Source organism: Sorghum bicolor, chromosome 7 (genome assembly GCF_000003195.3).
Source record: "Sorghum bicolor cultivar BTx623 chromosome 7, Sorghum_bicolor_NCBIv3, whole genome shotgun sequence".
In the NCBI taxonomy this organism is placed as follows: domain Eukaryota; kingdom Viridiplantae; phylum Streptophyta; class Magnoliopsida; order Poales; family Poaceae; genus Sorghum; species Sorghum bicolor.
This window is the reverse complement of record NC_012876.2, coordinates 50,117,203-50,189,291: the sequence shown is the minus strand read 5'-3', so window position 1 is coordinate 50,189,291 and position 72,089 is coordinate 50,117,203. Positions and strand designations below refer to the sequence as shown.

The window sequence follows — 72,089 nt, the reverse complement described above, 5'->3', positions numbered from 1 at the left end:
TAGCAAATAATATATGCATTTCGATCAGCTCGATGAGATCTTTGCAATGGTGTACTCCATTCTGTGATTGGTGGAAATACCTAGGCGGGCGCCCAAGGGGAGAGGGCGGGCGCCCTGCCCCCGGGCCCGTTTGCCTTCTCGTTCGTTCCCGTGGCTTCTGGAGTCTTCTAGATGATAGAAAATTGTGCGGCACATTAATATCTCTATGTAATCCCGACGTGTGGGCCTTTCTTCCATATTTCCTGATAACCCCCTGTAGAAATAAACAAACACCAAAACTCGTAGAATTCTGACAGATAAAACCCTAAGTCTAGGTGTTGGTTGCATTAGGATCCTTTTCTTTATTTATTTAATAAGTAATTTGATACTTAAGGACCGTCAACAAACTCCCCCAAACTTACCTTTTGCTCGTCCCTGAGCAAGTATGGACTCAAGAGTTTCTGCAGTGGTTTCATGCCTTAAAAGTACACACGCATTCAAGCAAGATCTCATCTCTGAGTTAGAATAAACTGTTAAGACTTAAAACTTACTCATTTTACCTTTCACCATGGGGCCTGTAACCGTCACTTGTGTCTTGAGCAGTTAAAAGATAGAACGGTCAAGTCAAGCGCCATGTCTCTTATTCTTGATCAGCTATAGCTCTGGAGTTTTTGTAGATTTTCAAATAAAACTTAGAGATTCCTTATATGATTCTCTCAAATCTCTCTTTTGTGGTATTTCTGGATCCTTACCAAGGCAGTAATGGTATATGCCTTCTCTCTCACCCTACTCTAATAAGGTTCTGATATCTGGAGCTCATAGGTAGGAGATAGCTAATACATACTTACAAGACATTTATTGCATAATCAAACCATGGATCTAGAAGAAGAAGTCAATAAGTCAAATCAATATGTGCATGTGTGGCGAGTGAATGGTATATGGTGATGATGGTGATAACAATGGTGAAAGTCTAATTCTACTTTTGCTCTTTTAAGGGGATACATACCTTTCTTGCACTTTGAAGCTTTTTGGGGAGAATGAGATGCTCTATATTTTCTTTTTCTTTCCTCTCAGGTGGGTATCTTGTACCCCTAATTCTACTGTCGGACACTTGTCCATTTTTACCTCTCGTCTCACTTTTTCTTTTCTTCGAGGTTCCGGGCACTTGCCCCTTTTTATTTACTCGTATTATTTTTTTTCTTTTTCTTTTTTTTAGAGCACTCATCTCCTGAAAGAATGTAGCAAGTGGTAGTAACCAAAATAACTGGAGCATTTATTTCACAGGGAATAATAGGGATAGGAAAATGTTTTTGGCTATTCTCTCCCGGATTAGGAGTAGAATAATTTTGGGTGAATCTGGAGATGGAAATGAGTGGATATATGTGGATGGTACTTCCGGAGTAGAAGTAGCATGTATGAGTGAACGTGCAAGTGAATCTTGATTTTAACCACATGACAAGCTCCTAAGGGTCTACACAGCTTGACCACACTCAATGCTCATAAGCAGTAAAAAGTAAATGTGTGGCTCAAAGTCTAATAAGCATGTATCTATGGTTGTGGTAGGATTTTAAACTCTCATCATAGAGGAACTCATCATGTGATATTTTAAAGATTTTTCAAAGATAAAATTCTCCAGAATTCTAGCATCTCTAGGAACAGATAAACAGCAGCTTAACCTTCCCATATCATATCCGTTAACAACTTAGACTTTAGATCAAGTACTCTTCCCATAAGTTCAGGTTTAGAGCAGGTTTAAATTATAACAGTTATGCCTAAACTTGAGAGAGATTTCAATTTTGACAACTAGGTACATGGCAAAGCAACTATTTATCATTTCCATGTGAGAGCTTATCATGAGGGTTGATTTTGACAACTAGGTACATGGCAAAGCAACTATTGATAGCAAACTTTATTTATTTCCATGTGAACGATATGTATATAAAAGCACAAAATCTTTATTTGGGTTTTCATGATTATGCATCTTTTATTATTTGAGTAAAGTATAAACGCAAGTAGAAACACTTAGCTGGATAAATGGGGGTGCTCTCCCCCAAGCTAGATTTTGACGTAATTTCTTCTGATGTAGCTAGCAGGTGGCAGAGGTGTATTTGAAAGTCAGCAGCATTCTGACAGCGATTAGAATGTCCTCCGTCTGCTAGTCTTCTTGATTCTTAAATTCTGTAGAGCTCAAATAGACAACAAAGCTTTGTGGAACTGGTTAAGTGTTAGCATAAATATCTAGCCTTTATCATATTGAGCCTCCTCAATAAATATTACTTATTTAGCAGGATTATGCATTTATTATTTTTATATTTTTTATTGTAAGATGAAAACTTATTTATTTTATTTTTATGCCACCACAGTGAATGTACTTATGGGTTTTATGCCATGAGCATACTCACATGGGGCTTACTATTGTTTTAACATTTTTATTTTTATTTTTTTTTCAAGATAGCATGAACCTGATTAACTAAGCAAACTATTGAATGGAAAAGGATAACTACCAAGTTTACCTCTTGGCAAGGCGTTCGGTGTTTTTAAGTCCTCCGAACGGGACTCCTTGTGTTTTCAGTCGTCCTGGGATTCGCTAGGTGGCGTAGTCGGTGATTCCGGCGGCGCCTCTTCTTCGTGTATAACTATCTTCTCTCTCCACACCTAACTCGGTGCTACGATCTCCTCAGGACAGTTATGTTCAAGTGGTATGTCTTCAGTCCTTATCACTTCTCCTTCGTAGTCTACCCATCCGTCCTTGATGATTTGCCTCCTATGGTTGCGGTTGCGTTGTCTTCTTCTTGTCCTGACCTGCTTAGAGTCTTCAACTATATAGTTAGGGTCAGTAAAACAGCGGCATACCTTCTCAGAGGAGAAGTGTATGTGGACTTCTCCGGTTCCAATATAGATGATGGCTTTGATAGTGCTGAGGAACTGTCTTCCAAGGATGGTGGGTGGATCATACTCGTCTTCTCCCATGTCAATGACCTGAAAATCATCTATAGCTGAATGTATATTGGTTGTAGGGGCATGGTTTCAAGCAGGAGCTGATAAGTGACTATGGCCATTATGTTGACGTCAGATCCGGTGTCGTAGAGTGTCTTCTGAAAAGAGTATCTGTTGATTGTGCACTCAATGCTTAGAACACCAGGGTCGTCCTTCTTGATCAAGAAAGGTGACTTGAGTCGACGATCTTGACCTCCTTGAACTGCAGTGACCATCTTAGCTGACTCGGTCCACATTTGCTTGTTCCTATTCCTCCTGTTGGTCCTCTTCCTTGGTTCATGTCGGGGTTGCTCTGAAGTTTGTGTAGTCTTGTTCTTGAAGGAAAGTCTCCTTCTTCCCCTTGATGTAGAGACTGATCTTGGTAGCATTAGCGTAGATGACAGCTCTAGTGTTTAGGAATGGCCTCCCTAAGATGATGGGTGCCCTCTCCTCAGTACCAGTCTCTATCACCATGAAGTCTGCTAGAGCATACAAGGTACCAACTCGGACGCAGAGGTTCTTCAATATTTCCTTTGGGAAACTGAGTGTCTGATCTGCAACCCTGGGCATAATGTTGACGCTGGAGCCAAAGTCGCAGAGTGCTTCTGGGAAGTCCACCATGCCGATGGAGATCGGGATGACGGGGCATCCTAGATCACCTCTCTGAGTAATTAGACCTCTGTTGATTCCAACCTTGATGTTGTTGAGGACGGTTGTAGTAATAGTTGTTATTGTTGTTGATGTAGTTCACGTCCTCAAGCATCTCAGGGCAGTGATTGCCTGAGCGTCCAGTATCTCCAGTGTGTTTGTGCTCGTAGATCCTAGTTCTTCACTTGGTGGAATCTGAGAGTTGTAAAACTCCTTCATATTATGCTCGAAGTGTTCCTGCTCATAGAGACAAGGTAGAGATCAAGTGCATGGGCCCTGTTGGTGGAAAACACCAACAGAACCAAAAGTGTATTTGTTCTTCTCTAACCTTAAGCATAGTGAGCAAGACAAAGTTGATGGATCATGAGTGTAGCATTTGTCAGATCAGATGGCTCAACCTAATGGAAAGATAATCTATCTATATTTATGTTTTTTTCATATCTTCCAAAGATTGCATGTGCAATACTTTAGCTTATATGATTAGGAGTGTGGGGTCACGAAGGTAGTACTAAGAACAAAGATTAAAGGACTAAACATGTTGAATTAATTGAGTTGGTTAATTTGGAGTTATAAATCATACATGTTTGTCTCTTTATTTATGTGAATGCCAAAACCAAGGAGGAGCTTATAAAAGTGTTAGTCAAGTACCTTAAGATGGTACCTTACTTGAAGAGTGATGGTACAGTATCACCTTGTGGAAGCTTTCCTTTCTTAGCGGTTGTGCATCGTGTTTGTGGCACCCTCCATGAATCATCTCTTATGAGCTACGTCTTTCTTGTGCAAATTGTTAAACTTCATGTGTCACTTTCTTCATCTCCAATGAGTTTGCATCTCAGGACTTTCCAGGTTGATATTGAAAGTTTTCCTACAGGGGTTAGTCCAACAAAATATACCAATATCTACTCAAGCAGTTTTTAGTTCAGTAACCAAACTAGACTCCATGTCTAATCAGATTAAGGAAGGCTATTTAACCTAAGCACCACGCTTAATTTAAATGTCATTGGAAGTGTGTCCAGTACTTCCAAACTAACACTTACTAGGATAAACAAAGGTAGCATGATGGCTTTTATAGAGATCTACTCAAGTGGAGATGAAGTAGTGTGATTAGTATTTAACAAATTGAGCATGTCTCAAAGGTAAGGACAACCAACATAGCAACATGGCAAAGGATGTTTTATGTAAAGTACTCCCCCAAGCTTGAATTTTGCAAAATTCAAGATTGGATGAATTTAATTTAATGTTGCATGATGATTGGTTGGGCATACCTTGCGCTTGTCATTCATCCGATCTTCTTGCTCCAATCCTAGAAAGGTTAGTGGCAAGAATACCCGAAGGAATATTTCTACAATTATCTTTATATGCTCAATACACAAGGCAATGTTGCAAATAATTAGAAGTGCTTGTTTTAGGACACTAAGCTTGTCCTTGGGGAACCATCAATTAACTCAACGAGATCTGCAATATTTATTATAGACATATGCATCGACAACCGCCCTTTTAAAGTTTTTATAAATAGAAAAGAAGAGGGGGTTGGAGATCTCAAATGTGGTAAGGATGGAGAGACAAAATGATTGGAGAGATGTTTTATATGAGCAAGGACTGGGTGAGGTATTTATGAAATAACTTCCATGCTCACTGTTGTTTCTCTCATTCTCAAACTCCAAGGATGATTCTTCATGAATGTTTAAAATTCCTCTAGGATTGTCTCTCAAGTTTGTTTTATCTATCCATTCAATGGTGATAGCACATGGATTTTTAATGCCCTCTAGCCATTGATGTTGCTCTTCTCGATCCTCCTTCTTATGCATGGGATGTCTAGAGAGATTCATATGATTATCGGGAGGTTTAAGAGAAAGAGCATAGTAGAATTTATTAAGCTTAAGGAAGGTGTGGATAGCCGAATTATGGGTTTGAAATGTTTGGAAATTGGCTATTGAAACTTCCTTTCCTTGTCTGGGAGATGATTCCTTCTCTATTTCTAAGATTTTTCTATGAAGACTAGTACAAGAAGGATGTCCACGAATGAAGACATACCTTCCTTTACTAATAGATAAAGAAAGAAGGACTCTAGAAAAGGTTATATGATTAAGACCAATGTGAAAATATTTAGGAAAAACATGGTCTTGTAGGGCTAGGTCTAAACCAGAATTTATAAAAAGATTAAAAGATTCCCTAGGTGTAGCTAAAAGTGCATTATCTTCTTGATTAAAAGATAGGACCTCGGCTATAGAAAAGGGTTGGTTTTGACCTATTGCAATCAACTCCGGACACAGATCATAATTAGGGGCAGGACGTGTTGACTCCCATGGTCTATGGCTGGTCTCCGAAGGTGCAAAGAATTCAATAATAGGTATGAAATTTAAGTTATCCATAAAGATAAAAAGATAAAAGAATAAAAGTATAAAAGTATAATACAAGATAATAGCAAGACTCAAAGTTATCTCAGCAAACTGTCTTTCTCCCCGGCAACGGCGCCAGAAATGCTTGTTGATATTTGGTAACGAAATTAGAAAATGATCCGCAAGCGCACGGATATCGGTGAGCATTTCACCCGGAAGGTTATCCAGAGTTATCGTATTTATATTTTTTACCACTGGGAGAAAGGGTGCATCTGACTAACCAAATCTATTGCTACTATCCCTTTAGGCTACAAAGAATGTTTCTCGATGTCAGTGATATATAGAGAAGACTGCAACCGTAGTCTCGTTCTAACCTTAATAAGGATGATCTACTGTTCTATTGGGGAGGCTCACGGAATCTAGACAACACAAAGGATGTTCGACCCGCACCTATAAACCTACCCGTCCTGCTAACGAGATATGGGATACAAAGGTAACTCGGAAATGTCACGTTCCTCGCTACTACCACGGTCCAGCTAGTCAGGGGATATCTATGAGTACCCTAGCCTAAACACCACGTTTACGCTAACAAGTGATTACTCTAATACTCAACCGGAAGAGGATTAAAGTAAACTCATAAACCAATGAACAATAAAACAAGAACTTACTAGTATTAGAAGTCGAATTACTGAAGAATCTTAGAAGCAAGCCTCGGGTTAGGAGACTTGATCCCGCAGGTACAACTCGGAGTAGACACCGACAGGCCGGCCTTCTTCCGATCTACACCTCCACTCTATCTCTCTCAATCTAGTAGAAACTAGAAGATCTATTTCTACTTACATTGGTTGCTAAGCCTAAAAAGAAATATTATTTAGAGAAGAGGTTTTCCTTCGAGGGCACCCCTCAATCTCTATGATAATTTCTTGTCTTCTCCAGGGGCCAGGGGGGTCTCCTTATATAGTCCTCCTCCTCTATGCGTTTTTGGTTCAGCAGGCGATGTGGTACTAAACTTTCCACCATATCTCATTAAAATGCACATAGGCCTTAATGGACCAAAATCTGATTTGGGCCCAATTAATCCCGCAGCTCTTTTATATGGAGTCCTTCTTTTATTAATATCTTTTGATTCCGAACTCCAAATATAGCAAATAATATATGCATTTCGATCAGCTCGACGAGATCTTTGCAATGGTGTACTCCATTCTGTGATTGGTGGAAATACCTGGGCGGGCGCCCAAGGGGAGAGGGCGGGCGCCCTGCCCCCGGGCCCGTTTGCCTTCTCGTTCGTTCCCGTGGCTTCTGGAGTCTTCTAGATGATAGAAAATTGTGCGGCACATTAATATCTCTATGTAATCCCGACATGTGGGCCTTTCTTCCATATTTCCTGATAACCCCCTGCAGAAATAGACAAACACCAAAACTCGTGGAATTCTGTCAGATAAAACCCTAAGTCTGGGTGTTGGTTGCATTAGGATCCTTTTCTTTATTTATTTGATAATTAAATTTGATACTTAAGGACCATCAACACCAACCATGTTTACAAGCTCAAGAAGGCATTATACGGTTTGAAGCAAGCACCTAGAGCATGGTATGAGAGGTTGAGAGATTTTCTTCTCTCTAAAGGGTTCAAGATGGGAAAGGTTGACACTACCCTCTTCACCAAGAAGCTAGGCAATGACTTGTTTGTATTGCAAATCTATGTTGATGATATTATATTTGGATCAACCAATCAAGACTTTTGTGAAGAATTTTGAAAGATGATGGCAAATGAGTTTGAGATGTCCATGATAGGAGAGCTTAGTTACTTCCTTGGACTCCAAATCAAGCAAATGAAGAATGGCACTTTTGTAAGTCAAGGAAAGTACATCAAAGACCTGATCAAGAAGTTTGGGTTGCAAGAAGCTAAGCCAATGAGCACACCTATGGGTACAAATGATCAATTAGGTAGTGATGCAAGTGGCAACATGGTAGATCAAAAGCTATATCGGTCTATGATTGGAAGTTTACTCTATGTCACCGCATCTAGGCCGGATGTAATGTTTAGTGTGTGCAAATGTGCAAGATACCAAGCTTCACCTAGAGAAAGTCACTTGAAAGCAACCAAAAGAATTTTGAGGGATCTCAAGGGCACTCATGATGTTGGATTATGGTATCCCAAGGGGTCTAACTTTGAGTTGATTGGATATTCGGACTTCGACTATGGTGGATGCAAGATTGATAGAATGAGCACAAGTGGCACTTGTCAATTGCTAGGAAGGTCTCTAGTTTCATGGTCATCAAAGAAACAAAATAGTGTTGCATTATCAACCGCCGAGGCTGAGTACATTAGTGCCGGTAGTTGTTGTGCACAATTACTTTGGATGAAAGCTACCTTAAATGACTTTGGAATCAAATTCAAGAATGTGCCTTTGCTATGTGACAATGAGAGTGCAATCAAGATGACACAAAATCCGGTTCAACATTCAAGAACCAAGCACATTGACATAAGGCACCATTTCATAAGGGACCATCAACAAAAGGGTGATATTAGCATTGAAAGCATTGGCACCGAAGATCAACTAGCCGACATCTTCACAAAGCCACTTGATGAGAAGAGATTTTGCAAGTTGAGGAATGAATTGAATATACTTGACTTCTCCAACTTGAGATGAGTACACCCCCACATTTCTATATGACATGCCTCTCCTCCAACAAAGCAAGGTAATGATGGTTGACATAGTATTCATACTTTGCTAAGGACATGTTTAGAACATATAGACATGTTTGCATGACAATAGGCTCATTCATGAAAATCAAAAGGATTTGATGTATGTATGGTACCACTATTGTTTCTATGATTGATTGATCTAGTGGTAGCATATGACATGTTTGTGAGCTTGCAAGCCTAGTGTTGAATCTAGAATATGAGCTTATGATGTGTAATTCAACATAGTCAAGATAACCCTTATACTTCATGAGGTGTGATAAAGCTTGTCCTTGGATCAAACCGAATTACATGTTCTAGGCAAGTGATCTAGATTGAACCATAATTTGACCCTCACATTGATTGACTTAATTCTCATTAAAAAATTTGAACCTTTGTGGTCATTGATAACAAAGGGGGAGAGAAACAAAGATAAGTTGTAAAGGGGGAGAAAAGTGCTTAAGGGGGAGAGAAAACTTTTGAAAATAGAAAGGGATAAATTAAAACTTGAGCACACAAATAGGGGGAGCAAGCTCATGAACCATTTGTTGCATTTGTATGTGCACTAACATAATGAGGTGTTGCATTACAAGTTTAAATTCACTACTCTTGTTTGATTGATGATTGCTAGAAGTAAAACTTGAATGATGCTTTGAATTCTAGTATAGAGTTTTTATTTTCATGTGGTATCTAAACATATAATGTGATCTCACGAGGTATCTTGAGTTTTTGATGTATGTCTAGCTACATTGGTGCTAAGGATGGTATATTGGCAACTCCGATTGGTATCACGCTTCAAAGGTCCATTCTATATACCTTAGCATCATTTTGGTGGTAATAAATCTCCCAAAATTCCAATTCATGCATATGTGCAAACTTGAACCAAACTCATGGAAGCACATATGTAGGGGGAGCTAGTACTACCAAAATCGAAATTGAAATGTTTGTCCAACCTTGTCTCATGATTAAAATGCTTTGAACAAGCAATTCAAGTTCATTATGATTTCATTTCATATCTTTGTGATGGTTGACAATTGGCTACCGGACATGCAAAGTGGCGCGCATTTGCTGGAAGACACTTTTTCATGTAACACTCACCACCAAAACAGTTGCCATTTGTAAACCATAAGGCCAATGGCTATGAAATTTTAACAGCAACAAGATATGATAGTTATCTACAAATCATCTAATACTCACTTCCATAGAAAATCTCGTTAAGGACATGAAATCATGTCCACCAGCAACATTAACAGCCATGATTTGCTGGTGGACATGATTTCGTGTCCTTAACGAGATTTTCTATGGAAGTGAGTATTAGATGATTTGTAGATAACTATCGTATCTTGTTGCTGTTAAAATTTTATAGCCGTTGGCCTTATGGTTTACAAATGGCAATTGTTTTGGTGGTGAGTGTTACATGAAAAAGTGTCTTCTAGCAATGGTCACCACTTTGCATGTCCGGTAGCCAATTTAACCTTACCAAAAAGGGGGAGATTGAAAGCCCAAGTTTGGTTTTGGTAATTAATGACACCAAGTTGCTAATGCTTTGTTTTCAAGTGATTTGAGTTAGGCATAGCAACACATTTGAAGAAGGAGCAACGTGACATGAGTGGTGGACACATGGTCATAAAGAGAGAAGGCATGAAGTGGAGATCATGGTGATGGACAAGGAGTAAAGTGATCAAGGCAAAGGTATAAACATAGGATTTTGATTTTGCCGGTCTAAGATGAGTAGAGAAGTGATTGACCGGATTTAGGATAGATAGCCGTACTATAAAAAGGGGAAATCTTTAATTGCAATGGTTATCTAGTGCCACTAAGTGTGAGCCTCATTTGCATATACCTAGAGCTTAGTGACGTGGTGAGTTGCATGAGAAAGCCTATAAAAATGTTTGTGAAATGCTAACACACATGCACATGGTGGTGTACACTTGGTGGTGTTGGCACATTTGCAAAGGAGAAGGTGTTGGAGTTGATTTTGATCAACTTGGTGAAGAGAGAGAGGTGTTTCGGTGTTCTTCGGACATTAGGATGGCTCTTGGTTTGAGACTTGGATCAAGTATCCATATGGATTGTATAGCCATCTGAGTAAGCTTTACAAAATGTCCAAGATCATCGAATTCGGAGTTCGGAGCTAAAAGTTAGCAACCTAACAAGGTTTGAGATGGTGTTGAGAATGCAGGACCGAAAGTTCCGGTGGAACTTCCGGTGGGACATCCGGTGCCTGACCAGAAGTTCCGGTCAGCCTGACAGGAAGTTCCGGTTGGGCTGTGAGAGATGCGCTCACGTTTGAGAAAACACTTCCGATGTCTGACCGGAAGTTCCGGTCCATGAATGGAAGTCCGCATAAGAGCCTTTGCGCATGGCCTTGCATGTCAGGATTCACTTCCGGTCTCTGACCAAAAGTTCCGGTGGAACTTCCGGTGGGTCCTAGTCTCTCACAACGGTCAGATCTGCTTGGCCACAACGGTCAGATCTGCTTGGATCGAGGCTCCAATGGTCAGATCTGGTCGGACCGGAAGTTCCGGTCCCAGGCACCGGAACTTCCGGTGCCACACTGTAAATACTCGTTTCCTTTGTTTCTAACCGGGTACTTCACATAGAACACATTTTCTGACTTCCGGTGGCTCTTCCAAAGAGTAGAGAAAGCTCTCCCCTCCTCCTCTCTCACTCCCTAAGCTTTGTGCTCCATTCAAGTGAGAGATTGAGCTCTAGTGATAGATCTGAGAGCTTCAAGAGCATCTCTTCCCTCTCCTCTCCATCCCCATAGCTTGGTGCTCTTTGGTGAGAGGATTTGCGAAACCCTAGTGTTGTGCATTTGTGATTTCATTCTTGTGGCACTAGGTGGTGATTGCAAGTGTGGATTTCTTGTTACTCTTGGGTGTTTCCCGACGCCCTAGACGGCTTGGTGCAAGGGAGGTGTTGAGCTCGTGATTGGAGATTGTTTCAAGCCTCACCAAGTGATTTGTGAGGGGTTCTTGAGCCTTCCCCGCGGGAGACCGCAATTGGCTACTCTAGTGGATTGCTCGTGGCTTGGAGGATCCCCATCTTGTGAGTGGATGTGCGGCACCCGCTGAGGGTTTGGCTTTGGATTGCCAATTAGCTCGTGATCCACCAAGTGGGTGTATCGCCACAACGAGGACTAGCTTGTCGGGAAGCAAGTGAAAGTCGGTAAAAAATCTTGTGTCATCTCTTGCCGAGGACTCTCTTGTGATTGTGAGTGATTGGTTGGATATATCTCTACTCTACAACATTGGTATAACAATCACTCTCCACTCCTTTACTTACTTGTTTTTCTAGCTAGTTGTTTAGCTTGTTTAGTTTAGTCTTCTTGTTTAGGAGCATAGCAAGTTTGTAGTTGTGCTTTCTTGTTGTAACTTGTGTTTAGCTTTCTTGCTAGACTTGTGTAGGTGGCTTGCATAGCTTAGTTGTGCTAGTGCTAGAATAGCTTCGCCTTTTGTTTTACTAATCAACTTGTCTAGTTGAAGTTTGTAGAAATTTTAAATAAGCTATTCACCCCCCCACTAGCCATTTGGACCTTTCAGCCTCCTTGAGTCTTCTAGAGTATTCTTGAGTTACTAACGGGTTCTTCTCTCTATGTAAATTTGATATGTGGACCTCCTTTTGTTCTTATTCTGATAACCCCCTATAGAAATAGACAATCACCAAAACTCATAGAATTCTGTTAGTGATAACCCCTATAGCTAGATGATATTCTGATTTTAGTCCTTTCTCATGCTTTATTGACAGTTGAAAAGAGGATTTATCTACCGTCAACAATAGCCTTCTAGGGTACTTGAACTCTCTCCAGTGCATTTACTATAGGTATATGAGATCTTGTCACTCTTTTATGATCAGTGAAATCATCTGGCATCTCATTTGCAAGACCATGCAAATGTATAATTCTCTGAACTTCTAGATTAGATTCACTGGTGCGTCGGTCTAAGAATTGCATCCTAGATGCATTCCACTTAATTTCTCGACATTCTTCTCGATGTCTATCTCCTCCTAATGCTAGGAAATTGTCTTCATCGAAAATACAATAAGTGTACTGTTGGGTATTTTAAACGCAAACAGAAAAATCCGCAAGCGCACGGATACCGATGTAGCTTTCACCCGGGAGTATTCCAGAGTATCGATTTTCCACAGGGAACGTGAGTGTACTAATTAAGATTCAAGATCGCCCAAGGATAACTATATAATTATTTTTTGGTGCGAAGAGAGGAAGTTTCGTGAGAGTTCTCTAGTTGATCTAAGAATCAAGAATTACTTCAAGATTATCTATTTCGGGACATCAAAACACTAACCACAGAAAGAGATGAGAAGGGGGCTAGGAAGCTCTGACTATGGTCCTACAAACACCGATCCGAACGAGGTGGAATACGTCGACCGTCAGGGCTGTCACTACCCTAGGGCTACCACAACAATCCGCAGGATTGGGTGCAATTCTAGGTAATTGCAAGACTAAACACCGCGTCTAATCTATTAATTACTACTCTAGCGTTATAAAGACTAGAGCACTTGATGCAAGTGGGAATCCAATAAATAACTTGAATGTAAATAAAAGTAATTAAAGAACTTAGGAATTATGAATTGAAGAACCTAGAGAACGATGAAGAACGAACCGGTTGCTGCAAAAGTACAATGTTGAGGAAGATCCGACAGATCCGGCTCCTCCTCCTCCGCTCTCCTCTTCTCTCTCCCTATTTTCTAGATTACAACTAGAACTAACTAGAACTAGAACTAGAAGAACTAGAACTAGAACTAGATGAACTAGAACTAGAACTAGATGAACTAGAGGGATCCTCTCTACTTGGATGAAGAATTGAAACCCTAACTTTGATTCTGTAGAAGAGGTATGATCTCCAGGGGCCAGGGGGGCTTGCTTATATAGTCTTTTCAGATGAATCTAGGCCGTCGGTTCAAACCGACATTAATCGCATGGTTTTCCTTGATCCTTTAGGTCGGTGGAGCGTGATCCGCGAAACGTGTCCTGATTGGACTCTGGAAGTGGGTGGGCGCCCAACAGAGTAGGGCGGGCGCCCTATCCCTGAGCCCTCTTGGCTTTCCGTTCATTCCCGTGGCTTCTGGAGTCTTCTAGATGATAGAAAATTGTGTGGCACGTTAATATCTCTATGTAAACCCGACGTGTGGGCCTTTCCTCCATATTTCCTGATAACCCCCTGCAGAAATAGACAAACACCAAAACTCGTGGAATTCTGTCAGATAAAACCCTAAGTTTGAGTGTTAGTTGCATTTGGATCCTTTTCCATGATTAGTTGATGGTTTAATGTGAGCATTAAGGACCGTCAACAAGCTCCCCAAAGCTTAACCTTTGCTCGTCCCTGAGCAAAGATGGACTCAAGAGTTTCTACAGTGGTTTCATACCTTAAAAATACACATGCCTTTAAGCAAGATCTCATCTCTGGGTTAGGATAAACTGTTCAGATTTAAACTTACTCATATTACCTTCCACCATGGGGCTTGCAACCTTCACTTGTGTCTTGAGCAGTTAAAAGATAGAATGGTCAAGTCAAGCGCCATGTCTCTTGTTCTTCGATTAACTATAGCTCTGGAGTTTTTGCAGATTTTCAAATAAAACTCAGAGATTCCTTGTATGACTCTCTCTAGTCTCTCTTTTGTGGTATTTCTGGATCCTTACCAAGGCAGTAATGGTGTATGCCTTCTCTCAAAGTATATGGTATTTGTAATATAAGGCATAATGACATTGCCTTCTCTCTCATCCTACTCTAATAAGGCTTTGATATCTGGAGCTCATAGGTGGGAGACAGCTAATACATACTTACAAGACATTTATTGCATAGTCAAACCATGGATCCAGAGAAACAAGTCAATAAGTCAAATCAAGATGTGCATGTGTGGCGAATAAATGGTGTATGGTGATGATGGTGATAACAATGGTGGAAGTCTAATTCTACTTGTGCTCTTTTGAGGGGATACATACCTTTCTTGCTCTTTTGAAACATTTTGGGGAGAATGAGATGCTCTATATTTTCTTTTTCTTTTCTCTCAAGCGGGTATCTTGTACCCCTAATTCTACTGTCGGACACTTGTCCATTTTTACCTCTCGTCTCACTTTTTTTCTTTTCTTTCGAGGTTCCGAGCACTTGCCCCTTTTTATTTCCTTGTATCTTTTTTTCTCTTTTTTTAGTGCACTCATCTCTTGAAATAATGTAGCAAGTGGTAGTAACCAAGATAACTTGAGCATTTATTTCATAGGGGAAAACAGAAATGTTTTTGGCTATTCTCTCCCGGATTAGGAGTAGAATAATTTTGGGTGAATCTCGAGATGGAAATGGGTGGATATATGTGGATGCGTACTTCCGAAGTAGAAGCAGCATGTATTAGTGAATGTGCAAGTGAATCTTGATTTAACCACATGACAAGCTCCTAAGGGTCTACACAGCTTGACCACACTCAATGCTCATAAGCAGTAAAAAGTAAATGTATGATTCATAGTCTATTAAGCATGTATATATGGCTGTGGTAGGAATTTAAACTCTCATTATACAGGAACTCATCATGCAACATTTTAAAGATTTTCAAAGATAAAATTCTCCAGAATTCTAGCATCTCAAGGAACAGATAAATAGCGGCTCAACCTTCCCATATCGTATCCGTTAACGACTTAGACTTTAGATCAAGTACTCTTCTCACAAGTTCAGGTTTAGAGCAAATCTTAATTAATAACAGTCATGGCTAAACTTGAGAGAGATTTCAATTTTGAGAATTAGTCATGGCAGAGCAACTATTCATCATTTCCATGTGAGAGCTTATCATGAGGGTTCATAGCAAACTTTATTTATTTATTTATTTATTTAGCAAACTAAGCAAAGATATATATATATAAGCACAAAATCTTTATTTGGGTTTATATGATTATGCATCTTTTTATTATTAGAGTAAAGTATAAACATGAGTAGAACACTTAGCTGGATAAATCGGGGTGCTCTCCCCCAAGCTGGATTTTGACGGATTTTCTTCTGATGTAGCTAGTAGGTGGTGGAGGTGTATTTGAATGTCAGCAGCACCCTGACAGCGATTAAGATGTCCTCCGTCTGCTAGTCTTCTTTGATCCTTGAATTCTGTGGAGCTCAAATAGACAACAAAGCTTTGTGGGACTCTTGGCAAGGCGTTCGGTATTTTTAAGTCCTCTGAATGGGACTCTCCGTTTCCTCAGTCGTCCTGGGATTCGCTCATCCTGGGATTCGCTGGATGGCGTAGTCGGTGGTTCCGGCAGCGCCTCCTCTTCGTGTATAATTATCTTCTTTATCCACACCTCACTCGGTGCTACGGTCTCCTCAGGACAGTTCTGTTCAAGCTGTATGTCTTCAGACCTTACTACTTCTCCTTCGTAGTCTGCCCATCCGTCCTTGATGATTTGCCTTCTCAGGTTGCGGTTGCGTCGTCTTCTTCTTGTCCTGACCTGCATAGAGTCTTCAACTATATAGTTAAGGTCAGTAAAATAGCGGCGTACCTTTTCAGAGAGGAAGTGCATGTGGACTTCTCCGGTTCCAATGTAGATGATTACTTTAACGATGCTGAGGAACTGTCTCCCAAGGATGATGGGTGGATCGTACTCGTCTTCTCCCATGTCAATACCCTGAAAATCTGTATGGACAAAATGATCATATATTTTGGCAAGGACATCAGTTACTATACCTTCAACCTTTTAGAATGTCTAATCTGCCATCTGGAGCTGAATGTATGTCGGTTTTAGGGGCATGGTTCCGAACAGGAGCTCATAGGTGACTGCGGCCATTATGTTGACGCCTGACCCGGTGTCGCAAAGCGTCTTCTAGAAGTTGTATCCATTAATGAAGCACTGGATGCTTGGCATACCTGGGTCATCCTTTTTGGTCAGGAATGGTGACTTAAGTCGACGATCTTGACCTCCTTGAACTGCAGTGACCATCTTAGCTGACTCGGTCCACATTTGCTTGTTTCTATTCCTCCTGTTGGTCCTCTTCCTTGGTTCAAGTCGGGATTGCTCTGAGATCTGTGTAGTCTTGTTCTTGAAGGAAAACGTCTCCTTCCTCCCCTTGATGTAGAAACTGATCTTGGCAGCACTAGCGTAGATGACAACTCCCGAGGTGTTTAGGAATGGCCTCCCTAGGATGATGGGTGCCCTCTCATCAGTACCAGTCTCTATCACCACGAAGTCTGCTGGGGCGTACAAGGTACCAACTCGGACGCAGAGGTTCTTCAATATTTCCTTTGGGGAACTTAGTGTCCGATCTGCAGGCCTGGGCATAATGTTGACGCTGGAGCCAAAGTCGCAGAGTGCTTCTGGGAAGTTCACCATGCCGATGGAGATCGGGATGACGGTGCGTCCTGGATCGCCTCTCTTGACCGGCAGAAGGTCAGTAATTACTTTCACAACGGGGTTACTCCAGTAGTTACGTCCTAAAGCATCTCAGGGCAATGATTGCCTGAGTGTCCAGTATCTCCAGTGTGTTTTTGCTCGTAGATCTAGGTTCTTCACTTGGTGGAGTCTAGGAGTTGTAAAAGTCCTTCATATTTTGCTCGAAGTGTACCTGCTCATAGAGACAAGGCAGAGATCAAGTGCATGGGCCCTGTCGGTGGAAAACACCAACAGAACCAAAAGTGTATTTGTTCTTCTCTAACCTTAAGCATAGTGAGCAGGACAAAGTTGATGGATAATAAGATCATGAGTGTAGCATTTAAAACATTTGTCAGATCAGATCGCTCAACCTAATGGAAAGATAATCTATCTATACTTATTATATATATATATATATATATCTTCCAAAGATTTAGTGTGCAACATTTTAGTTCATATGATTAGGAGTGTGGGATCACCAAGGTGGAAGGACTAAACATATTGAATCGACTGGGTTGGTTAATCTAGAGTTGTAAATCACACATGTTTGTCTCTTTTATTCATGTGAACGCCAGAATCAAGGAGAAGCTTATAGAAGTGATAGTCAAGTACCTTAAGATGTTACCTTACTTGAAGAGTGATGGTACAGTATCACCTTATGGAAACTTTTCTTTCTTAGCAGTTGTGCATCGTGTTTGTGTCACCTTCCATGGATCATCTCTTGTGAGCTATGCCTTCCTTGTGTAAATTGTTAAACTTCATGTGTCTCTCTCTTTGTCTCCAATGTGAGTTTATCTCAGGACTTCCCAGGTTGATATTGAAAGTTTTCCTGCAGGGGTTAGTCCAACAAAATATCCAATATCTACTATAGCATACTAACGGCTCAAAAATCAACCTAGACACCATGTGTCGACGAAAGCTGGTCGGCAGTCTACCTTGGGGTATACCCACGGTAGTAGTTTATCGGTAGACGGTGCGCAAACTACGAACTCGATGGTGACGCAAGACACGGACAAGCTTTTTATCCAGGTTCGGCCGCCGAGTTGGCGTAATACCTACGTCCTGCGTCTGGTTGTATTGATTTGTGTTGAGAGAATATGATGTGTCCTAGGGGGGTCCCTTGCCCCTCCTTATATAGTCTGGAGGGCAGGGTTACAAATCTGGAAACTAATCCTAGTCGGTTACAATTGCCATGGATAATTCGATATCAATTCCTATTCTAACCGACTAGAATCCTGCTTGATCTCCACATCTTGTTTCCTTGCGCGAAACTCCAGGTTGTCGGATCAAGCCTTGAACTCGTCTCGTAATGGGCCAAGCCTCCTGGCCGAAGTCTAGCCGTAAGGGTATAGGGGTTTATACCCCCACAGCTAGTCCCCGAGCACCATGTATTGTGATGTAACACGCCGTCTTGAGCTTCTTCGATCAGTGAGACTTGTCGTCTTCAATAAGTAGGAAAGTCGCCCAAACAGTTGCAACGGTTCTTTGACCAACTCAAAAGACAGTTGATCAACATTGACATCGAAGAAGCGAGTTGTTCGAAGAATGCATGGTGCTCTAAATTAAAAAAGATTTCTTTCCTGGTGAAGTGTGCCCACTTTACTTTTTTGAAAGGTATAAACATCAAAAAAGCAAGCATATTCACCGCTAGGTGAAGTGTGCCCACTTAGTCCCCGAGCCTGGTAGTAGGTGACGTAGGCACGTGGTGCCAGGGTCAAAAGAAAATTCCCCAAAGTAGTTTTGAGACTGAGATGCATCGCTAGATGCATCGTACCGATGTAGTCCCCGAGCTTGCTGGAAGGCGAATTATGAGCCTTGTAGCAAGGTCTAAAGTGAATTTACTAGTCCCCGAGCATGTCATGCTCGCCTGCAATTGAAAAGACCAATCGACCAGTCCCCAAGCACTTAGTGTGCTTCTTGGAATTATATGTTGCTATACTGTACGACCAGTCCCCGAGCGTGGAGTGCTCAGTGGTCGGGGCATGCTTTAAAGCTTTGAGCTGATAGACTGGGCGACCAGTCCCCGAGCGTCGAGTGCTCGGTGGTCGGTGCAGTCCTTGAAGTTCCCAGCTGATAGACTGGGCGACCAGTCCCCGAGCGTCGAGTGCTCAGTGGTCGGTGCAGTCCTTGAAGTTCCGAGCTGTTAGACTAGGCGACCAGTCCCCGAGCGTCGAGTGCTCGGTGGTCGGTGCAGTCCTTGAAGTTCCGAGCTGTTAGACTAGGCGACCAGTCCCCGAGCGTCGAGTGCTCGGTGGTCTGTGCAGTCCCCGGATTGTTGACTCACTGGCGTATGTGTCTTCTTACTTTTGAAAAGATCTTTCCAGTTAAAGTTGACGTGATGAGGTCTCCTGACGATATGTCAGACGGATGCATGAAAAGTTGCACCTGGCAACTGTACAACCGCTCTTTGCATGGTTTGAGAAAAGGAAACCATTAATTGGTACGAAAACTCCGCCGCATTAATTGTCTATAATCGTTGTAAACCGAAACGCCGCGTCCGCCGCATGGCCTGCCCACTTCCCGAGAATACAGGAAGTGGGCGAGGTGGAGTCGCGGGTTTATAAGGGCCTAATAGGTCCGCCTGTACCGCTTCGCCTGCCATTGCCTTCGAACCTTCCGCTCTCATCTTCTCCAATCTCCTGCATCTTCCTAACTTCAGCCCACATTCGCACCTCTAATGGCGAAGAGCGACTCCAGGAAGAGGGCCGAACTGATGGCCAAGGAGTGGAAGAAGTCTCGCAGCACCACAAAATCTCTCGGTGACCTCGTTGATATGGGGCTTCTGCACGGCGCAGAGCTCGGCGGCTGGAGGGCACCGGAGGGGGAGAGCTACCCCGACCCTCGCGCCGGTGAGATCGTCGTTTTTGAAGATTTCGTTAAGAGAGGCTTTGGTGTTCCTGTTCATCCTTTTCTTCAAGGTCTTCTTTTGTACTATGAGATCGGGATTTGCAATCTGCACCCGAACTCTATTCTCCTTATTTCCACCTTCATCCACTTGTGCGAGGCCTATGTTGGCATAGAGCCGCACTTCGATCTTTTCCGTTATCTGTTCTGTTTGAGGAAGAAGGGAGCAGTTGGAGGCTCCAAGGTTGCAGGTGGAGTATACCTCAACCTTCGTGATGGGATGAAGAATCGCTACCTGCATTGCCCATGGAACACTTCCTTGACCGAATGGTACAGGAAGTGGTTCTACATCAGGGAGGAACCGGGCAGCTCCACGTTCTGCGACGTTGGATACATTCCTGAGAAGAGGACGAGCTGGACCGACCGCCCGGAGTTCGACGGACCAGTGGCGGATCTCATGAAGCTGATCGACTGGTCGCGCCTGGACGGGCTTGGCGTGGTCGGCAACTTCATTTGCCGCCGGGTGATGCCCTGCCAGAAGAGGGTGCACTCGGCGTACGAGTATGCCGGAAGCGCAGACCCGACCAGGATGCGGTCGGAGATCTTGGAGAAAGCGGAGGTACAACAGCTGTTAAACGAGCTGTTTAACTTTGCGGACGGAGGCTTCATCCGTGGCAGTGATCGGGTGCAAGCCTTCAAATTAGGACGACCAGCGCCAAAGGTATGTAGCAGATTCTGTTTGATCATTCGTATATCGTCTGCGGTTGACTCATCTTTGTTGCTTTTGCAGGTCGGTGATGTCGACCGGTGCGCAGTGTATGTATCACTGGCACCGGGGATGGAAAATCCGGTGGGAGAGGTCCCGCCAGAGGAGGACGCTGCTCGGTGTACTCATTACACCAGCAGTGAGGAAGACCGAGCCCGCCCCGTCCCGACCTCCGAGGAGAGGGTAGCGGGGAAAAGGCCATTGCCGGCAGATCCCTTGCCGACACCGGAGCTGCCGGCAGATCTACCGGCGGAGAGCAGCCAAGCACCGAAGCGTCGTCGGCTCGTGCGGATCGTCGACGACGACGACGACGAGGAGGCTGCGCCGTCGTTGGTCCGCCGGCCTCGGAGCCGCCCAGACACGGCGTCGGTCGCCACTGATCGAGTGGCCAGCGGCGCCGCTGCCCCGCAAGTTGCCGAGACGGGGTCACAGGTGCCGACCGGCCGGGCAAGGAGGAGGTTCACCGCGACCCACCGTCGGTCAGACCTGTAAGTGTTCGACTTACGTATTTTGGACTCCTCTCTCTTTTTTTTTTAACTTTTGTTCCCGTAGTGCGGCATCGGATGTCGACCCTGGCCAAACTGCCAGCCAGGGAACGGGCGAGCCTGCCCGCGGTTCTGGGGATGCGGCCCCCCAGACCGCAGAGCAGCCAACAGCTGCAGTCGCGCCTGGGAGCATCGAGGGGCTCCCAAGCGCGGCGCCGACTACAACAAGCAGCCCGACCAGGGCTGGAGAGGCTCCCCCAACTGACTCCTCAGAGAAGGGAAGATCTCCGACCGCTCCTCCTGCCGGGGGGAGTGAAGTCCCCCCGCCGCCCCGAGCAGGAGCCTCTTCGGCTGCGGGCTCCCCAGGTCTGGTCCAAGGGCCAGTAATGCCTGGGACCACCACAGGGGTGACGCAGCACAGGAGGAGGAAACCCGGGCGGCCTCCGATGACGAGGTGGAAGAGATCGAGGGTCGTCCCCGTGATGGCCGCCAACACGTGTATGTGTGGCGCCAACGCGGGGATCACTTTATCGGTCATGAGGAGCTCGCCGAGACCGAAGAGGCCGCCAGGGTGGAGCGCGCGGCCAAGCGCCTTGTCGACGAAGTCAAGGTAAGCGGCTCTTTGTACTGTTGCGCATTCTTTTGCCTTGTCTTGCATGGTCGTTATATGCTTGCTTTGTAGGACGTAATGAAAACGGCGAAGTACCGGAAACGGTGCTTTGACCAGATAGAAGGTGTCATGGCCGAGAACAAGGCCCTTGCCGCGGAGGTAGACCGGTTGCGCGCGGAGGTCGGGGAGAAGGTGGTCGAGATGAGTGCCGAAAAGGAGCGTCGTCTCGACCTCGCTCGTCGTCTGGCCGACCAGTACCGGCTGCAGGAAGGTTAGTCGCACGCTCTGAGCAGCTTCGCGTACTTGTATAGTTTGCTTTGCTGACCAGTTTAGGATTCACGCAGACTTGGAGGAGGAGGTGGCGAGCCTCCAACAAGAGAAGGAGCAGCTCAGCCAACAGCTCGCCGGTGCGCTGGAGTCCGGGCGGCGAGCAGAAGAGGAATTGGGTCGAAAAGACCGAGAGCTATCTGGTAATGGGTGCCGCCTTGTTGGTTGCTGCCTGCCCCTTTATTTGTCTGGTATGCCGAAAGTAACGTTTCGTTTCGTTTGCAGTGCTCAAGGCGAACACCAAAAAGCACCTGGATGACCTGATCAAGGACCGGGACTCCTGGAAGGTTAACTGTTGCAGGATCTGGAAAGGAGTGTCCCCGGTCCTAGACCTGATCAGTCCCGAGCTCCCGGAGAGCCAGCCCCGCGCGCCGCAGTTGACCCCGGTCGAGAAGGCGCAACGGGCGTGGGACTGGCTCCAGCAGTTTGTGAAGGACGCCGGGGAGTTTGCCGGCGCGCACATCCTCAGCATGGTGCGCGCCCACTACCCCCTGGTCGACTTGAGCAGGCTGGAGAAGGGGTACCCGAAGGAAGTCGGCCCACAGGAAGCGGACGAACTTCGGGGTAATCTGCTGGACTTGTCGTCGACAGTGATCGGCGACATCAATCTGTGCGGAACGGCCACTCCTCCAGACCAGCCGAGCTCAGATAGGTCGGCCAGGGAGTTGTCGGGCGCGTCCGTTGCGGGAGATGGGCGGTCGACGCCTGCGGTCTCGACCAGCCAGGCGCCGGTGGCCCCGACCCCTTCGTCCGGGCAGCAGGGCCAGGCGGGTGATCAGCCCGAGCAGCCAGGCCAATAAAGTAGTCTGTAGGAATAGACTAGTGTTTGCCCGTCAGGGTATTTATTGTAAACTTTGTATGTAAAGTTTGTAATAAAGTTTGCTTTTTGTCATGACTGTTGTTTTGAGCGCTGTAAGAATATCTGAGTGACGTGTCACCGTATTTGTCTTGGTTGTCGCTAAGAGCATCCGTTGTAGGAATTTTGCCGAGTGCTGTGTGTGACAAGGTATGGGCCAAAAATAGAGAATTTCATTATCAAAAATTATAAGATACTTACAAAAGAAAGTCATTAAAACTTTATGGATAGAAACGTCGCAGTTTGTTGATGTGCCAAGAGTTAGGCACTCGTGTTCCGTCTGGGTATGCCAATCTGTAGGACGTAGGTCGTGTGACCTCGGTCACCACGAAGGGTCCTTCCCAGGGAGTGGATAGCTTGTGCATTCCCTCCTGGCTTGTTTTCGATCGAAGCACCAGATCGCCGACCACGAAAGAACGGTCCTTGACATTCCTGTTGTAGTATCGCCTGACTGCTGCGAGATATTTTGCTGTTCGGAGACACGACACTAAACGCTTTTCCTCCATGCAATTGATTTCGAGTCCTCTGGCATTGTCGGCGGCCGCCTGGTCGAAGTGCTCGATTCTAGGAGATCCGAAGTGTATATCGGACGGCAAGACCGCCTCTGCACCGTACACCATGAAGTAGGGAGACACCCCTGTGTTTCGACTGGTCTGAGTTCGGAGGCCCCAGACCACAGCCGGCAGTTCTTTCATCCATCGACCGGGTGCTCTGTCGTTTTCGGTGTACAGCCTTTTCTTTAGGGCGTCAACGATCATTCCGTTAGCACGTTCAACTTGACCGTTGGCACGTGGATGTGCCACTGACACATATTTTATGACTATGCCTCTGTCATCGCAGAAATCCCAAAAAGTGGTGCCAGTAAACTGAGTGCCCAGGTCGGTGATTATGCTGTTCGGAATGCCGAATCTGTGTATGATTTGATTGAGGAACTCCACAGCCTTCTCGGAGGTTGCCTTGACCAGGGGCATGTATTCAATCCACTTGGAGAACTTGTCGATTAACACGAAGACAAACTTGAAATTGCCCGGGGCTGGTTTAAATGGTCCGATCATGTCGAGCCCCCAGCAAGCAAAGGGCCAAGACGACGGGATGGTTTGAATTTCATGGGCAGGTACGTGGGTCCTCTTAGCGAAAAACTGACATCCTTCGCAATGCCGAACCAGTTTTTCTGCGTCGCTGACCGCGGTTGGCCAATAAAAACCTGCTCGGAAAGCCTTTCCGACCAGTGTTCTAGATGCGGCGTGGTTGCCGCAGGATCCGGCGTGTATGTCTTCCAAGAGCTTGATACCATCATCTTGGGGTATGCACTTGAGCAGTACTTCGGAGCTTGCGTTTTTCCGCATGAGTTTTCCGTCGACCAGGATGTAGTTCTTTGATCGTCGGATGAGACGCTCGTTCTCTGTTTTGTCCTGAAAGCCTGTCCCGTCTGATATGTATTTGATGAACGGGGTACGCCAGTCACGCCCACCGTTTGTCGGAGTGGCGTCATCTATGAGCATTGCCTCGGTGGGTTGTTTGTCGACCAGTGGGGAGCCTACGCTCGGCTCATGGATGTCCTGGACGAAAATACCCCGCGGGATTTGGGCCCGAGATGAGCCTAACTTTGACAACGCATCTGCTGCTTGGTTCTTATCCCGGACCACGTGGATGTACTCTATGCCATAGAAGTTAGTTTCCCATTTGCAAATTTCTTTGCAGTAGAGATCCATCTTCTCGTGGGTTGCGTCCCACTCCTTGTTGAGCTGGTTGATGACGAAAGCGGAGTCGCCGTAGACATAGAGGCGCTTGACCCCGAGTTCAACGGCTAGTTTGACGCCGTAGACATTGTTTGACGCCGGAAAAAGAATCCGAAGGACGTAGCGGAGTTTGTCCTTGTTTGGTGATACGAACAATATCCCAGCGCCTGCACCGTTGATGTTCAAGGACCCATCAAAGAACATTGACCAGTGGTCTGAGACATCTGGAACGGAAGGCTCGTTGAGATCCGTCCATTCGGCAATGAAATCGACCAAGGCTTGAGACTTGACAGTGGTGCGACTCTGGAACTCTAGGGAAAATGGACATAATTCCATTGCCCATTTCACGATTCTGCCATTGGCGTCTTTATTGCGCAGGATGTCCCCGAGAGGAAAGCTGGTTGTCACCAGGACTCGATGGCCGTCGAAGTAGTGCTTCAGCTTTCTTGACGTTATCAGGATGGCGTATATAAGCTTCTGTATTTGTGGGTACCTGGCCTTGGATTTGTTTAAAACTTCACTTATGAAGTAAACGGGTCTCTGGACCTTGAAGACGTGACCTGGTTCATCTCGCTCGACCACTATTGCCGTGGAAACAACCCTGTCGGTTGCAGCAATGTAAAGGAGTAGGTCTTCATTGGGCTGAGGCGCTGTGAGGACAGGCGGTGAAGTGAGGAAGGTCTTAAGCTGAGTGAACGCAGCGTCGGCTTCTTCTGTCCAAGAGAATTTTTCTGACGCTTTCAGTAGTTTGAAGAAAGGGAGGCCTTTTTCTCCCAGCCTTGAGATGAAACGACTGAGGGCGGCCATGCATCCAGTTAGCTTCTGAATATCCTTGACGTTCTTCGGTGGTCGCATGTCGAGTACGGCTTTGACTTTTGAAGGGTTTGGTCGTATGCCGTCGCAACTGACGACGTTGCCGAGCAGTAGACCGGAAGGAACGCCGAAAATGCATTTCTTGGGGTTGAGCTTCCACTTGTACCTATTGAGTGCCTTGAAGGTTCGGTCTAAGTTGTCGATTAGGGTGCTCGCGTCCCTTGTTTTTACAACCACGTCGTCCACATAGGCCTCGACGAGGTCATCGCGAATCTCGTCGTGGAGGCATTGCTGGATGGCCCTTTGATAAGTGGCCCCGGCGTTTTTAAGTCCGAAAGACATGGTAGTGTAACAGTATGCGCCGAAGGGTGTGATGAAGGATGTTTTGATCTGATCTTCTTCCTTCAACGAGATCTGGTGATAACCAGAGTAGCAATCTAGAAAGGAGAGGAGTTCGCATCCGGCCGTTGAGTCGACCACCTCGTCGATGCGAGGAAGACCAAAAGGATCTTTAGGACAGTGTTTGTTGAGATCGGTGTAATCAACGCACATTCTCCATTCATTATTCTTTTTGCGTACAAGAACCGGATTGGCGAGCCAATCGGGATGATACACTTCTTTTATGAATCCGGCTGCTAGAAGCCGTGTTATTTCTGTCCTAATAGCCTCCTTTTTGTCACGAGCGAACCGTCGCAGTTTTTGCTTGATTGGTCTTGCGGTCTTCGAGACGTTTAAGGAGTGCTCGATCAGGTTTCGTGGGACGCCGGGCATGTCTACGGGTTTCCATGCGAAAACGCTCACGTTGTCCCTTAGAAACCTGACGAGCGCGTCTTCCTATTTTGGATCCAGGTTAGCCCCGATGAGGGCTGTCTTCTCGAGGTTGCCTTCGACCAGCTGCACTTCTTTGTACTCCTTGGATTTCGAATTCTTTCTGGCTGTCTCCTGCTCAGGTAATCGGAGCTGGTCGGGGGGCAGCTGTGCGGCTTGGTTTGCTGTTTCCGCCATGCGGATTGAGAGGTCAATTGCCTCGGTGATCTTGAAGCTTTCTTCTTCGCAGGTGTACGCAGTGTAGACGTTGCCTCTGACGGTTAGGACACCCTTCTCCGTGGGCATCTTAAGCACTAGGTATGAGTAATGCGGGACTGCCATGAACTTTGTCAGCGATGGGCGGCCCAGTATGGCGTGGTAGGTCCCGTCAAAGTCCGCGACTACGAAGTTGATGAACTCCGTCCGGAAGTGATCGGGTGTGCCGAATTGGACAGGCAATGTTATCTGTCCGAGGGGCACCGAACTTTGTCCTGGCAAAACACCCCAGAACTGGGCGTCGTAAGGTTTTAGTTGCGCCGGTGATATCTTGAGGGCGGGCAGGCTGTTGCGGAAGAGGATGTCAATGGAGCTTCCCCCGTCCACGAGCACGCGCTCGAATCTGATGCTATTGATGCAGGGATCAAGAATCAGTGGGAAACGACCCGGCTCTGGGATAGCGGCCCACTGGTCCTTCCTGCTGAACGAGATCTCCCTGTGGGACCACGCGGGAAATTTCGGATCTGCGATCAGCCCGTCCGTGCTGTCTATGTTGAGGCAGGCTCTCTTTAACAGCTTTCTTTCTCGCTTGGACTCAGTGGAGACCTTGCCTCCGAAAATGGAGTGGACCACGTCGGTGGGGCTGACGTATTGGTGTCGGGGGTCCCTGTCTTGGTCCTCATCCTCATCTTCGTGGTCGTGCCCGTCGCGCTTGTTATTTTTCTTGGCGGTGTCCTCTTGGGCAGCCCGCCGTGTATAGATACTTTTGAGGACGCGGCACTCCTCCATGGTGTGGTTAGACTTTGGGTGTAGCTGGCACGGTCCCTTCAACGTTTTGTTGTAGTCGTCTTGGTAGTCCCGTCGTCCATTGGGACGTTTGACCGTATTTACTTCGTGGTCGTATTCGCGAGGGCGCTTTCCTCTGAAGTCGTCGCGGCTGTCGCGCCGCCGATCCCAACCCTCTCGGTGATCGCGGTTGTCGGAGCGGCGGTGATTTCTGTTGTCGTAGCGACCACGACCGTCATCTCGCCGGGAGGGCTGGTCGGAGCCTCTCGCATCGTCTCGGATTAGTTTTTCTGCGTCATCAGCATCGGCGTAATTTTTGGCCGTGGCGAGGAGCTCTGCTACCATTGATGGGCGCTTACGCAACAGCTTGTTCCTCAGCGCTTCATGGAAACGCAAGCCTTTGATAAAGGCTGATATGGCCTCGTCATGAGAAATCTTCGGGATTTTGAGGCGCATATCCGAGAATCGTCGGATGTAATCGCGCAGAGGTTCGTTCTTCCTGTCTCTTATCCTTTCAAGGTCATACTTGTTTCCGGGCTGCTCGCATGTGGCGATGAAGTTGTCGATGAAAGCCTGTCGTAGCTCTTCCCAAGAGTCGAAGGAGTCCTCGGGCAAGCCGAGAAGCCACTGATGACCAGCCTGGTCGAGGACTACGGGAAAGTAGTTAGCCATGACGTGCTCATCTCCTGCCGCTGATCGGACGGCGATTTCATAGAGAGTGATCCAGTTCTCTGGATTTTCCTTGCCGTCATATTTTTTAAGTTTTTCGAGTTTGAAATTGCGGGGCCACACGACCTGGCGGAGGTGTGAGGAGAACTGCCTTAGGCCCGGAGGACCGTGAGTTGCATCGTACTCGATGCGGCGCAGGTTTTCGTGGACTGCCCTCCCTGCGGCGCGCCTGTTGATGCGGTCCCGGGCATCTTTGGGAGAGATGTTGTGGCGGAGATCCCTGTGTTGATTTTCTTCTTGGCCGCGTGCGCGGTTCTGCCGGCAGCGGCCATCGGCGTCCCGACCACCATCGTCGCGCCGTGAGTCCCCTCGATGGTTGTCGGGGGAGCGGCTGCGGCGACGCCTGCTGGGTGAGGCCCGGCTACGATTAGTCTGGTCGGAGGCGGCTTCCGTATGAGAAACGTCCTGGACTCTCTTGAGCAGAGTGGCTGTCTGTCCCATTGCGGCGATCAGGCGTGCTCGGATGCTGGTCCGGACTCCCTGGCATTCGGGGGTGTCAGGAAGCCGATCCAGGTTGGCCATGGCGACAGCCACGTTGGCGCTTGGAGTTTTGTAGACCGGCTGGTCCCCGACCATGTCAAAGGCATCGTTGAGGTTACTTGGTGGCATCTGTTGTTGCTCGTCCGCACGCCGTCGGGCGCGGTCGGCGTTACGCTGTTCGCGGAGTTGCCTCTGGTCATCTGTTTCTCCGTCAACAGCCGGTTCGTCGGCGCTGACATTGAACACGATATCCCCTCGCCGGGGGGGGAATATCGGGAATCGGTCGAAACCCGGAGGGTGTGAAGGAAAATCCAGGTCGTAGCCCTCGTCTTCGGTGTTTATAACCTCGGTGGGGACGGAGCCGGTGCTTGAGTTGGTGCTGGAAACCTGGCCGTCCCGTAGCTCTCGGATGGTCACCATGTTGACATGGTGACGATTGTTCCTTGTCGGCGACCAGCCCGCTTTGCTGAAAACGGATTGGACATGCTGTGAGTAAACAGAGGCCGAGTTGTTCAGGCCGCAAGGATAGTCTTCCTTTTTGAGCTCGATGGATCGTCCTGAGGGGGTTGAGGTTATCGTCAGGGACGTTCCCTGCCGTTCGTGTGTGGCGACACGAGTTGGACGGCAGAGTTTCGAAAAATCCGCTCGAGCAGCTTGGTCGGGCCGGCGCAGAACTCCATCTATTAGTTGGGAGACTTCGAGTAGCTTGGAGTCAGCGCGATCGAGCGCTTGGAGGAGGTCCGAGCAGTCGATCTCCTTTCCCTTGTAGAGCGGGAACGGTGGTCGGGAGCTTGGTGCCGTCACGCGTGTGGTCGGAGACGGCATGATCTCAGATTGGATCTGGATCTCTTTCGGAACCGTGGTCGCGAAGCCGCCGCTGCACGTCGTCCACGTGATCTGGCCGACGGTGAACGTGAGGCCTTCGGGCACGGTCGCGGAAGCTGGGATCGTGACCATCTTGTTCGCCGGAAAAGTTGCACGCACACCCCCTACCTGGCGCGCCACTGTCGACGAAAGCTGGTCGGCAGTCTACCTTGGGGTATACCCACGGTAGTAGTTTATCGGTAGACGGTGCGCAAACTACGAACTCGATGGTGACGCAAGACACGGACAAGCTTTTTATCCAGGTTCGGCCGCCGAGTTGGCGTAATACCTACGTCCTGCGTCTGGTTGTATTGATTTGTGTTGAGAGAATATGATGTGTCCTAGGGGGGTCCCTTGCCCCTCCTTATATAGTCTGGAGGGCAGGGTTACAAATCTGGAAACTAATCCTAGTCGGTTACAATTGCCATGGATAATTCGATATCAATTCCTATTCTAACCGACTAGAATCCTGCTTGATCTCCACATCTTGTTTCCTTGCGCGAAACTCCAGGTTGTCGGATCAAGCCTTGAACTCGTCTCGTAATGGGCCAAGCCTCCTGGCCGAAGTCTAGCCGTAAGGGTATAGGGGTTTATACCCCCACACCATGTCTAATTTGATTTAGGAGGGCATTTTAACCTAAGCATCATGCTTAATTTAAACTCCCTTGGAAGTAAGATCATCAGCCCTAAACTAAGCACCATGCTTAATTAAGAGATAAATGAAACTACTCCAAACCTAGACATATACTAAAGCAAATCAAGGTAGCATGAGAGCATTTATAGAGATCTACTCAAGTGGAGATGAAGTAGTGTGATTAGTATTTAACAAATTGAGCATGTCTCAAAGGTAGGGACAACCAACATAGCAACATGGCAAAGGATGTTTTCATGTGAAGTACTCCCCAAGCTTGAATTTTGCAAAATTCAAGATTGGATGAATTTAATTCAATGTTGCATGATGATTGGTTGGACATACCTTGTGCTTGTCATTCATCCGATCTTCTTGCTCCAATCCTGGAAAGGTTAGTGACAAGAATACCCGAAGGAATATTTTTACAATTATCCTTATATACACAAGGTAATATTGCAAATAATTAAAAGCTCATGTTACGATCTGATCAGTGCTTATTTTAGGACACTAAGCTTGTCCTTGGGAAACCATCAATTTATGTCGGCGAAGTGGTTTCCCCTCCAACGCTGACCTATATCAAGATCAACTCAACGAGATCTGCAATATTTATTATAGACATATGTATCGACAACCGCTCTTTTAAAGTTTTTATAAATAGAAAGGATGAGGGGGTTGGAGATCTCGAATGTGGTGATGTTGGAGAGACCAAAAGATTGGGAATATGATGCATATGAGCATGGAGTAAATGAAGTGGCTATGAAATAAATTCCATGCTCATTAATGCTTAGAGTGAAATCCATGTGGTGTGGTGAAAATGGTAAGGTGAGTGTGGTAAAAAGAAAAGAAAAAGGATACATGGACGACTTGGTTCGAAACTAGCACAGCTACCGTTCCCCAGCAACGACGCCAGAAAGCTTGTTGGGTATTTTAAACGCAAACAGAAAAATCCGCAAGTGCACGGATACCGATGTAGCTTTCACCCGGGAGTATTCCAGAGTATCGATTTTCCACAGGGAACGTGAGTGTACTAATTAAGATTCAAGATCGCCCAAGGATAACTATATAATTATTTTTTGGTGGGAAGAGAGGAAGTTTCCTGAGAGTTCTCTAGTTGATCTAAGAATCAAGAATTACTTCAAGATTATCTATTTCGGGACATCAGAACACTAACCACAGAAAGAGATGAGAAGGGGGCTAGGAAGCTCTGACTACAGTCCTACAAACACCGATCCGAATGAGGTGGAATACGTCGGCCGTTAGGGCTGTCACTACCCTAGGGCTACCACAACAATCCGCAGGATTGGGTGCAATTCCAGGTAATTGCAAGACTAAACACCGTGTCTAATCTATTAATTACTACTCTAGCGTTATAAAGACTAGAGCACTTGATGCAAGCGGTAATCCAATAAATAACTTGAATGTAAATAAAAGTAATTAAAGAACTCAGGAATTATGAATTGAAGAACCTAGAGAACGATGAAGAACGAACCAGTTGCTGCAAAAGTACAATGTTTAGGAAGATCCGACAGATCCGGCTCCTCCTCCTCCGCTCTCCTCTTCTCTCTCCCTATTTTCTAGATTACAACTAAAACTAACTAGAGCTAGAACTAGAAGAACTAGGACTAGATGAACTAGAACTAGAACTAGATGAACTAGAGGGATCCTCTCTACTTGGATGAAGAATTGAAACCCTAACTTTGATTCTGTAGAAGAGGTATGATCTCCAGGGGCCAGGGGCCTTGCTTATATAGTCTTTTCAGATGAATCTGGGTCATCGGATCAAACCAACATTAATCGCATGGTTTTCCTTGATCCTTTAGGTCGGTGGAGCGTGATCCGCGAAACGTGTCCTGATTGGACTCTGGAAGTGGGCGGGCGCCCAAAGGAGTAGGGCGGGCGCCCTGTCCCTGAGCCCTCTCGGCTTCCCGTTCATTCCCGTGGCTTCTGGAGTCTTCTAGATGATAGAAAATTGCGCGGCACGTTAATATCTCTATGTAAACCCGACGTGTGGGCCTTTCCTCCATATTTCCTGATACCCCCTGCAGAAATAGACAAACACCAAAACTCATGGAATTCTGTCAGATAAAACCCTAAGTCTGAGTGTTAGTTGCATTTGGATCCTTTTCCATGATTAGTTGATGGTTAAATGTGAGCATTAAGGACCTTCAACACGTACCACGCCATATGAAGATCCCCAATCATAGGCTCCAAATACTTGATTACAGATGGAGTGTCATAACCAACATATATCCCCAACTTCGAGTGGGGTCCCATTGTGGTACCCTAAGATGGGGTACTCGCACGTATACTGCATAGCCAAATATACGCAGATGGGAAATACTTGGTTCTTTCCCATACACTAATTGCAAGGGGATGTATCATGATATGCAGTTGGCCTGAGTTGGATCAGTGTTGCAGCATGCAACACTGCATTGCCCCAACAACTAGTTGGTAGCTTACAATTTTGTAGCAACGGCCTATCAATTCACTTGATCCTTTGATCAAGGACTCAGCTAGACCATTTTTGTGTGGACATGTGGTATTGAATTCTCTACCTTGATGCCCATGGCTAAACCATAGTTATTAGGACCGGACCATACATCGAACCAGTAAGGCCATTGGTTCACTGGTCCAACCGCTAAAAACTGGTTGAACCACCGATTCAATAGTTTTGGACCAGATGAATTGAACTGCTCACAAGAACTTTGAACCGGTGCATATATATAATAGATAATTAGCAACATATAATTTAGCAACACGTACTTGATCACATGTATAAATAAGAACAATGATAAAAAACACAATTATATAACTTGCTTCTCACTAGTATATCCACAAGTACATAACACAAACTACAAGTTAATGGTTCTCTAGAGTTGTTTTACCCAATATGTAAAATACGTGTGTAGAAACATAATATTTGGAGCACTTACAAATTGGTGTAAAAAGACTAATAGTAATTTAAATATTCACCATTGCAATGTAATCTTGAGTGCTAAAATAAATGGCGCCACTTTGAAGAGCTTGTTGAGATAATCAAAATAGATATATTATTTGTCTAATTTAGAGTTTATTTAGAAAAGTTATGAATTTTTAAATTTTATAAGACAAAATGCTGATGTCAGGCTCCAGCACTAAAAAAACTCAACATCATCAGCTGCAGGAAACTCCAAACGTGAGCAGCTAGGCAGGCCCACCAATGGCAGGGCAGCAGTCCACCAGCAGCATCCTAGCACCACGTACACAACACAGAAGTGTCGTACCACACCCCCTCCTACAAACCGAGCGGTTCGAATGATCGGCCAGTTCACCGATTCCATAAAAAACCAGCTGGTTTAACCGGTTTTTACTGGTTTGATTACATAGATGATCTTTTAAGTGAACTGGACCCGGTAGAGGCTCTGGTTCGGTCTTTTATCGGTCTGACCACCGGTCCGGTCCGATCCTAATAACTAGGGGCTAAGCAATAATCATCAAAAGCTTTTGACCTGAACTCACTAGCATTTAGCCTAAGCAATAATCATCAAAATCCGAATGGACTGAATGCGGTTATCAGGGAAACTTGCTTTTAGCCTAATTATTTCGGCAATGAGCTTGGAGAAAGCATGGTTCCTAGTGGACAATAGGTCCACATGGCTCCACCTAGTGGATGCATGAATTAGTACCATAAAGTACCTAAATAGGCCTGACAAGGGCTGAATAGGTGCACAATTATCACCTTGTATCCTTTACAGGAATATTGGTGACTCATCCCTAATCTTCACGAGGGATGATCTAGTGATTAGCTTCCTTTTTGCACATGCGGTGCAAATAAAACATATATTATCATAAAGACAACATTATATAATTCCTAGGAAACATTACAACGGTTTGGACCATCTACCATGTTACAAATGCTCTTTAGGAACATGCATGACCCAACTTTATTGATACTGGTACATGTAGACATTGCATGTAACTAGCATGATATTTGAGAGATTGCCATGGGTCCCTAAATACATTAAAGTCATCTAGAAGTTGTCCTCACTTATGTCCATTCAGACGCTTCCAATAGCATCGATGATCATGTCATCGTGCTTCTCAGGCTAAGCTTCAGGCTTAGTGATGAAGTGAGACTCATGTTGACCTTTCCCTTTGTTCTTGCTCTCTTGGTAAAGGTCAACAGGTGTTTAGGGTGCAGCAATTATGGGACCAATGTCCCCTCGCTAAGCAATTATAGCAATCACCTCACTCTTCTGTGGTCACTTCTTTCTTTCTTGGGATCGAACATACCTTGGGTTTTCCCTTTTCTTTGACCTTAAACATGGCACCTCTTTTCCCCTTCTACTTTCCCTTTTCATGGCCCCCTTTTACGGTTGTGAGAACTCTCAACAATGTTGGCATGTGCTTCAGGCATAGCTATGGAACCAGTAGGCCAGACATAATGATTGTTCATAAGAACTTTATTTTGTTGTTCGGCAATAGATAGTGCTTCACTTAACTTAGAGCACTTGGTGTACTTTGAGTTCTTGTATTGTTGTTGAAGTACTATATTGACGGGGTGGAAGGTGGAGCATCTGAACCACATAGACATAGTTTGGTCATAATTCTATGCAAAGTGGAGTTGTACGCCGCCACAGACTTGAAGTCTTGGAAGTATAGGATGATCTAGTCTTCCTGTGCTCTAGGGAGCACAATTTTCAGCTGCTGGCTGAAGCTATCCTTTAGGGACTGCCACAAGACTAGTGGATTATTCTCCATCATGTACTCGCACTTCAAGTCTAGGTAGAGGTGGTGTCACAGGTAGTGCAATGCCCTCACTTTGTCTTGCTTGGTGCGCTCATCCTTATCAGCTTCAGTCTAGACAATGGTATGATCGAGGCTCATGCCATCAAATCTGATCTCGATGTCGGTAGCCCAAGTGAGTTAGTTGTTGCCGTCTAGGATTTATTTGTAATCAAATATTATGAATCGCAATAAAGTAAACATATAGTAATAATAACAACAACAACAACAATAATAACAATATAATAATAATAATAATAGTAATAATAGTAATAGTAATAACAATAATAGTAGTCTTGCTTCACCTCGGAGACACCAAGAAACAAATGGAACAAAGGAGGCATCACTGTCGCAAATGTCGGAGCTAGCCGTGGCAGCGTAGCGCACGCCGAGGATTGCAGCCCCGGGATCCAAGCCCACCATGGGGTATCACGACATGGGGAGAGGGAGAGGCAGGCTGCGCCATCGCACCGCCCGTGCTAGGGCTAGGTCCATGCCTAAGGGAGTGGGAGAGAGAGAGAGAAAGAGATGAAGACTGACACCTTGTAACACCCCATACACCACAAAAGCCTAAGATGTCACTAGCAAAATAACGTGGAAGCAACAACAAGAACAAAACTATAACTAAGTAAACCTCCAACTTAGACAATGTTATTAAACCATGAAGGATCACCATGAAGATAGACTAAGTTAATTTATTATAGAAAGATAAGAGTGACATTATTTTTATCTAAATGTGGGTGAAACCGTGATTGCTGCTAATCCCATCCCTTCATGCAAAGCATCCAAACAAAGCACCTGGAAAGATAGAGGGGGTGAGAATAAATCTCAGCAAGCAAACTGTCTGAACATATCATTCATGCTACAATTTACTTAGACATCGAGTTAAACATAGAGGCATGCATGTCATACTAAATAAAGGTTCATGATGAAAATATTTATCCATTGAAATTTTCATAAACATGTAATAAGCATGATATACAATAAATAAATGATCTCCACATATGAATAAAATCTACTCTCATATAAGTAAAATAATACTCCTTATATCCATGTCATGTCAACAGAAAACATTGATACAAATAAACCTCAAAGAGTGCAAATGCAATGCATATGCATGTCCACTGCCTCCATACCCAACAAAGTATGAAGCTGCATCGTACACCTCCTCGGGCAACATACGATGTTGTACCGGTACGGTCGCAGCTAGCAAGCGGTGACATAATCCACAAGAGCAATCTAGAATAGTCATATAACTTTCTCACTGACCTGGCTCAAGAGCACTCCAGAATGGTTATATGACTTTCTCACCGACCTAGCTCGATCCATATGCTCATAACAAGAATGCATATGATGCAATGATATGATGCGACTGCAAGAGTAGTTGCCACATAAATGTCATGTACCTCCATAGTCATAAATATCACACTTACCTCATGAAGACAAACAAATACTTCCCACACATAGCATATGTCTCCACAATTATAAAACATACCACTTACCTTCCAAATGACAAATGAGATTCAAAAATTATGATCACAATAAATAGTACTATAAAGAATAAGTTAATTCATAATAGGTATCTTGGTTCAATTAATATTATAACAAAGTGTAGGTAGAATAAACAACAAGTCGGTTGTAGCAACCACCGCTATATTTACTTGCCTCAAAACAACGATGCAAGAACACGAGCTAAGAATGATCCAAAGGCGCACCACCTGTTCAAACATCATCACCTCAGAAAATAAACTCATTGAAACATTCACAAATGACAAACAAAACACTTCTATGGCCTGCACCATCGCTCTCCTAAAAAAACAACCAATCAACCAATCAACAGCAGCAACCCTACTTCAAATTTTTAGTGTGGATAGGTTACATGTTCAAAAAATATAAAATTTTTATAGAAGATATAAAACTCCATTATCTACAAATTTTAAATAAAGCAATCTGGCATATGAGATCTCCAAGATAGCATAAACAACATTTGAACTTAACCGTTAGGATGACCTTATTCAAGAAACCAACCCTTCTGTAGTAGTAAGTATCCGATACGAACTTGCCTAGTCAAGGAAAACCAGTGGCACCCTAATTTTATAGACCTACCGCTAATTGTACAAGACACATGACAGTGCAAGGTTTGGGGGAGCATGTAACTTAAACATTGCTGAGGGATCATTCTACTTCACTACCGCACGCATGTAGACAAAAACATTATCACGTATGAAAGTAGAACATAGTAAGAATGACATTAACATAGATATGACTTGGTATAGCCCATTATCACTTTGGGGATCTCCATCTCCATTTATGTGTTCATCATGGTGATCTCCATGATCCATGTAGGCCATCCTCCAGTAATGATTCCATCAAGACTAGCTATCACCAACGCAAGACAATGAATTAAAATTACATAGTCGCAGATAGGATCATCACAGATTGGCACACAGGCCACTACATTAGATGGACAATATCTATGTGGCTCCAGCCATATTGTCATTGTCATGACATGCAAGCCATGAATTTATTACATACATGCATCACATACACATAAGGGCTATATTAGTCATGAATCCCTGCAAAACAGAGAACCAATTTCGACGTAAACTTGCAGGGCCAAACACTCTATTTTCCTAGCATTTTTTCGCAATTCTAATTTCACCGAACATGGTTTCACCATGGAGAATCGCATGTATCTCTATGATTTTTGCTTAGAGATCGTCTCAATCTAAGTTACAGATCAAAAGTTACGGCTGTTTTACCAAACAACACTTTACCCGGCAATCCGGTGTGTGGCAGTAGATCCCATCTACTACCGCCACGCATCATAGGCACCCAGCACTTGACCTAGGGTTCAATTAGATCAATCTGATTGATCTCTATCTCATCATGACTGGGTTTACATGTATCACTTTACTCGAATGGCGGAATTCCGACCGATATGAGTAGATTGTTACAATACACCACGACAAGACCATGAACCAAGATCAAAGACTTATTTAGAACTTCACATATCTCTATATATACCCAATCGAATCTATAACAATGCAGTAATGGCTCCAATACCACTATAGGACTATGAGGACGCTACACTAGCCAGAAAACAAAAATTTTGACCTCATAAAACATGGTCAACTGCTAGTTATAGATCACAGGATTATCACTAGACGTGCAGGTGCAGCGGAAGTGACTCGGTGTAGTCGTACGTGTAGTAGCAGTGTCTTGCAGTTGCATGTCGTCCACCACATCAATCCCTCTCACCAGTTTGTCCTTATGCTCCAAATACAGTACCTCCAAGGTGTCCCACATGTGTGGGGAAGAAGCGTCGCATCCCCAAACTGCTAGGTCCACGAGGAGCGATAGGCGCTAGCGTGGGTGAGCGGCGGTGGCTGCCTAATGCGTGAGTTAACCCTGACCGCACCCCCTCTCTCTTATATAGGCATCCTCTAATCATCCTCGAGCTGGAGGCCCAATTAGAAAACCCTAAGTCTTGTCTAATTCAGGTTCAACCCAAATTAGGCTTCTAGCCCCTTAAGCGTGTAACCCTATGGGTTCACGTACATATAGACTTGGGCCAAGTACTCCTTACTCACCCAATAGTTGACAATAGCCTCTAGCAAGGCATGACAACTCCTATACACACGCAAAGATCATATTAGACGAATCACTGCAAACACATACATGTTATTCCCTTGCCATACAATATTTGGTCCAACTCGTGGGTTAACACTTAACCCAAGCATGGCTTTGCATTTGTTGATCCAATCACTTGAGTGATCTAGTGATATCTCTCTCATATAGAGAGGGGCAAGTTCCATCTTGATTATCTATGTCTCACGACATGTTTATCGATAAACCCGAAGACCACCATAACTATCCTGTTACGGAGTAGCGTTTAATAGTCCCTAAGTAGGTCGTTCCACATCTTGAGAACATACAACAATCTCAGGTATAAGGACATAATGTACATGATGCATAAAGAGATAACAAGAACATCTCACGTTGGGTCAGTCCAGCCCCATGTCATACATGTGCCCACATTATTAGTTTGACATCTCTAGGTCTATGACTTGTGAAACATAGTCATCAACTAATACATGTGCTAATCTAATATTCATGTGTGTCTTCACATGAATTCTAATCAGAGATAATTTTAGAATAACCATACAAGTAAAAGAGTTTCACAAACAATTTACATAATTATCAATCAATACAAGTTTGTCTATAATGGGTATTCATTGAACTCATAATATATGTCCTGATATAATCATAATATCATCATCCTATGATTACCTCTAGGACCTATTCCCAACATTCTCTTATGAGCATTTGTTCGTTTATGATAACGGGAGTTTCTCCTCTAAGTATTTATTCCATGATGTCTCACTCATCTCTTGATTTCCTGCATTCGCTTATCTTCCTCGGCTATGAGACAAATATCTCATTCTGTCATTTATTCATTTTTGAACTTCGACGCGTGCACACACAACCATGGTTCTGCTGTCTCAAGGCTTTCCCTGTTTGGTACTTGTGCGCACAAGTTCTAGAAGAATAGGCCTCCGGAAGGCCTGCCGTCTTTGAGTTTATCTGCACGGGTGAAGGGTGGCAATCATGTTTTAGGGAGTGTCACTGCGGCATGACTGCTTGTATTATCCTCTTCTTCCTAGTGGTGACGCACGTCATTGGGTTGATTGGCACTACAACACACCTGCATGGCATCAAGCAAGACGACTACTGCTATGTCTAGCGTATCTAGCTCTCGTGCTGCTGGGTATAATCCTAAACTCCTCTTTCTAGTAAGGTCTTGTGTTAGATTCTTGCTGGTTAGCCTTGTGTATATAACATTCATATTCAGAATATACAAGCATGTTTTTGTTGTCACCAACATATTATCATGTTAGTTTTTGAATTAAGTTACTGTTGAATTTGCCTAATATATCAATACCCCCACCACCAACAGCCAACGACGAGTTACTTCAAAGCACCACCCTCCTCCTCCTCGCCATTGCCGTTGACCACCACCCCCACGACATGTTAGGGTTCATCGAACCCAAGTGCGCTCTGGCCACCTTCTTCCCCTTCGTCTTCCCCTAATGGCAACCTCTGCGTCCATGGCGCCCCGACCCCTCCTTTCCCATCCCCCTCCACCGTCACTCCCTCCCGGCCCCCTCCACTGTCATGGCGCCCCGGTCCCCTCCACCGCCAGTGCCCCTAGCCGCCCGATCACCTTCCTCACCGCTTAGCCAACCTATCTCATGTGGAGTACAACAAAATTAGATTTTCTATTTTATAATTTTCTATAGCCAAATAAATAAAAAAAGACAAAACCTTCGTAGCAAAAAACTTTGTACTAAAGCATACCATATTATATGTTCACTGTGTAGATCTACTCAGGTGGAGTCCATCAAAATAGAATTTTCTATTTTATAATTTTTCTGTGATTTACTATAAATTTTTAAAGATTCAGCCAAAATAATATAAAAAAATAAAAAGATAAAACCACCATTACTATAGTAAACCATTCACGGTAGGAAAACCGCATTTAAAACCACTTCAAGGAGGCAAAATGCATGGTTTAGGAGAGGTGATTTGTCCAGTTTTAGAGTTAAGGAAGGAAAAATGGATTTTTGTTATAGTTAAGGAAATAAAAGTAGACTTTTTTATATTAAAAATTAAAACAGAGCTAAATTCAGGATATTCACGAATTGTGCCCAAAATAGTACTAGTTTCCTGCTCTCCCATCCATCTCGGTCGGCCCAACAATACACTCACGCCCGGCCCGACTTCTCCAATTCCCCCCATCCGCAGTCCGCTCGGCAGTCGACATACCGCTGCGCTTGTGCGCTGCTCGTGCGTGATTCGGTCCGCTCGGCGCTTCTCCCAAATCCCAATCTCTGCCTTGTCGACCCCCTTTCCTGCGATCCAAACCCTCTGTCCGTTCGAGGCGGCGGCGGCGGCGGATTGGCAGCTCTACTCTCCGCTTAGCTTGGGCGGTTGCCACACCGCGCACCTGCGGTCCGCGGCAGCCACCACTGAGGCCGGCGGCGGCGTTGGTGGCGGCTCCGCGGCTGGAGGCCGGCGCGGCCACGCGGCAGTGCGGAACCGAGCCACCGTCTCACCTAGGAGGCCAGATCGCGGAGCGGCGAAAACGGAACAGGAGCAGCCGAGCAGGTCTGAATACTCTTGAGTCTCTGAACGATTGCAGCACCAACTGCATCGATATTCAATTGGCTTCCCATTTACTGATATTAGATCGGTACTCGATTTTTTGAAACCGCTTCAATATTGCAACTATGGTAATGAAAATAAGGGCAAAGGAAGAGAAACACTAGAGTGAGGAATATACGGGTAGAGACAGATAACTTCCTGGAACTAACTATTTTGTTGTGACAATTAGCAAGACCTCTCACTGGAAAACGAATCTTGGTCACCATTATGGCGATGGCAAGTCGGCAACTATTGTTGATCACCATTGTGGTCGGAGCAGTTCATAGATGAAGTGGAGGTGCACGTCTCCACGCTTACTGCAAATGGTTTGAAGCTAGACAGATAATGACACAATAGACAGTCTGTCATCCAATGGTGAAAATGATTGGAAAGGCCAAGCTTTGATTCGTTGAACAAGGGCAAAAGACCATAAGGAATGACTAACAATTATTAATCCATGTGATACGCGCTTAAGAAATCATCAGAATAATACATACTCAATCCTGCTGATTAAACTAGACATCAAGATCACATCAATAACATTGATTAGAGTGGTTGCTCGCAACCACCAGTTGCATCACAGTTGCATCTGCTAAATATTATGTGTTATATCTGCTATGTATTATTCAATTATGCTTATGTTGTACTTTATAAATTTAGGTTCTCATTTTTTTTAAACACATTCATATTTTGAATACCCAACCAGCCAACCTCAAAATCTTGGGCCTGCCACTGCCCAAGCGAGTGAAGCTAAATAGGTAGAGGCATGCTTCTCTGGTCCCCAGTGATCCAACCCCACCATTGCTTTTCTTTTCATTTTGTTTTGAGCAGCCATATGCTTCTGTGAACCTGGGACATCAGTTTCTTTCTCCCCAGTTTGTACCTCTCATGTTTACTGGACCTTAGCATGTACCCTCCTCAATGAGTTAGGGCTTAGGACACCGCTGGTCTTTCTTTGCGCAAGGAATGGATTTGTCAACAGAGATGTGATGAGAACCTCTAGAATTGAGTGTTTGATTTAGGTGGCCTACTGTTAGAGTACGTAAGAGGCCTCTGGGCTGGCTGTATAGCCCGTTTGTGTTAGGGTTAATTAGAGATAAGAGTCGTTTGCTAAGGGGTCAAGTAAGCCTTGCTTGTAAGTCAAGTAAACCTCTCTATATAAGGAGAGGAGATGTATCAATCTAATCAAGCAAGAATCAAGAAGGAAAACCCTTCTCTCTTGCCCAGCCGTGGGCAAGGCCCCCGGCCGGTCTCCTCTCACCCTCGCAGCCCTAGCCGCCGCCACAACATCCGTCGTGCCTCTCAATCTGAGCTGCCACATAACAATCTGGTATCAGAGATGCCAGGTCAAGATGAGATGCTGCCGGTCACTTCCTCACCGATGACGCCAGATCAGTTGACTGCAGCCATCACCGATCTCGCCTGTTCCGTCGCCGACATTCAGTCCTACCTCGCCGACATCCAGTCCTACCTCGGCATACCGCCACTGCAACCGGCCAGCTGGCCACTGCCACAATCGGTCGTGGCCTCTCTGCCACCGGTTTTCCCCTACGGGATGCCTAGTTACGGGACAACGACGTTTTCTTTGCAACTGCCCCGGTTCCCATCCATTAGCTGGGGATGCCGCCCTCCCCCTTGCCGAGCCTCCAGCACCCATTCACAGATGGAATCTTCTATAGGGGCACCGGCGTCTAGTAGATCCAAGACGAGGGCAAGAAGTCGCAGCAAATAGAGCAGCCGACGGACATCACGATGGAGCCAGCGGGGAAGATGCTTACCCCCCAGGTGTCGGCGGCAGCTGCAGGCTGCTGCATGTGGCCTCCTTGCACGTTGGCGGGTGCGAGAGATGCGCATTCTGCAGCAAATTAAGTCGTGCACCCCTTCGCAGTTCCTCGAAGTTGTGCTTCGCCGCGTGGAGGACTTCGATTCCATCCATTGCGTTGGGGATCTTTGGCATATGGTTCCCCCCTATGGGCAGTGGGCATGCTGTTTTTCCCGCGAACAACGAACTCAAAGTCTGCGGCATCAGAGGTTGGAAGCCCTCCACTCTTCTCTATGCGGTGCAGACCAGCAGCCGTCCGGCGGGGAGAAGGCATGGTGTTACCGGTGGGAGCGCACTGCGTAGCCCCACTGCATTCCGCCGCCAGCCGCCGCGAGGGCGCCTCCGCTGGTTGCTGTTGCAACCACTTCCAAGTGGCCATACACATGAACCCCTTTCGTACATATGGTGTCCATGGGATCCTGGTGGCTATACACGTTCAAGTCCGGTGTACGGATGGTGTCCAACATTTGTCCAGAAGTCAAAAATAAAGAGTCCCAGTTCATTTTAGGTTAAGAATAATAAAATAAGCCGAGATGTAAAAGGCTTATTTTTAGGTGTTAAGTTTGTGTCAAGTTGAGTCATCTGGTTAGGTTACAGCTCGAGGACGAGCTGCATGTCTAGGTGGGGTGGAGTACGTAAGAGGCCTATTGGGTCTGGGCTGGCTGTATAGCCCATTAGTGTTAGGGTTCATTAGAGATAAGGGTCGTTTGCTGAAGGGTCAAGTAAGCCTTGCTTGTAAGTCAAGTAAACCTCTCTATGTAAGGAGAGGAGATGTATCAATCTAATCAAGCAAGAATTAAGAAGAAAAACCCTTCCCTCTTGCCCGGCCGTGGGCAAGGCCCCCGGCCGGCCTTCTCTCACCCTCGCAGCCCTAGCCGCTGCCACAACATTCGACATGAACAGTACCCGCGGGGTACTGTAGCTCCGCGTGTACTATAGCATGCCAGCAGCCGCTGTTTCCCCATCTCACCCCTCTCAATCCTAGCTGCCACATAACACCTACATTGACCAAACCAGTGCGCTCAAAAGTTAAAGATCTGACAGAAATATGGACAACATCGTTGAACATTCCATCTCATTGTCACGCATAGGCTCTATATGTGGTCAACATAACATTAGAAATTTAGAAGTGGACCTTTTCTGTCATAGTAACTTGTAAAATCCAATTCTCGGACTCTGGATTGTAGACTCACGGTAATCCCAAGCGAAACATAATTAGTTGAAAAATTGAACTGGCTGGTCTATAGTATTCCATACTAAGATGAAAGTTTATTGTTTTCAGGTACCCCCTCTGTTCCAAATTATAGTTGACTTTGTTTTTGTTTATACTCCCTCTTTTCCGAATTGTAAGTTGTTCAAGCTTTTCTAGATATATAGTTTTTACTATGTTAGACATAATGTATATTTAGGTGCATAGCAAAAACTATGTATCTAGAAAAACTAGAATGACTTACAATTTGGAATGGAGGGAGTATTAAGAATCTAATGAAATGAATTTTATGTTACAGATGTTGGTGAAATTATGAACTTGGTTAATGTTGAAGTTTGACTTAGGACAAATCCAAAGTAAACTACAATTTGGAACATAGGGAGTATGTCTTTTCCCAGTACACAGCTTATGAAACATAAAGAAAAATCATGTTAACTTCCACTGGTCCATAGCAGCCACTCCCTTGATATGTGGTAGCATAACCCTAGTGCAAGCTCAAATGCATTCTCAGCTGCTTGCCCTTCCTCTGCCATCATGTTCTGCCACTTGCCCACCTCTCCCATCACCTGACCTAGCTGTCCTTTGTGTCCCTGTGCTACCCTTTATCTCCCATCCCCCCCTTCCTTCCTTCCTTCCTTCCTTCCTTCCTTCCTTCCTTCTCCCTCCCTCCCTCCCTTCCTCCCTCCCTCCTTCCTCCCTCCCTTCCTTCCTTCCTTCCTTCCTTCCTTCCTTCACATAAAACGGGTTCAGCACCTTCGACCCTCGACCCGGGTTCGTCGACCCTGACCTGGTTCGCGGGTTCATTTTCGAACCGAAGTGTAAAAATCTCTCACAAGTAGCGTACCATGTACCACGACCCCGTACCTCGTCCCCATCAACCTAAAAACTTTGTGACTATAGGCATCCTATGCACCAATCAGTGGCCTGGCGCCTGCCTAGTGCCTAGCGCCTTTGGAACCTCGTGTTTAATTGTTTATGTAGGTATGCCAGTCAATTTGGGTTAGGCTGGACGGCTTAGGTTCACTACTTTGTGTTTCCTCTTTATGCATATAGCAGCATAAGTGTTGTATCTTAGAATTTGATCCTTGGATGTTCAATTAACTAGATACAACAACATGACAAGTTGCAGCATCCTCATGCTATTATTTGTTTTCAATGTTTGATTTTGGATTTGTTTCTTCTTGTAATTTATGATATAAGTGCCTTTTATTTTTTTTCTTGTAACTGAAAAGTGGAGAGAAGTAACTTTACTAATTCTGTTATAATGGTCGAAACTACCATCCCTAGTAAGCTAGCACCTAGCAGTGTGTTCTTCATTGCTTTCCATGCTGCTTTTTTATACCTGCATTTATGGCACTTGTTAATTTACATTTTTAACCTAGAGCTTGTAGAGTGTTAGATAGGATGGACCTCGTCGTTTCATGCTTTTTGTTGATTGTCGCTCATAGCATTGTTACATCTGTTAACTGAGTTTTAATGCATTGATTTTACCATTGCAAGAAATGAAATGGTACTATAAGAGTGTTAACGATATGTCAAGTGCAAATGGATTTGATGGCTATGAATAATGAACAGTTGACTGATTAGATATAGGCTTATTTATATTTTGTTGAAGGTTGAAGAAACTAGAAGGTTTATACTGGAGCCAATCAAGATATGTGTTTGCTATAGTCCAGCAGAACTGTATATCTTGGTTCATGCTATTCATGTTCTTGTCTTAGCTACATGTATGTTTGCTTGTGTTTTGAATGAGGTGATATTCTTACATTTGATCTTCCCTCCTTTCTGTTCTGATTAAGTTTTTTTCATACTTTGTGCATATATAGCTAAGTTCCACTAGATAGCTTTTCTCAATTGTTATTGTTCTACATTTATTTCGGCACAGTATATGAAAATATGAATGATCATTTGCTTCTTTCTTAATCTTATTAGGTACTTCTCTGAGCACCGAGGATTTGTATTGTGTGCATAAAAACTGTTTATGAGCACTTCATTAGCCATGTCTAATGTTCGTGATGAGAAACCACATCCAGATGTTTCCGCTGATCCTATATGTTCAAGGAACTGCATTTATGGGGATGACGATGACTGGGTAATAGTCAAGAAACAGCGTATCACCATATTAATTCCTCCACAATCACCTATTACTTCAAATCCTCAATCAAATGTGCCCACAATAAGTTCTAAGCAGTCTTGCATAACTAGGAGCAAGAGAGACTGCGATGCTGCCAGAAAGAAGCACCCCGAGAAGGTGGCAGCCAAGAAATGTCAGGACTCCCCTCCAGTGCATGGCAGTATAGTCCACGAGGATGTTCCAATTATGACAGGTGATAAATTACCACACAGTTCTGTCCCTGTTGCAAAAACAGAATGTACTAAGGATCATGCTGTTCGAGAATTGTTTCATCAAGAATCTGGGAAGGCGACAAGTTTCTTTGGAAGCATGGGGAAACCGAGGATGCCACTTATATCTTCACCTGTTGCGAATAAGATAATTCGAGCCCGGCTTCTTGAGAGACAGGTTGCTGGGTTTGGCGGGCTGAAGAATTGGCTTTTCGGTTGTGGTCTTGGATGGTTTGTCAACATATTGGACACTGAAAAGCTGGGGATGTATCAGCTTGCCTCTCTTACTATGAAACAGCTGAAAGATATGGGCCTTGTTGCTGTAGGTCCACGGAGGAAACTGATCCACGCCATTCACAGTTTGTGCCACCCACACCATGTTGAGATGCTTTCTTGATCCCTTGTGCATTTTAGTGGCAAGAAAAGCTATTACAGGAAGGAATGTCTGAAGTGGTATCTGATCGTAGTCAGTTCGGTGACTGAAGCCATACACATTTCTTTTATGGATAGCATTTCAGTCAAGAGGTGAAGCTCGTGCTCAAAGTTTTGGAAGTAGAAACCTAAGTGCTAGCGTATTTGTCCTTCTCTGTAACACGTTCTTTAGATTATTCCCTATAAACCCTTTACAAAAAAGACGGTACCTTGTAATTTTGTAGATATGCTTCTGTAAGTTGCAATTGTGCTATTATGAATGTGTTGGTTTCCCTCCTGGCAAATTTGATATGTATCTTATTTTCTTATTATAGACATTCTAAAGGAAAATAGATCACGAGTGAGCCAGACATGCTCGTGTAGCCTTTTTTGATGTCGTGGACACCATAAGCTGATTATGTTGAATTATCATAAGGGAAAACTGTTCTGAAGCGGATTGGTAGGGTTTAGCAGTATGAAAACTAACCCGTTTTGATCTCTTGGTGGAAAAAACCAACGCTCCCTAAGTTTTGGTTGACACTTAGTGCAAATGGAAGTTGTTTGGCTACTCCAAACAAGCGTGATCAAATATTTGACGATGGCTAAAATTAGGGCGAAAAAACTTGGTAGAAATAATGATGTTTGGCACGCGACCAAAAGGCAGTGACAAAATGACTAAGACCAGAATTTGACAAAAATGTAAACGGCGTGTAGACTCCTCCACATGTTAATGGTTTTTTATGGTGAAATATAATCAACATAAATCTTTTTTTATACAAATAACACTACCGAACATTGTTATTGGAAAGCCAATAACCTAAACCATAACACATTCAGGCCTTGTCACCAAAAACCAAAATTTTTTTAAGATTTCATATCACATCGAATCGCACATGCATGGAGCATTAAGTATAGATGAAAACAAAAAATAATTACACAGTTTGCCTGTAAATCGCGAGACGAATCTTTGAAGCCTAGTTACTTCATGATCGGACAATATTTATTAAATAAAAACGAAAGTGCTACAGTAGCGAAATCAAAAAAAAAATCGCAACTAAACAAGGCCTCAACCAATAAGTGACATCGTTTTTAGTTATACAGTTAAGCCGTCAAATGTTGTTCACTCTGCCGTTGATTTGTATATCATCTAAAATATACCAACAAACGAAAATAAATTGATAAACATGAGCATCAGTTTATGCAAGGGCCCAAAATGATGAGAGATGTGGTGGCAAACTAAGTAGGTTTTCACCTGCAGTCTACTCTCTCCGTCCTAAAATAAGTATCATTCTCGTTTTTTAAAGTGTCAAATTTGTTTTAACTTTGATCAAATATATACAAGAAAATATTAATATTTATAGCACATAATTGGTACCATTAAACAGTTAAATCTATTTTCATAATAAACTTATTTGAAGATACAAATATTGTTAGTATTTTCTACAAACCTAGTGAAACTTGAGAAAATGATTATTATAGGACTCCAATCGTTGTGGCTTCTCCCAAATAGGAGTGTAAATATTTGTTTCTCCCAAATAGGACTTCAAACATTATTTGTAAGCTCTAATGATATTTTAATACAGTTAACCATGTTTTAAATCCTAAATACATGTATTTGGTCATGCCCTAACTCTTTTAGCCTTGGGACGACGCAGAACAGGTTGCGCAGACCGTAGGGCTCCTCCAGGTTGTAGTACTGCGAGATCATCGACGATTCGACGGTGACCCTGCCGCCATGGCGCATCTGCAGCAGAGCGGCGTCGAGCATCGCGCCGCCCACGTTGTCGAAGTAGATGTCGATATCATCAGGAAGTCACCGCTTCAGCGCGGCGCCGATGTCAGTCTCGGACTTGTAGTTGAAGGCGTCGTCGTAGCTGAACTTGGTTTTTAGCATGCTGACCTTCTCGTCGGTGTCAGTGCTGTTGACGACGTAGCAGCCGGCGATCTTCGCGAGTAAGGCTGAAGCAAGGATAATAACATGTTACAAAAATACTTAAATAAATCCTTGCTTCGATTAGTAAACATGCAAGGCTTCAATTATGTAACACCCAAAATCTGATTTTCAATTTATAGGATTTAATTAGATTTATTTAATTATTTTTGTGAACATTTAATTTAGCATATAAATAAACTTTGTTGAAATTAAAATTTATTATAAGTTGAGGAATATGTTTTTTGCATCCACGCTGAAGCATATTTGAATTTCTACTATGTATTTTGTTTTATCTCCAATCATGATTTAAAATCTCTTTTGGAAATGCTTTGGAATAGGAATAAAACAAAAGAAAATGAGAAAGCATACTCCCTCCGTCCATAAATAAGTGCACATCTCGTTTCCCGAGGAGTCAAATAATTTTAAGTTTGACAAATGTAATATATATCATTAGATTGAGCATGAAATATACTTTCATAATATAATTATTTGTAGATACAAATATTAATATTATTTGATATATTTCTAGTCAAACTTAAAAAAGTTTGACTTCTCGGGAAGGGAGATGTGCATTTATTTGTTTGGCGAAGGCCCGAAGCCCAGCTCGGCGCCCCTCTATTCGTGGCCCACCCAAACAGGCCAAGGCCCAACCGCGCGCATGCCCCTTCCCTCTCTCTCTCTCTCTCTCTCTCTCTCTCTCTCTCTCTCTCTCCTGTCGCTAGTGGTGGGATCTACCTGTCGGCGCCTTCCCTTTCTTCCACAACGCGCGTAACCGAGCCGGCCTCGATTCTCCTTAGCAGGCAATCCCGATTCCTTCGGGATTTGATCACCCCAACCCTTTCTAAAGCCTTGCAGATTCCTCTCTACCCCGTTTTCTCTTTTCAAGCCACGGCAGGAGCCCTAACCAACATCGCAGCCCTTAATCTCGATCTCGCTGGAGTAGCAAGAAAGCCGCCGCCGTGGATGCAGCACTCTGCGGTCGTTCTGCCTCCGGGAGCTCTTTGCCGAGCTTCGCGTTTGAGTAACGAAGCTTCCAAGCCTTTTCTTTTGTTCTCTATCGCATTCTGTGTCGTGCTAATCCATGCTGAACTCTCGCAGGGGCTCCTTGTCCACCATATCGTGACGTCGACCATCTTCAAGCCCTCTTTACTGTGAATTTGTGCCCTAGGTGAGTTCGCACGAAGGTCCTCTACACCCTAGTTTCTTTCACATCGAAAACCATGGCTCCTAGTGCCTTCTCCATTAACTCCGGCGAGGTTCGCTAATGGCGCAGTCCCGTGGTGTCTTTCTTAAATACGTTTTGTCGTTATGAAAACGTAAACCGACTCAGTGTATTTCGAAGTACGTTTTCTATATTTATAAAACTGCCACTGATTTTTTTAGCCATAAAATGCTCATTTTGACTCTGATTTAACCCATTCAAATTGCGTTAGATTTGTCTTCTCGAGATCTATATATTAGTGGTACTGTTTCACCAGTTTGAAACTTTTTATTTTCATGGACCTATTTAATTAATTATTCTTCTATAGGAAATCTTAAAAAAATCGTAACTTCTCCGTTTTAATTCCGATTTTCGTGATCTTTACGTTCGTGTGATCGTAGCGCTGCGTAGAATATTTTTATAAACTTTTATATTTGTTTTAACACTGTTGGTGTATTGTTCTAATTATAGCTTGTTTGCTTTGTATATGATTGTCTATTGGAATGCATGTTGTTGATTGATGATCGAGTATAGACGGTGAGCAATACGTGGGTGAGTAAGGCCAAGTCTTTGACGACCAGCAGGAACAACAGGAAAGCTTTTATCAAGATAAGTATAACTTGAGACTATCTTTGTTACCTACACACTTTTAATACATATATTATATGCATGTGTCCACCTTGACAACCTTAGCAAAATCATAGATGCTTGTTATCTAGAATTTCTTGATGGATATGCATTTGGGTAGTTTTTGTTAGTGCTTGATTATAATTCATGATCTTGTATAATGAATATTTGGATATGCAATAAACAATAAAATAAGCTTTCTAGCAACATGAACATAAAGGGTGGAAAGAACTCTGCCTTTGCTAGATTGATCTTGACCCTCCATAAGGACTTATTTCTTGGCAAAAGCTGGAACAATTCGTACAACCATGAGGGCTATATGGCTCTGGCTTTAGCTTAGTATGAAGACCTTTTCTAGCTTGTTAGAGGTCACCTGAAAGGGCGCTAGAGGGGCTTGCCGTTTTGGGTATAGAGTGGCCTCTGTCCTTATGTGTATAGGCTGCGCATCATTGTGCTATTCGGAAGGGGGCTCTATATCTGTGCGCTCGGGAAACCTTGCGGCCCTAACATGCTAGACGAACTTTTGAAATGTTTTATAGTGATCCCTGCCGACCTCCCTAGGAAGGAGGTTAAGAGACTTGCAACCTCGGACTAAAGGGTAAATCATGACTCATGGGTAAAGGTGTACAACCTCTGCAGAGTGTTAAATCTGATATACTAGTCATGCCCACGGATACGGGCGGCCCCGAAAACTGACGGAATAGATGGACACTGATGAACATGATTAATGATGATAGATGATGGTTTATTATGTTGTTTATATGTGTTATTCTAAATTCTTGAATACATTGATCATGTGGTTACGGGATTTAATATGCTACCTTGATATTTGCTATCTAAATATAAACATGTTACATACATATAAAAGCTAAATGCAGTCAAACCAGTGTCAGCTAATTGAGCCTCATGAACCCTTGGTTATACTTGTTGAGTATGATATGTGCTCACTCTTGCTATTTCACCACACCTCAGGATATTCTAATAAAGATGACTGGAATGAGGACTACCGTTATGAGTACTAGGCTCAGAGTCAACCCAGTTGACAGTGTCCCTGTGTGGTGCTTCCGTCGAGAGTATCTTTATTTGTTTAAGACTGTAATGATTATTATTCCGCTATGTAATAAACATTGTGATGGTACTATTTGAGATTTGTCAACTTACGTGTACGACTGTTTCTGGGGCGCATATAAGCTTTTTATGCACTCTATTTCATTCTTGAAATTTGGGTGTGACAAATTAGTAAGTATGGGTAAGCCAAGGATGCCAGTTAGATCCAATAGTGTATCCCATCACCAAATCACTACTGTCGCGATAAATCATCACTAAACTTAGTCCTAGACACGTGAATCTTGCAGTTCGATATAATTTAGCTTGATTCGGATGTGCGATGATCTATGTATATACTTCTATCTCTTATCTCTAGAACTAGAAATGGAGTGGACTCAACTTTAACCTCTGTATATGATTCATATCCATTAATGGATAATAAGAATAGCACAAGTTACTTTGCAAAGTTAATCTAGATTGCCCAAAATTAGCATGACAATTTCAAAAGAACTTGTCTTTGTATTACTTGGTTGATATTATTGTTTGGCATTAGTTTTATTTTTGTGAGATTTGATCTTAGCCTAGTAAGCCAGATCCATGTTCTATTTACAATACTAGTATAGTGCCCATACTAACGCTATAGTTTATGCGCTTGAAAACAATCATTTTCAACCAAACAACAATATATTTTTTCAATATTTTCTAGTCTCACGCAATTGTATATGATCATTCATATAATCCGGAATACACTCGTACATAAGAAGGAATAATAAAATATATCTTGCATACTACAAATAAGTTCTAAATTACTTAGAGCTCGGGCTAGATATCCAGCCCCCCCCCTTTCAAATCGACGCTCACTCTGCAAGGGTGTGTGGTTTTGAGGTACCTCTGAAGGTACGCATGTTTGCATGGAAGTTGAGCAGAGATATTGTCCCAACCAAGAATAATAAGCACATTAGAAAAAATGAATGGGATGCATGTTGCTCACTCTGCAGTAGTTCAGTGGATGATAGTTACCATGCAGTGGTCGAGTGCCCTCAGGCCAGGTGCTTGAGATTAGCCATGAGAGACCACTGGCCGATACCTAATGATCGCCTTCTGAGTAGAGTGGGTCAGATTGGCGCCTCCTACAGTTGAACCTGTTGTCAAACCTGCAATAGAGACTTGAGATAATTAAGTGAGAAATAAACAGAGTGGTAATCATTGATCAGACAGGAGAAACTGAATGTTGATGGTTCTTTCATTCAGCAGACAGAAGCCGACAGTCAGGTAATCATCAATTCGCAGATTCTTGGCATAATATAAATGATCACGTAATCATCATCTTGTAAACTCTCTAAACTCGGTAATAATAAGTAACAGTAGCAGATTCTTGGTATCTATGGAAACAACCACATTAGTAGGAAGCTGAGTGCAGCACCAAATTTTTTTCACGTAAGAAATATTACAAGGTTGAACAATGAGGACAGCTTTCCTTTCCTAACATCAGGAAGCATTAGTTGTTGTGGCATGATGGATGAGTTCAGAGTAGATAGTGTGGAGGTAAACAGAAAGTTGTTCTTAGTTCTCACATGTGTTGTATTGTTACCACATCAATCTATAAGTTTTTGGCCTGTTGAGTGTTGACTGAACCATTTTTTCAGGAAAATCTGTTAAGCGAACATAAAAATATCAAAATATATATATTAGTTGATACAAAAGGGATTGTTAGATATATGTATATCTAGGGGGTTAATTGTATATTGCTTGTAACTGAAGTCATTATTGACTATATAATCAAAGCCACCCAACCCAAGGGGTATGGGGTGTTTGCCATAATTCTACATGGTATCAAGCTACCGGGTCTATACCCTCCCGATCCCTACCTTTCCGCTATCCTAACCCTCTGGCCGCCTCCACAGCCGCCGTGCCCTAGGGCGTCGTTGCTCCACCAGCCGCCGCCTCCCTCAGGTCACCGCTTTTTCCCCTAGCCGTCGCCTCTCAGGCCGCCGCTCCACCTCCCACCATGTCTACCTCTTCTGCAACCTCTGCTGTAACCTCTAGCACCCAGGATGCCGACATCTCCACCTCTCTCGGATCTGGTGAAGGTGCCTCCATCATCGCGCCCCCCGACGCCGCTGTCAATGTGAAGCACCATGTTCCTGTCACGTTGGAGTTGGCTCACCCCAACTACAACAAGTGGGTTGCCTTCTTCACCTCCCTCTGTGGCAAGTTCTACCTCAACGGCCACGTCGATGGCTCCCTAGCGACTGCTCCCACTGATGCATCGTGGGTTGCTGCGGACTGCGCTGTTCGCGGATGGATCTAATGCTCGGTCACTGACGACGTCCTCGACCTCGCCATGGCTCCTGAGCAGACGGCTCGTGACCTATGGGTTGCAATCGTGGATCTGTTCTAGGCCAACAAGGCGTCGTGTGCTGTCTTCCTTGTGGAACAGTTCCATTCGATGACACAGGGTGACCTCTCCATCGACTAGTTCTGTCAACGCATGAAGCAGACCGTTGATTCCCTCCGCGATGTCGGCCACACCATCCTCGACTCCCAGCTCGTGGTGAACCTTCTGTGTGGTCTCAACCCACGCTACTCTAGCACTGCCGACGACATTGTCAACAAGGACGTGCTGCCATCCTTTGCTGCTGCTCGCAACATGCTCGTCCTCAAGGAGCTTCGCCTCGCAAACGAGTCCAAGGTGCATACTGGTACTGCTCTCCTTGTAGACCCTCCATTGTCATCTGCCTGTACCAACACATCCTGCCGCTCCTCCAACTCTGGTTCTCCTGCCGCCCCTCCTCAGCAGCGTGCGGGGAACTTAGGTTCTGGAGGGGGCAGCTCTGGTGGTGGTCGCAACAACAACAACCGCTGTAGTGGTCGCCGTGGCAACGGACAGCAGCAGTAAGCCGCCGGTCATCGGCAGCAGGCTGCCCAACCCGCTGGTCCATGGTTCTACTTCAGCCCAGCTGCCTTCCAGACTGGGCAGCGCCCTGCCTGGCACCCTCCTGGTGGTCCTAGCGTGCTCGGGCAAGCACCCTAGGTGCACGCTGCCTTCGTGCCCCTGCAATACTCCATGTCGGCGCCCCCACCGCAGCAGCAGCAGTGGGATCCTACTGCCTTGGTTGCTGCTCTAAACTAGGTGTCTATGAACCAAGGAGGCGCACTTTGGGTCATAGACACCGGCGCTACTGCCCACATGCACTCCCACAACGGTATCCTTACTTTCCGCTCCCCTCCTTCCTCCCCGTCCGTCATTGTTGGTGATGGCAACTCTCTCTCTCTCTCTCATTGGGCAGGGCAACTCCTTTCTCTCCACCCCTTCCTCCAACTTTGCACTAAATAATGTTCTTATTGTTCCATCCATTATTTGCAATCTCTTTTCCGTACGTCAGTTCACTCGTGACAACAAGTGTTCTGTCTAATTTGACACTCTTGGTTTTTCTGTTAAGGATCCTCGGACCAGTCGGGTGATGCTTTGCTGCAATAGCTCCGGCGACCTCTACACCTTCCCTGCCGCCTCCCATCAAGCTTATGCCGCCTCATCTGACGTCGCCTTCCTGTGCCATGGTCGTCTGGGTCATCCTAGTCTAGCAGTTTTCACTCATCTCCAGCATTTAGTCCGCTGTAATAAGAGCCTCACTAGCATATGCCATGCTTGTCAGCTTGGCAAACATGTTCATCTTCCTTTTAGTAGTTCCTCTTCATATACCTTGGCTCCATTTGAATTATTGCATTATGATGTTTGGACATCTCCTGTTTCTAGTGTTTCCGGCAATTCTTATTACCTGGTTATATTAGATGATTACACTCATTACTGTTGGACGTTTCCCCTTAAGCGCAAGTCTGATGTTCATCAGCATCTAGTTCAGTTTTGTGCCTTTGCTCGCACCTAGTTCTCACTGCCCGTTAAGTGCTTCCAAGCAGATACGACACTGAATTTGTGAACAATGCCACATCAACCTGTCTCGCATCCAATGGGATCCTCCTTCGTCTTTCCTGCCCCTATACTTTGGGCCAAAATGGAAAGGGTGAACGTGTTTTGCACACTCTCAATGACATAGTTCACACTCTTCTTCTCCACTCCCCCATGCCTTCAGCCTATTGTGCTGAAGCCCTCACCACCCCCACCTATCTCTTAAATTACAGCCTGAGCTCTGCTATCTCTCACGAGATCCCTTTTTCTTGGCTTTATGGATAGCCGCCTGATCTGTCCAATCTTTGTGTTTTCAGATGCCTCTACTATCCTAACCTTTCTGCCAACATTCTCCATAAGCTTGCACCACGTTCCTCTGCAGGTGTGTTCCTCGGCTACCCGACCTCTCACAAAGGCTATCGCTGCCTTGATCAGTCCTCTTGTCGTGTCATCATATCTCGCCATGTTGTGTTCGATGAGACCACTTTTCCTTTTTCAGCTAACACTGCAGAGCTCTCCTCTCTAGCGTTGCTCGACTTCTTTGTCGATGACAGTGACGACCTTGCGCCACTTCTTCAAGGTGTTACACCTTAGCCTGGCGGGCGTGGTTCTGTACCCTCGTCCGACTCAGCCTAGCGGGTGTGGTTCTGTACCCCCATCTAGCTCACTGACTCCACCTGGCGGGAGTGGTTTCGTGCCCCGTCCGGCTCGCCACCTCAACCTGGCGGGCGTGGCTCCGTGCCCCCGTCCGGCTCTATGCCTCTTGATGACCCCGCCGTCATATCCTGCAGCCATGTGGTTCCAACCGTGACATCGGCACCACAGCTCCCGTCGGGCAGTTCGGCAAGGTCTTCGTCCACTGCCCCAAGCCGCCCTCAGCACCTACTCCGACCGCGGTGAAGGGTCGAGATGGCGGACTAGAGAGGAGTGAATAGTCATTTCTAAAAAAATATCGTACCGGCTAATCAAAACAAATGTGGAATTAAATCTATCAGTCTAACCAAGACTATACCCCTCTATCTAAGTTCTCTAGCACCTTGTAAAAGATCCTAAACAAGCAAACAAGGTGCTACCTTAGCAAGAGCTCACATAACCAATTTCAGAAGCAATGTTACACAAACCTATGCCACTAATACTTTGCAAACCGGGGAGCTCCAACACAGACTAGTGAGGCAAAGCGCACAAAAGCCTAAGCTCACTAGCAAACTTAATAACAAGGCAACTAATGCCAAAATAGAGAGCGGAACTTACTTAGCTACATAAACTAAGCAATGTGACTAACAAGGTTACACAAATCGAATTAGCCACGCAAGGAAACTACTTCTAGCTACACAAGCAAGAAGGTAACTAGCAAGCTACACAAGATAAACTAATTACAAGAGCAACTACACAAGAACAAGTATATTGAATATAAATACAAGCTTGTGTAAGGCGAATGCAAACCACCGAGAAGAGTAGACAATGTTGACATGGTGATTTTTACCGAGGTTCGCTTGGTTGCCACCAAGCTACGTCCTCGTTGTGGCGATACACCCACTTGAAAGATCACGAACTAATTGGCAATCCAAAGCCAAACCCTCAGCGGGTGCCACACATCCACTTTCAAGATGGGGATCCTCTAAGCCACAAGCAATCCACTAGAGTTTCTCTTCGCGATCCCCGCAGGGTGAGCACCGTACCCCTCACAATCTCTACTTCGGAGCACCGCATAATCTCTTTGCGTGCTTCTACAGAGTCACAAGCCACCAAGACGTCTAGGAGGTGGCAACCTCCAAGAGTAATAAGCACCACCGGCTTGCAACACGAACACCTAGTGCCACTCGATGCAATCTCTCAATACAACGCACTAGAATCGCTCACTCACACAATCAGATGATCACTATCAAGCATACGTGAGTTAGAGGCTTTACTAGCACTCTTCAAGTATGGAAACTAAGTTCCAAGGGTGCTCCAGCACCAGCTAAGGCTGACCACCACTTCTATTTATAGCTCCAAGGGCTAAACTAGTCATTGCCCCTTCACTAGACAAAAGTCGTGAGCACTAGACCCACTGTAGGGAGCCACCGGATGCTGGAACAGTGCGTCCGGTGCTCCAGAAACAGCCACGTGTCACTAGCCGTTTGAAATCGACCGTTGCCGCCAACGGCTAACACGCTCGTGCGCCTGGAACAGTAGCACCGGACGCTCTGCTGCTTCACACCAGACGCGTCCTGTGCGAACCAGACGCGTACGTAGAGAGCAACGCAAACTCGCAGGGGCACCAGACTCAAACCACCGGACGCGTCCTATGCACACCGGACCCGTACGCAGAGAGCAACGCAAACTCGTAGGGGCACTAGACTCACACCACCGGACGTGTCCTGTGCACACCGGACTTGTCCTGTGCTTGCAATTTAACTTGTTAGGTTGCTAACTTCTAGCTCCAAACTCCGAATTCGATGATCTTGGACATTTTGGAAAGCTTACTCAGAGTGCTATCCAATCCATATGAATAATTAATCCAAATAAAAATGGATCAAAGCAGTATTTTAATCTAAAAGCCATCCTAATGTACGGAGAACACAGAAAGACTTCTCTCTCTTTACCAAGTTGATCAAAATCAACTCCAACACCTTTTCCTTTACAAATGTGCCAACACCACCAAGTGTACTCTATCATGTGCATGTGTGTTAGCATTTCACAAATATTTTCCCAAAGGAGTTAACCTCTCAAACTTGCCACGCCACTCGATCCTAACACGTATGCAAAGTTAGATTGCTCAAGTGGCACTAGATGACCAATATGCAAACAAGTTTGCTCCTCTTGATAGTACGGCCATCTATCCTAAATCCGGTCATAATCTTCTCTACACACCTATGACTGGTGAAATGGAAATGCCCTAGGTTATACCTTTGCCTTGCGCTTTCTATTTCATCTCCTCTCATGTTCATGCAACACATGCACCAACCAATCACCAAATGATATGATCCACTTCATATCATCATGTGACCATATTGGTCCATCGATCTTGACCTCACTTACTCTTCACCGTTGCCTTGGTCCATCGGCGCCAAGTCTTGCTCAAGCTTCACCGTCACACACGGTTCCTCACTTCAAAACCTCCGACTTGCCCTTCACTCTTGCAACCGGTCCATCGAGCCAAGCCTCATCTTGATCTTCTCCACCTTAGTCACGTGACTCTATGTCATGTCTCATATGCAATGAGCTCCTCCATCGTCACATAATCACATGTGGACTAATCTTCTGTGTATCTCACATAAACACTATTAGTCCACCTAAGTTGTCACTCAATTACCAAAACCAAATAAGAACCTTTCACGCGTGCACAACCCCTGCTACTGGTGCCTCACCCACTGGTGCGCCAGCGGGTGACCTCGCTGCCCCTGGCGTACCCCACCTGCTGTGGATCGATGCCGCGAGCGTGGGATGGAGGCGCAGGGTGAGAAGCATGACTTTCCACATCCGATGCTAGCTGTTAGATTTAGTTTATGTGTTTTATTAGTCTTTGACTTTAATAGAGAAGGTTTTTCGTGTGCATTATCCTGGGTGCACAATAGTTAAAGGCTCACAGCCGGGATTGTTTTGCTAGGTGGACCAAGTATAATTTAAGTATTCTATTTTAGTAAAAATGTTATCTTATCTTTTCAACCCGCCCCCTCTCACACTTGATGTTGTTGTCTTCTCTTGCCTCCTAACAAACTTTTTTTTAAGGAAAACCCTATCCAACCTTCATCTCCTTCTATTCACACCTAGTTATCGCCACTATAGCCCCACCAACGTCATTTCTCTCGTTGCATCTTGTTCCACAATCCATCGACTTGAGCTTCACTGTCACTGTCCTACTTTGGTGGTATGTTGTCGTTCGACTGCTAGTCTTTACAACTAAAAATTATGGAGAGGATCCATCTACCACATCCATGGTGAAGCTAAACTCCTTTTTTTACTATGTCATGATAGGTTATCTTATCAACTCAGGCCCCACTCACCCATATATGCAAAATTGTTTTAGCGAATTAAAAAAAGTCATAACTCTTAAACCGAAGATATAAATTAAATATCGATTGCACCATTAAATTTCTTATAACAAATCCTTTAAAATAAGATCACACATGGATATATTTAGATAAAATTTTATTAATAAATATTTAGCTCTACACTAAAAATTATGGAGAGTACCTCCACAACTCTCATTTCTTTGGTGGTCTTTTTTACTGCGCGATGACACGCTATCCCATCAACTAGGCCCCACTCACCAATGCATGTAAAATTGTTTTAGCGAATTAAAAAAAGTCATAACTCATAAACCAAAGATATAAATTAAATTTCGATTGCACCATTAAATTTCTTATAACAAATCCTTCAAAACAAGATCACACATGGATATATTTACAAATTTTTTTATTAATGAATATTTATCTTATAAAAATAACATATTTTCTTTTATTAAGTAGAGACAATATTCTAGGTTTAACAGTCTGTCTTTGTAAAAAAATGTTATTGATTTAGAAGAATAGTATTTTGGTTTTAGGTTTATGAAACTGATATTACAATATACATAAAAATACATAAATACATGACATAGATAAAAATAATAATAAAATCTAGAGTAAAAAGCATAAGAAAAAAAATAAAAATACAAAATAAAAAAATTCAAATAATGTCTTTGGGTTACTTTTTAAATATCGTAAATATATTTATAGAACATTAACATCACTAAATACATCATAGAACATCATTAAATATATTATAGAACATCACATCTATAATAGATTACATGTATACTAAGTAAACACCATAAGAAACATCATATAACATCACATGTATACTACGTAAACATGACATAACACAACATAGAACACTAAATATATACTACATAAACATCGCATATATAGAGAAAATGAAAATAAAAAATAAAATTACTAAGAAGAAAAATATAAAAACAAACATGATTAACAAATGATAAAAAAATGCATAGAGCAAATAAAATAAATGAATAATTTAAATAAGGATAAAAAGAAGATTAAAAAGGAATTAAAATATAAAATAAGAATGAAAAAACATAGAAAACCTGAAAAGAAAAAAGAAAAACAAATAGAAGAAAGAAAGAAATATAAAACTAAAACTAAAAGAAAATAAAAGGTAAAATTAAAACATGAAAAGAATAAGGAAAGGACAGGAAATAAAATAAAATTGAAAAACGAAAACTGAAAAGAAATGAAAAAGTAAAAAAACATAGAGAGTGTAGATTTTAAAACCCGTAACAGGGCATTAACCTAGTAAAACTATTAAACTAATCACTTCCTCAAAGTTTAACGCCCCATGCTTCTAATACCCTTTGTCTGTCTCCATTATCACTGCCATTAATACCATGCTACATGTGGGTGGACCTTAGTTAAACCCAACCCTAAACATCGGATCAAAACTTAGGTCTTATTTAGTTCCCAAAAAATTTTGTAAAAAAATTTAGATTTCTCGTCACATCGAATCTTGCGGCGCATACATGAAGCATTAAATATAGATAAAAATAATAACTAATTACATAGTTTATTTGTAATTTGCGAGATAAATCTTTTGAGGCTAGTTAGTCCAGAAATTAAATAATATTTATCAAATATAAACAAAACACTACAGCCATTTTGCAAAAAATTTTGAAACTAAACAAGACCTATATTTAAAAATTTGAACCAAGAGAACGTTTTGAAGTGGAACCCTCTCTATTATATAAAACAAAATAAAACAAAACAAAACCCTCACACACGCACAAAAGAGAGAAAAAAAAAAACTCCACTTCCGTCCTCCCGCGCCGCAATCGTCCCCATGGCGGCTCCGATGCCGTCTTCCACGCCGCCGCCGGCAGCCGCAAACCCCAGCCACAATCCGAGGCGGAAGCGGAAGCCCAGGCCGAAAACAGCGCTCCCCTCCGCCCTAAATCCTAACTGGGCGCAGCTCCAGTCGAAGCTCCCCCACCGCCCCGCGGCAACCCACCTGGGCAAGCGCAAGCACGACGATGACCCTCCGGCGCCCGCGGAGCCGTCTCCACCACCCGCAGTGCAGGATATCAAACTCGACCCAACCTCTGACGACACCAGGTGAGCATGCCCTGGCATCGAGACGCTTGGAATGTCGGTTTGAGATTTGTTTTTTGATTTCGTTGTTTGGGAATGGTGTTTGGGGGGCTCCTCAGCTTGACTAAGGCGGTGGCGATTGACTGCGAGATGGTCGGGGTAGGATCTGATGGCAGCAAAAGCGCTCTCGGTAGGGTTACCTTGGTAAGCACCATCTCTTACTTCAATTTTCTTGTTTATTTGCTTGCCTAGTAACTTGTAATGTTGTACTTAATCATCAATTTGTGGAGTGGAGTAGAGAGCGCTTGGGATTTGGAGGGATGTCAGAGCAATAGGTCTGTGGTTGTTCGTTGTTGAATTGGTAGGTTGAAGGTTCAGGATGTGCCAAAATCTGTTAATCATGAAGCAGTAGTGTAATAGTCTGCTCTGTCCATGAAATTGGGATTGCTACTACTCCGACGTGGACATGTTCTGAAGTTGAATTGGGCAAATCCATAGTTGGAGTTTGGTCATTTCAGATGTCTGGTTTAACAAATAGGTGGTTTCGATAACTCCCATGAGGCCATGACCTGGATGGATTTGCATTTTTGTGGTTTTGTGAAGGTTTTTGTTACAGGCTTGCATTTGGCACTAGTAGTATTCAGGTGTTTGTTTCAGTAACATGCTAGAGTATTAGTTTATGTTTGGGTTTGGCACTACAGTAAAACAACTTCCTATCCTGTGGCCTGTGGGGTTTCTATGGTTTGTTTTACTTACCTGACTTTAAACCCAGGTGTTATGCTAATAAAGTGGCATATACTTAATTTTATTTAGATGATGTCTAGCTACTACAATGTGGTCCTGTTCCCTTGTAGGCTTGTACTGTTGTTTTGTCTGTTATTAAACTGTTATGTATATCTACTTGTGCTTTGAAAATGCTATAGGATTACTGTTTCAGTGTATCAACTTAGTGATCTGAAACTGTATATATATTATAAAAGAACATTAAAATCTTAGTGGTTTGTTTGTTCACATGATTCTCTATATCCTTGAATCTGGAACTAAAGTATGAGACTGACTTCATGTTAAACTGTTATGCTCAATCATCACCCTGTAAGTGTACAGAAAACATTGTGTAGGCCTTTGTAACGTCCTCTCATATTTTGTGTGCATTTACACCTGTACATTTGATTTGATGTAAATGTTCAAGGATTCAAGCAGTGAAGGTTATTCTTGAATTACATGCTTAAGTTTGATGGAAAAAATGATTAAAATTTGAGGGCATGTTTAATTAGCCTTGCTTTGGGAGAAGAGCGGGCAATGATTTCCTTGCTTTCTTGAGAGAGCTAGGGAGGAGAGCCAAACTTCCTCCTCGCACAAGAAGGATTTTCTAGACCTGTAGCATGCTAAACACGTGAACAGCACATGTTGTAACTGTTTTTCTGTTAAACATTATGTGGTGCTTGATATATAACTTTTTGTAGCATTTTCCATACAATAAATGCACTTGATGATGTTTGTTTGAAATGTCCAAACATTTGGATAACGTAAATGTGTTCCTGTATTTGAATTATCATCCTCTAATCTCAGTATGTTTGTTGTCAGGTTAATTCCTTTGGCAATGTTGTATATGATGAATATGTTCGTACTGTGGAGCGAATTGTGGACTACCGTACCCGGATTAGTGGGATTAGACCTAAGCACATGAACAAAGGTAGATACATAACTACATTATCGGTCTGTCACTATATATTACTTCGTTGCTTTCAAGGGTGCTGATCTTTGTGGGTTATGCAACTGTCTTATGTCACTGCAGCCAAAGAATTCTGGGCCGTGCAGAAGGAAGTAGCTGAGCTGATTAAAGGAAGAGTTCTTGTTGGTCATGCACTGCACAATGATCTCAAGGTTGGTGGCTTTAACTTCTTTCTTTATGCACCCTGTTTGTGTTCTTGTCTAATTTAATTAGCATTTTCCAGGTCTTGCTACTAAGCCAACCAAAGAAGGACATCAGGGATACATCTGAATATGAGGTTTTCCGAAGGTTAGATGATCTGGGCATCTGCTCTGACATGATTATTCTTGTGATTACCAAAAACTGTATTGACATGTGAATTTCAAATTTACTAGGGAGAGAAAGAGGCGATCCTTGAAGGATCTTGCTGCTGAAGTACTTGGTGCTAAAATACAACAGAATGAACACTGCCCCGTACGTGTTACATTGTTATATGCATGGTCCCTGATTTGTGTCGTGTTGATCCGAACACTTCCATTTTTATGTCACTCCTGCTCATGATTGCTTGCATGACCACTTTCTGTACTCTTTACAGATTGAGGACGCACGAGCTGCAATGTTCATTTACAACAAGCACAAGAAAGCATGGGAGAAGAACATGAAGGAACAATTCAGATTCAAAAAGAAGCTCAAGAAGCGAGGCAAGAAGAAAACTACCGAGTCCAATGGGAATGACCCCAATGTCCCCACTGTTCTTCTATAGAGACTAACGAAAGAGGACTGGGAGCCAGTGCAGACGATTTACCTATATATATGGCAACATCATGAATATAGGAAATCATATATTGGATGGGATATATCTGCCGAGTCAGTATGCTAAGCCAAGACCACAGCTGAATCATGAGTTTCCATAGAGGAAAAAAAAGGAGAGATATTTCGATGGCAATGTCGTGATCTGTTCATTCGACCATCAGTATCTATTTAGCAGTTGTCCTAGTTGGGAAACAGTATCTGTAATGAAAATTTTGTAGTTCCACATTAATGTAATGTAGTGTGAAAATTTTGAACGGAGATGGTAATTGCATCCTACATTCAGGTTCTTCAACATTACTGAAAACTTTGTAGTTCAACTGAAAAATGTAACAGGTGACAAGACAGGGTTGCTGAGCATTGGATTCTGCAGACTGGGCTGCTGCTGCCTTGTAGGCATGGTTGAGGTGAGAGCTCTCTGCTCGTGCCGTTTCCTAACTGTGAACTGGTGCTGGTGCAGGGGCAGGGAGTTGGTGTCCAGCATGTGGAGGATGGCCACCATGAGCACGGAGCAGGCGAACATGGGTATGGGCCCGAAGACCCACATGAGCAGCGTGGTGGCGAGGTAGAGCGCCCGGAGTCCCATGGACCAGAAGTTGCCGCCCCGGATGATGGCGTGCTGCACGTAGCTCGCCGGCACATCGGAGTCGAGCGTGGTGATGAGGAAGCTGGCCTGTACATAGTACCTGGCGGAGTGGATGAAGCAGGTGAAGGAGGCGAGGAAGCAGACCAGCAGGGAGATGTACTTGACGGTGGCCGTGGCCTGGCTGCGGTCGCCATAGACGAGCTCCGTCATGAACATCTTGGTGGTGCTGCTGACCCAGGCGCCGATGAGGGAGCCCAGCGCGATGGACAGCGACGCCAGGTTGGTGGACGCCGAGATGTTGCTGGAGATGACGCTCAGCGCCAGCGCTGTCTCGTCGGGGGTCGCTCCCGGCTGCACCATGCGGCGCACCCAGGTGAGCTTGTTGTGGTTCTCGTAGCCGATCACTGTGCTGGCGGGGTGCCGGAGGATGCGGTAGAGGAGGAGGAGGTGGTAGCTCAGCATCACCACCAGACCGCATGGCACCAGCACCAGGTCCAGAGACCCCTTCTCTAGCTGCATCGTCGTCGCCTCTCTTCAGGCTTTGTGCTCTGTCCCTAGCTAGTAGGCTTTGCTATTGCTCGTCTCGTCTCTGCAGGTCCCTACTAGCTAGCATTTTAATTGATGATATTTCTTGGAGTTGATCAGTGTAGAGAGGAGGCGAGGGAGGCCGTCGTGGCTTGTGGCTTGCGCGTTCATTTGGATCGCTAGTGCTAGTTGTATTAGTGGCCCAGCCAGCAATGGCCATGATATTGCTTATGAGTTTTGCTCAAGAGTTGTACGTACGTAGCCGTGGCACTGACGGTGGTGTGGCTTGTGTCTTGGGGGCAAAGACTGCCAGCACGGCAAGCAAAACTCGTGGGCTTGCTTCCAAGAAAGGTCGGGAGATATAATTGCTTGACAGGTTCTCAGTTAGTTCTAAAGCCAATAAGAAAACATTTTTATCTTAAAAACGTGGTGGCAACTCCACTTTCTAATCTCTATTCCATCATCCCAGTCCTAGACATGGAAGAACATCAGAATCTGTCAGTCATTTAATAATATTTTTCTCTTATAACAAGTCAGCGAACAATACTTTCAGTCATGGCTTATCAGCTAACTGAATAGGGCGCTTGATCAAATATATAGTATCAGGCGTTGGGGTTTCGGGGGCTCCTGTAGTCCTGTATATATAAAAGCGTGGATCTGTTGTATTTCATACCTTGCGACCGCAATCTGCAGTTCTGAATGCCCACCGCTCTAATAATTATAATGATACAAAAACGTGAAAATAAAAAATGTTGTTTCCTAGTGGTTCCGGGTTCAGGAGGCCACCAACCCGTTACGTCGCCCCTGTGTGTACCACCTTGCGTTTGCTTGCACTCAAGAGGCTCGAACCTACTTTAGTACATCATTCCATTGACTACATCGGAATATTTGAATTTAGTTTTTCCTGTCTACATTTCCACTATTTAGTCCTGCTAATTACAATTATTTTTCATCATTTTTCGAAAGCTGAAGACACAGGTGATAAACTGATAGAGAAGAATACCAATCCGGAATGGAATGAAGAATTCATCCTCTGTAGTTCAGACTTCACTGGTATGCATTCTCTTCCATATCATCTCTCTCTTCCTTTCCTAGTTCTGTTGTCTCTCTGTGTGTATGAATATTGATGGATCCATCATGGAGGTGCCAAAATATTAGCACCAATTGCCCCTATTCTTAAGGATGTTTCAGGATTTGTGTGCTTGGATGCTTGTGAGACAATTCTTAGACTATGTTTGGACAGTGCCTCTATTACCAAAAAAATAGAAAGCCAACTAAAATAGGTAGAACTAAACAATTGGTTTTGCGTAGTACAAATTTGTACTTTTAGCTTTAGCTTTTTCAAATTGATAAAAACAGAGAGACGTTTCATTGTTGCTTCAAGGGAGATAGGCAAATTAGGTAGGTTTCATAATTGTAAACAGAGCTTTGCTACGGTACAACTTTTATCTAGTACGAGGTAAGACTTCAAATAAATCTCAGCCCTTGAATATTAAGAGAAATAATGTATGTAGTAAAAAGAAAAATAAATAACATATTGCTTCCTTTTATCTGCATATGTACATGCAATTTGTTTCCTTTTAGTTGCCACCAACTATTACAACTTCATGGAAGGCCATCGTCGGGCAAGAGATGGTTTGGAGTCAATTCAACTTTCTAAGACATGCTATTTTATGTTTCTTAACTGGGAGTCACGTTATAATAAAAAAATGTTACATTACAGTCACGTAAGCTTTACTTTTTTTAATGTTGAAAACAAAACGAATTTAAATTTCTCGTTCATTCGTCATCTTCCAACAAATTAAATAAATTTTACAAAATTATTTTGAGTCATATATTATAAATCATTGTGTTATTATATATATATATACATACAATAAAATAAAATATGGCTGCACATGTGTGAACTGTCCCCTCCATCGTGTGTCCACATCTATGTTATTAAAAACTCGAGATCATGTTAGGACATAGCTCACAGTGGCTTTTTCATAGTTCAAAACTCACTACAGGTTTTTCATAGCTCATAGCCGAACCGTACAGACCCTAATTTTAGTTGTCCTTGGGTTGCAAAATGCTCAATTGTTCACCGTGTAACACTTTTGTTGCTTATACCAATGTTTTTTTGTGATAAAAGAGCTATAATGTTGTCTTACAAAAAGTGGTTCAACAACAATGTCAATGGTATTGATCAATTGATAAAAGAATTTAATAGGACATATTCATGGAATGTTGTTTTTTGTGTATGACATATTCATGGAATATATGTATATTGCATAAAGTGCATTAAATAGGCATGGCCTATTCATGGCGTGAAACTTTAGAGTCAACTTCTCTTAGGTCGATGCAACATGAATATAGAACATATAAGCTTTTGCAAAGTACAGTAGCAAAATTCCTCCCTGCATTATCTGTTCAGGTACCAAAGCAGCATACCATTTTTGGGTATATATTAAAAAGAGTTAAATATGATGAAATACACGCATTAGAAAAATCTAAAAAATCATTATTGAAATTTAATGATCAAGAGAGTTTGATTCTAGATGGACAAGCACATTGTTTGGATTCTCTCATGTAAAAACTGGATAGCCAAACCGTAGACTAAAAATTGCTCTTGCATTTGCATTTTGTTTTCTGCTCTATTTATTTATTTCTTCGGGTGACTCATGTGCTTTCATCCTGCACTAATCACAGTTGGGTTCTTTCCATCACGTGTTCTATCATGTTGTTAGTTTGTTACTTGCTTGAATCTAGATTTCATTTTGGCTTATTCTCCTTATTCTCCCATGAAAAAAATTGTTGGCATATAAAAAAATAAGAGAAGGAACGGTACGTGGAGCAGGAGCTATAAGAGTTTACTGGTCAATGTATGGTTGGTTGTAACCCTTGTGTGGAAGTTAAATTATAAAATACTTATCATTAAAGGAATGCAAGATTGCTTGTTTTTTCATTTGAAAATGTGGAGGACCCAATACTTGTTGACTTCATGCATTATTTGAAATTTGATTATGCTAGAATATATTTAAGTCCCAAACTTTTCCTCTTTATCCTGAAATATATTTTTGTAGGTTACAATGTTCATCATATTCTTTCATGTAGCGATCAACTTATTTTGCCTGGAGATGCTAGGACCCTATTCAACCTGAAAGGCATTATGAGATCCTTCTTTGATTCAATGGGCCTGCATGTAAACTTCAACAAATCCTTTTTGGTACCCATCAATATGTCAAACAACAGGGCTCAACATCTAGCCAATACCTTTGGATGTCAACTGGGATCTATGCTCTTCACATACCTGGGGCTCCCCCTAGGCACTACTAAACCCTCAGTTCAAGATTTCAGCCCCCTCCTAAACAGAATTGAAAGGAGAATGTCTGGTTTCAGTAGACCCCTATCTTATGATGGCAGATTAATTTTGGTAAATGTTGTTCTTTCGGCTCTACCCACATTCTATATGTGTAGCCTTAAAATACCTACTCAGGTGGTCAAACAAATCGATGTTTATAGAAAACACTGCCTTTGGAGCAAGGGAGATATCAATAGAAAAGGCTCCTGTCTAGTAGCATGGGAGACTGCATATAAACCCAAAAATCAGGGAGGGCTGGGTATTATTGACATTGAAAAGCAAAATGATGCACTCCTGATGAAGCATCTGAACAGTTTTCTACAACCATCATGACCTGCCCTGGGTGAATCTGACCTGGTCCAAACTTTACTCTAATTGCCAAACACCCCACAGGCAAGATGTCCAGTTGGTTCATTCTGGTGGAAAGATTTACTCAAGTTATTCACTCCATTCAAAAATCTCATGAAATGTGATCCTAGCAGAGGAAATACTGACCTGTTCTGGTCAGGATCTTGGAGCCACACACCCCTAAAAGAGAAGTATCCTCACCTGTTCTCTTTCTGTAAAAAACCAAAGTGCTCTATCAGATTCTTTTTAGACAACGAGTTGGAAGCTAACTTTAGTCTATCTCTCTCAAGCCAAGCCACTGAACAGCTTTCCCTGCTTCTGGAAATTGAACTGGACAGACCTTGGGTTGAAAGCACGCTGACATCTGGAGCTATTCCTCTGGAAATGCAACCTTTAGCAGTAAGGCAACCTACAAGCTATTGATAGGAGCTACAGAGGCCTCTCCCCTCTTCACATGGATCTAGAAATCAAGTAATCTTGGAAAACACAAATTTTTCTTCTGGCTTCTTCTTCAAGATAGATTGAACACAAGAAACTTGCTGAGAAGAAAGCACATGCATCTGGACGATTATGGCTGTGTATTATGCAATACAGGTTGTGAAGAAACTAGTTTCCATCTTTTATTTGAATGCATCTTCAGTCAAGCATGCTGGAGCTCCATCCCAATTAGCTGAAATCTTAACTTGCCTCCACTGGATATGATGGTGAATGCCGGAGAATAGTTTGGAAGCCAAATCTTCAGAGAAATAGTTATCATTGCATGCTGGGCAATATGGACCTTGAGAAACTCCATAATCTTTGATAATGGACAGTGTTCTATCCCCATTTGGAAAAGACGGACTTGGTATGTATCAAGGCCAATGAGAAAAGACGGATCCCTTAACGTTGTGGCGAGACAGTTTCCCTCCCTAGCTGTTCTTTTTCGTTTGGGCCTGGTTGCCCTGTACCTGTACTTTTTCTTTTTTCTCTCTCTTCTTTTTCCCTTTGCCCCCCTTTTTGTACAGTCTATTCTTTCATTTAATGGAAATACAAAAAAAAATATAGGTAGAGGATTACTGTTCTCTTCAAAAAAACTTATGTGGTACATATAAGCAAGGAAAGATATATTCTCCGTGCCAATTGCTCTGCAACAATGCTTGGGTACCATCCGATTCATGTTGGATTTCCTACACCCTTGCCACAACAAGCCTCATCATCAACCATGGTATATATTTGAGATCAGTTAAATGATCCCATTGCACATTGGGCAGGAAAAGTATTTTCTTTGTTACACTTTCAAAATGAATACGGTTGCGGTCACAAGTGACATCATAGCCTGTCGGAGGACATTAGTTGTTGTTTTGCAGTTACCACATGGGTTATATTTTGAAAATTGGATTCAGAATGGAGAACATCGCAAACTTGCGAAAGTCGCTACAACTTCATATGGACTTTGATTAGAAAGTCCTAGTACTTCATGAAAACCTTATGTAATACTCTATGCATGCGTCTGAAGATTCGATTCGATGTAACAAAAAAATTTAAAATTTTTTTAGAACTATAGTCAGGTGTGTAGTTCACCCCAAAATCCAAAAACTTTTTAAGATTCTCCGTCACATCAAATCTTGCGTTACATGCATGAAGCATTAAATATAGTCAAAATCAAAAACTATTTACACAGTTTGCCTGTAAATCGCGAGATGAATCTTTTAAGCCTAGTTAGTCTATAATTGGATAATATTTGTCACAAACAAACAAAAGTGCTACAGTAGCCAAAATTTTTTCATTTCGGCAACTAAACAAGGCCTTATGAAAAAAGTTCTCATTGAGTATAAGGCACGTATCCTGTCTGCCAAATCTGACACAGAAATCCATGGCTTCCACACAAACGCCAGCCCACAGCGCAAGTCACCAAAGCCTCTGGCTAGCACCTGCGTAACTCTGAAACTGTTCAGGTGACGGTCAGCGGACACCAGTGATCTTGAACAGTGAATCAACGACCTTCTGCTAGACATGCATGAAAGCTCCCTTGATCAATGGTACAGTGTTCCTTCGAGATTACCATGAAGAAAGGATGTTGTCCTGCTATGTGATGATCCAGAATTTAACAATAATACTCTTTGGAACAGGTGGAAATGTTCATGATTTTTTGGGGGAGAAATTCCTTCTTCGAAAATTGTCGACTCAATTTGAAACCTCCAGATCCTCAAATATTCTGTACATTCTACATTTCTACCCAAGATCTCTTCCGTAAGTGTACAATTTTCTAGAAAGAAAAGAAAGTAAAAAAGAAATAGCTTCTGAAATAATTGTGCACAATTTCATACAAGCACGCAACATTTCCTACCCTAGTAGTCATCATCACTTTCCCAAAGAACTGAAGCTTTGATTGGTTTCCTCACATCACAGGGGGCGGCCGGAGCAGCGTGTCCGCCTTGTGGATGCTCCTGCTTGGGCCAAGAAGGCATCCACTGAGACGACTCTCGTCGCCGTCGTCGTCGTGCTCCCCCTCCTTGCCCACATGTGCGCCGTCACCGCGCCTATACGCGGCCTCCACGTCGCTGAGGATGGCCGACACCTCCGCCATCCCCGGACGGCTGCGCCCGTCGTTCCCCACGCACGCCAGCGCCACCCTAGCGGCCCGCGCCAGCAGCCGCGCCTCCGCCTTGTCGGCCGGCGCGCCGGCCCGCACGACGTCGAGCACCTCCATGCTAGCGCCGCAGCGTATATGCGGCAGGGCCCAGTCCGCGAGCCGGCCGCCATCCCAGCGCCGCCCGGTGAGCAGCTCCAGCAGCACCGCGCCGAACATGTACACGTCGTCCTCCGCGCGCGCGTCGTCGCCGCGGCGGTCGAGGAAGCCGGCCAGCCCGTAGTCGGTGAGCCTGGTGGTGGCGTTGGCGTGCCTCCAGCGCGCGCCGCCACTGCCGGAGGAGGAGGCGCTCACAAGGACGTTGCACGGCCGAACGCGGCCGTGGGCCACGCCGTGCGCGTGCAGGTGCGCCAGCCCGCGCGCGGCACCGGCGGCGACCGCGGCGCGCTGGCGCCACGACAACGCGGGCACGTGGTGGGTATCGTCGTCGCCCCAGCCGAGCACCCTGTCGAGGCTGACGGCGCCAGCGGGAGCGCGCTCGACGAGGATGACGCGCTCTCCTGGACCCTCGGAGAGGCCGACCACGGCGGCGACGTTGGGGTGGGGCGGCACGGCCAGCGAGCGGACCGCGGCCGGGAACCGCCTCCCGCCGGGTTCCCCGAGGACGAGGTGCGGGTGCATTCGCTTGGCGGCGATCCCGGGCGCCGCAGCGTACAC

The 72,089-nt window shown here is 44.2% G+C and overlaps 4 protein-coding genes and 1 pseudogene across 7 annotated transcripts in view; 2 read left to right on the top strand and 3 right to left on the bottom strand.

Annotated features, from left to right (window-relative positions):
• LOC8070004 lies at positions 40,500-47,094 on the top strand. 4 transcript variants are annotated; one of them, XM_021465490.1, is made up of 4 exons: positions 40,500-40,878; positions 45,562-45,699; positions 45,879-46,038; positions 46,152-47,094. In XM_021465490.1, the coding sequence occupies exons 3-4, from the start codon at positions 45,953-45,955 to the stop codon at positions 46,684-46,686; spliced, it is 621 nt and encodes a 206-aa protein (XP_021321165.1). In that variant the 5' UTR covers positions 40,500-40,878; positions 45,562-45,699; positions 45,879-45,952; the 3' UTR covers positions 46,687-47,094. The 4 variants fall into 4 exon arrangements, with proteins under 4 accessions (XP_021321165.1, XP_021321164.1, XP_021321163.1 ...); XM_021465489.1 differs by lacking the exon at positions 45,562-45,699; XM_021465488.1 differs by having other exon boundaries at positions 40,502-40,878; positions 45,879-47,094.
• Positions 48,295-51,126, bottom strand: LOC110437273 (annotated as a pseudogene).
• On the top strand, positions 61,162-64,298 carry LOC8070003 (RNA exonuclease 4). The gene is made up of 7 exons (XM_002445391.2): positions 61,162-61,504; positions 61,600-61,684; positions 63,065-63,173; positions 63,276-63,364; positions 63,436-63,500; positions 63,587-63,665; positions 63,787-64,298. Exons 1-7 carry the CDS (start codon positions 61,233-61,235, stop codon positions 63,952-63,954), a joined length of 867 nt encoding a protein of 288 aa, XP_002445436.2. The 5' UTR covers positions 61,162-61,232; the 3' UTR covers positions 63,955-64,298.
• On the bottom strand, positions 64,204-65,640 carry LOC8071058. Its single transcript, XM_002444221.2, has one exon. It carries the CDS (start codon positions 65,104-65,106, stop codon positions 64,318-64,320), a length of 789 nt encoding a protein of 262 aa, XP_002444266.1. The 5' UTR covers positions 65,107-65,640; the 3' UTR covers positions 64,204-64,317.
• The window catches only part of LOC8070002 (leucine-rich repeat receptor protein kinase EMS1), a 1,918-nt gene continuing 454 nt past the window's right edge, over positions 70,626-72,089 (bottom strand). Inside the window, exon 1 of the mRNA XM_002444220.2 lies at positions 70,626-72,089. This exon is cut by the window's right edge and continues 454 nt beyond it. Within this exon, the coding sequence (XP_002444265.1) occupies positions 71,181-72,089 (909 nt within the window). The 3' untranslated portion in view covers positions 70,626-71,180.

Excerpts from the sequence above, each read along its gene's own strand:
- LOC8070004 (XM_002445392.2), top strand. The coding sequence starts at position 45,928 with ATGAGCACTTCATTAGCCATGTCTAATGTTCGTGATGAGAAACCACAT.
- LOC8070003 (XM_002445391.2), top strand. The coding sequence starts at position 61,233 with ATGGCGGCTCCGATGCCGTCTTCCACGCCGCCGCCGGCAGCCGCAAAC. Across the intron at positions 61,505-61,599 it reads CCAACCTCTGACGACACCAG|CTTGACTAAGGCGGTGGCGA; the intron begins GTGAGCATGCCC and ends GGGGCTCCTCAG. Across the intron at positions 61,685-63,064 it reads CTCTCGGTAGGGTTACCTTG|GTTAATTCCTTTGGCAATGT; the intron begins GTAAGCACCATC and ends GTTTGTTGTCAG.
- LOC8071058 (XM_002444221.2), bottom strand. The coding sequence starts at position 65,106 with ATGCAGCTAGAGAAGGGGTCTCTGGACCTGGTGCTGGTGCCATGCGGT.